Raw genomic sequence first — 71,312 nt, forward strand, 5'->3', positions numbered from 1 at the left:
CCTTACCAAAGCTGACTGTACCTCTGGAGTTGACGAAGGGCAGAGAGAAAGGGGCAAGAACCCCTGGGGCCTTGATGGCTCCTCAATGATTCCAACAGGTTGGTCTGATTACTTAGCTATTGTTACCCAAACCCACCTTCTCTGGAATTTTCCACTTGGCTTCTGATTGCTCCATCTCCTGCAGCTCCACGGTTAACTTTTATTCAAGCCAGGATGCTGGATCCATCTGTGTGCACGTAACAAGTAGCATTGTCCTCCGCCATGGCAATCAGCACTAGCATGGATGCTGCCCCAAGGGTTTGCAAGAACATTCCAGTCCAGCCCTCCAACTTCCGGACCAGAGCTCCAAGCATTTGCACAGCAGCCAGGAAAATGTTTCCTTCTGGGAGAAAGCAGATGACCAGTAGAGGATCATGGAGTGAAGGGTTGAGAAGCCTGAGGTGGGTGAAGGGAAGCCGGAAAAGGTTTTGCACCAAGCCTGCACCCCAGGCCAGACAATCAAGACCCTGGAGTTCAAGAAGAAATAAACAAGTCTGTTACCTGCTGACACCAGCCAGCGGTTGGAGGAGTCAGGCTCTGCTCTAGGCAGAGAACAGAACAAAGCCCCGGCCTTCATATGGAAAAGGCAGAGAAACAAGTAAGGTATATGGTTTGAGAATGAGAGAGCTGGCTGTTGGTGTTTAAATCTCAGCCCGGCGCCCAGACAAAGCACACCAAGCCAACATGGTTCCACGTGGAGAGATTTAATGAGAGAAGTAGAAGAGGGGAGAGGCAAAGGAGGCCGGCTATGGGCACGTGGAGGGAAGGGGAGGATGGGGAGAGAAGGGTCAAGGGGAAGAGCAGGGAAGAGAACAAAGAGAAAGCAAGAGGGAGAGGAGGGGGCAAGCAGCCCCCTTTATAGTCGAGCACAGCTGGCTGTTGCCAGGCAACTGTAGGGCGGAGCATACCTTGCTGTTGCCAGGTAGCTATAGGGGTGGAGCTTAGACAGAATACCCACACTCTGGGGTTGGTGGCCCAGTTGGTAAAGCGCATTCCTTGAAAGCACAAGGACCCGAGTTCAAGCCTCAGGACCATTAAAAAAGCCATGTATGGCAGTGTACACTTGTAAGTCCAGAGCTTTAGAGTTGCAGAAAGAGGATCCTTGGGGCTCCCTGGAACTCCAGATTTACCTACTTGGTGAGCTCCAGGCCAGAGTGACCCGTCTCAAAATAAACCATAGATGGTACTTAGTGTCAACATCGCTGTGATGAAACTCCATGACCAAAGGCAACCTGGGGAGGAACGGATTTCTTCGGCTTCCACTTCCACATCGCAGCTCATCTCGAAGGAAGTCAGGACAGGAACTCACACAAGGCAGGAACCTGGAGGCCAGAGCTGATGCAGAGGCCATGGAGGGATGCTGCTTACTGGCTTGCTCCTCGTGGCTTGCTCAGCCTGCTTTCTTGTAGAACTCAGGACCACCAGCCCAGGGATAGAACCACCCACAATAGCCTGGGTCCTCCGCAGTCTATTGCTTTTTTTTTTTCTTTTTTCTTCTTTTTTTCGGAGCTGGGGACCGAACCCAGGGCCTTGCGCTTGCTAGGCAAGCGCTCTACCACTGAGCTAAATCCCCAACCCCTAGTCTATTGCTAATTAAGAAAATTCCCTACAGGCTTGCCGACAGCCTGATCTTATGGAGGCATTTTCTCAATTGAGGTCCCCTCCTCTCTGATGACTTTAGCTTGTGTCAAGTTGACATAAATCTATCTATCACAATACATTAGGAACAAAACCCAAAGTCATCATCCGTACTTCACATGCATGCGCACGCATGTATACACGTACTTGCACACACGTACACACACAAAGAAGGGAGCGGCACGTAGGAGTTGAGTTATGGGTAATAAGAGTGAGCACAGAACTTGCCGGCGAGCATCCGTGGCTTTGGGGATCTGTGGTCAGGGCATTTGTGACCACAGGGAAGGTGGAGCAATAGCTTGCGCTAGAGGCCATTTTGAAAAGGGACCTGAGTTGCTCCCCTGTGCTGGCACCACAGTCTCAGTCTCCCAGACTCCAGAGCCGCAAGAAATAGAATTTTGTTTATAAACCACCCATCACCTGGGGCTGTTACAGGAGCCAGGACTGAGGCATTGCTGAAACACACAAACATGCCATGGTCCACACGGTGCTCTGACTGGGGCCCCTGGGAGAATACATTGGTCAGGTCTCATTACTTCCATGAAATGCCTGATGCCGTCACCTTACAAAGAGAATACATAGGGTTGGGTTGTTGAGATGATCAGAGCCTAAAGTCACTCAGTGCAAAAACTTGATGCTGAATTCAATCTTTGCAACCCACATGAGTGAAAGGAGAGAAGCAGTTCCACAGAGCTGTCCTCTGACCTCCCGTGTGTGCTATGGTATGTACACTTCACACGAATATCATGTATTTATATAAAATAAATGTAGAGGGAAAGGTTGTTCTTTTATGGTTCCGGAGGTCCCCAGTCAAGGTCAGGTGTCACTCTTATTTTAGTTTTTGGAAGACATGATACCTCAAGCCAGTAGTACATGCTTAGAAGCCAGAGGCTTGAGCAGCAGTCTCCCTTAGCTTGTGATCGGCGCCTGCAGGAGCACTCCGTGACTGGATTAACCAGCTTCTCTAATGGAGCAGAACTGAACGGGTTAGTAGATTGGCTTACAGGCTGTGGTCCCTGTCATGCAACAGTGGCTGTCTCATATTGGAGAGGCAGGGAAGCCAGTAGTTGTCCAGTCCATGCGGCTGGGTGTCTCAGTTGATCCCAACTGGTTCCAAAGACACAGAGCAACAGTCTCAACTTGTGGGTCTCAATCCCCAAAAGACCATCACAAAACACAGATACTAACAGTATCGTTCATAACAGTAGCAAAATTAACAGTTATGAAGTAGCAGCGGAAATAATTTAATGGTTGGGGCTCACCACAACATGAGGAGCTGTATTAAAGGGTCGCAGCATCAGGAAGGTGGAGAACCGCTGGCCTAGAGGACTCCTACAGAGTTACTGGTCTTCAGTATAAACTGGAATCCTGTTGCTGGTTCTGATATGGGCAAAGGAATGCTGCAGCTGCAGAGTAGATGAACGTGCCAGGGAGAGTGGGAGCAAGCAGGCAAAATGCAGATTCTTGCTTCTATGCCTTTTGTCTGGGGTTTACCCTTTCACACAGATTTAGGGTGCATCTCCCTGCTTCAGATAATCTGATGAAGGGATTCCTTCACAGGAGTGCCCAGCGCCTTGGGCTTTAGTGGATTCCACGTGCAGTGAAGTTGACAACCAAGATCAGCCAGCAGAGTGACACAAAATCATTGCAGAAAACACCCAGCAGCAGTGTCAGCCTGCTTATCTGTCTCACCGGGATCTTGTTGATCCTGTTCCTTGCTTTGCAAACCAACTGTGTGGAACTTAGGGTGGAGGTAGCCTCTCCATCCAGAAAGGCAGAAGATGAACCAGGCAATGCCAGCAGCCCCGGGTGCTTGGGGTCTGGCACTGTAGGGACGGCTCCTGGCAAAGCTGCTCTTTACCAAGCCCCTCAACAACGTTCCCACACATCTGCTCAAGCCCCACATCCCATGTGCTTAGAGTGAACTTCAGTCTGAGAGGGCAGGCCAGCACCTCGGCAGGCAACCAGGACAGCGTCAACGCAATGTGCCTGATGACAGATCTGTCACGGTCCATCCCACTGGTGTCAGGTGCTTCTGGGAGCCAGGTTGGAGAAGGGAACCTTGAGGCGGTGCCTGGATCCATAAACTCCTGCCCCTAGTCCCCTGTACTCATGCCTGGAGAGGTCCAGTATCCTGTGGAGTTGGGCAGCTGTCAGGGGCCCTCCATTTCTCATTCCTTCCTACTAGGAGGGAGAGTGTGTGTTAGACCTGTGTTCCTGTTCTACCTTCTCCTCTTAGGGGGTCCATAGGAGACCCTAGCAGGGGAGGAAAATAAGGTTGAGAAGAACACCCCTTACTTCCACAGTTAGAGAACACGCCCTGTGGAAGGTCAGAGCGGGAGCCATCCTGCAGGGGGCAGTGTGGTACTAGAAACAGTGAAAAGAGTCAGACATCTCACCCCACCCCACCCCATCACATGAATTTCAGCATCCGGCCTTTGTGAGGCCAAGACCCAGCCTGTTCGAATGCAGGCAGCAGAAGCCATGAGGTGACTTTTATACCTTGCTGTCGTTTGCGTGGCCTCACAGGGGGAAGCTGTTAAACTTTGCAGAGGTCCCCACAGGGCAACCTAACTGAGCTGGGGTCCTAACTAGAGACCATGGACTGAGCCCGGTTACCCAGGCATTTTCCCGATTATAACCAGAGAAAAAGGCCCAAGTCCCTGTGTGCTTCTATGTGTAGTTCGGTGATTCCTTAACGTTGTTACACCGTAGAGCAATAATCAGGAAAAGAAGTCAAGTCCTCTCAGGATGCCCCAGAGCCCTTCAGCCTACATTGTCATGAAATCCATTCTACCCAACTGCCCACAAGGACAGTGATAGTGAATTAGGCTCTGCTTTGGCTTGACTGAATGGAAAGATCTACTCAGAGGCTGCTGACCACGGGGATGGGGAAGGAAGGGGCCTGCATCAGACGTGGCTGTCAATCTGCTCTGAAGGGCACCCACATTCAATAGCTCACACCCGACCCCTAGCCCAGTCTGCCAGGACCCCTTCCCTGTCTTCTTGCCCACCTTGGGCCATCCTTTCCCATAAGGCAAAGGCCTCAAAGGGTCAAGACAATATGGTCACCCTCTGTTTAGGTTTAGGCCTGGGGGGGATAATCTGGCCACGCCCACCTGCGCAGCCTCCTTTCTGTCAGCTTCCGGAGCTCGGTGCTTCTCAACCTTCCTTATGCTAAGTGCATATGCAACCCTTTAGGTACAGTTCCTCATGTTGTGGTGACCCCCCCCAACCACAAAATTATCTTTATTGCTGTTTCATAACTATAATTTTACTACTGTTTTTCTGCTGTGAAAGACACCCACCCCCAGGGGTTGTGACCCACAGGTTAAGTACTGCTGCTGTAAAGGGACGGCAACCCCCACCCCCAGGAGCCTGTCTGTACACTGCACTCCCCCAACGGTGTCTATGCTCTGCAAACACCCTCAATGGTGTCTGTACACTGCACTCCCCCAACGGTGTCTGTACACTGCAAACCCCCCCAATGGTGTCTGTACACTGCAACGCCCCCCCTCAACAGACTCCCCAGGTGCTGGGATTAGATAGCAGGTTCCTCAATAGGCCCAGGCTACCAGACACCAGAAGTCATCAGGCTGCTATGGCAACACAGTCTCCACCTGTATAATGCTATACCTTAACTAAAAGTTCTCCTCCTCCATGGTACCTAGCCCACCCCCTTCCACTCAGTGCAGGATTACCTCTCTTCCCCCTGACCTCTGGGAACTGGGAACAGCATGTCTGCAGGCCTGCACTGTGAACTGAGCATCGATTACACGGTGTAACCCTTTTCCTTCGAAACCTATGAGAAGAAGGCAACTCACCACACTCTGCCCTGTGGGAGTGAACCCTCCTCGTGTGAGTATGAACCCTCCTCACATGGGTGTGAACCCTCCTCACAGTTCCTGCCATACTGTTGTCCCCATGTGAACGAATCTCTTACCCAAGGATGATACATCTCAGTGTCCCCCTTCATCCCCAAATCCAAGATCTTTCCTTGCTCGGCCATCACCTGTCTGAACTACTCTGTGGCATTTGGGACCCCAGAATTCTGTGAGTCCCCTCTGTGCATTTAACAGGGCTCTGCCACAAGGGTCTACACCCTTAGGCCCCAGGGAAGTACCTACAGAGGACACTTGGTGACGCTCAGAGGTACATGGTAAGTGACTATCTTGGGGGCTTTGGGGAAGATATGGAGAGGCAGCTCCATCCATCTGTGCATTGTCCCTCGGTTTCCTCCAAACATCCCACTGCCATCCTGAGATAAGAGGGACCACAGATATAAGAGGCCTCAGTGGCCACAGAGTTATACAGGGTTCACCGTGGAAGCAGCCAACTCTGGGTCAGCCAGGGCCAATGTCCAGCTGCATCTACCTCCAAGCACATGCCTGCCATGACTACTCTGTGCAGAGGCAGGGGCATGCCTCTCTCCTTGCCTTCCAGTGCTGGGCTCGATTTGTCTCCCACCCTAGCCCTGACCTTGGGCAGCAGACATAACCTCCCCGCCTTGTTCTTTATCAACATCATGAAGACAGGAATGGCTCTGTGACAGAATGCAAAAGGCTTTTTCAGAAGGTCAAGGTCCTAATCGTTTAGGCAATGCGTCATCATCCACTTAAAGGGATGCATAGACTTCAGTTAAGGACCTAGAATGGAAGGTGACCCTGGTCTCTCCAGATTGACAGGGACCTCATAAGGTCAAGTGAATGACAAGAGACATGCTCCAAAGCAGAGGCAGAGGCAGAGAGACAGAGAGGCAGAGGGGCAGAGGCAGAGGCAGAGAGACAGAGAGGCAGAGGGGCAGAGGCAGAGGCAGAGAGACAGAGAGGCAGAGGGGCAGAGAGAGGCAGAGAGGCAGAGAGAGGCAGAGAGAGAGAGAGGCAGAGAGAGAGAGGCAGAGAGAGAGGCAGAGAGAGAGGCAGAGAGAGAGAGGCAGAGAGAGAGGCAGAGAGAGAGGCAGAGAGAGAGAGGCAGAGAGAGAGAGGCAGAGAGAGAGAGAGGCAGAGAGAGAGAGAGGCAGAGAGAGAGGCAGGGAGGGAGAGGCAGGGAGAGAGAGGCAGAGGCAGAGAGGCAGAGGCAGAGAGGCAGAAAGAGGCAGAGAGAGAGAGAGGCAGAGAGAGAGAGAGAGAGAGAGAGAGGCAGAGAGAGAGAGGCAGAGAGAGGCAGAGAGAGAGAGAGGCAGAGAGAGAGGCAGAGAGAGAGAGGCAGAGAGAGAGGCAGAGAGAGAGAGGCAGAGAGAGAGAGAGAGGCAGAGAGAGGCAGGGAGGGAGAGGCAAAGAGAGAGAGAGAGGCAGAGACAGGCAGAGAGGCAGAGAGAGAGGCAGAGAGAGAGAGAGGCAGAGGCAGAGAGAGAGGCAGAGAGGGAGAGGCAAAGAGAGAGAGAGAGGCAGAGACAGGCAGAGAGGTAGAGAGAGGCAGAGAGAGGCAGAGAGAGGCAGACAAGCAGACAGTCAGAGAGGCAGAGGCAGGAGGAAGGAAGCAGAGGAGGGAGAGATTACTAAGGGTTACAGAAGACCTGGAGTCTCCCCCAGCGATGCCTGAAATCCCGAAAGCCCAGGCTGGCCTTGCCTTGAGCCTAGGACTTTCTTGACTCTTGCTCCCAGAATTGCAAGATAATAGATGTTGACCTAAGATGCTCAGTCTGTGCTGACTTGAGTTACAGCATCAGTGTGGACCCACACTGGCTGTGAGGGGCCAGTGGCTGCTACCTTGCAAGTGCCAGGCAGAACTCAATCACTCTCCCACAAAGTCCCTGAAGAGGATTCCCCCACCTCCACCTCCCTTACTCTCCCTCTGGCCCCAGGATGACTGCAGTACCGGAAGGCTGGGGAGAGAGTAAGGATGACCTATGACTGTTCACAAGGGACAGAGGCCAGTAGGAGCCATGTGGTAGAGATCAGAGTAATTACATCCTGGCCCCTTTCCGGACTTGCCCTACCTTGGAGGAACCAGTGGCACACAGAATACATTAACTACAACTCCGGATCCCAGCCCCAGGCTCCAGAGCAGAAGCTGGGGAAAGCACAAACGACCTCAGACAAACTGTCAGCAGCCCACAGACCAGGCTAAACCCTACCTACAACATGGAGACACACAGGGGCAGCCAGTCACCCTCCACACACTACCCTTGTCTGGCCCGTCCCCCGCTCCCGAGTCTCATTCCTCTGTGATCCTCTGCAGCTCACTTTTCCTCCAGGAGACTGGACTTCAGGTTATCCCAGCAGCCACTAAGAGAGTCATTGCACCTTTCTGAGCCTCCATTCTCAGCTATGGAATGGATTGCGTACACCGGCTGGCACAGGCAGCCTGCCGGGTCTTGAACAGCCTGGAACGCATCAAAGGCAAATGCCATCTTTCTTCCTTTGGCGGGACCAGCACACTTCCAGGAAGAGGCTTTGGGAAAGTGCTTCGTTTCCTCCCAGTCCTTTACCGAGTGTGTGACACTTGTAAAGAGACAGAGCTTGCGGGGTTGGGAATTTAGCTCAGTGGTAGAGCGCTTGCCTAGCAAACGCAAGGCCCTGGGTTTGGTCCCCAGCTCCGAAAAAAAGAAAAAGAAAAAAAAAAAAGAGGTAGAGCTTGCAACTGCAAACCACCACATATAATGCCCTAAGAAGTGTAGGAGGAAGCCAAGTGGTGGCAGCACACGCCTTTCATCCCTGCACTTGGAAGGCAGAGGCAAGCAGGTCTCTGAATTCGAGAGCCAGCCTTGTCTACAGGGTGAATTCCAGGACAGCCAGAGCTACACAGAGAAACCCTGCCTTGAAAAACACCAAAAACAAAACCGACTCTGAGTCTCAACTATGTTTGTGACCCCCAAGATCCAACGACCTCATCCAATCAACAAAAATGCCTTGAGTGCCTACTGTGCGCTAAGCAGGGAAACAACTTTCTTCTTACTCTGTTTCCAATGGAGCAAGACCACTGTACTGGGAATCTAGAGGCACAGCCAGCATGTTACAGACATCAGCTCTTTGTGCGTGTGATCAGAAAACAGATGAAGCTTTACTGAAAGCAACTGATTCTCTCTGGGGAGCTAGTGCCATTGTTAATTCAAGGGCATGATGGGAAAATGACTCCCCAGCAGGAAGGTTGGGGCTCAGGGAAGGTATCCTGTCTCCTGCATACTGTGTGAGTCTCTAACCAGCTTGTGGATAAGTAAACCTCAAACCAATAGGGCCCCTATGCCCGTGCCAATCTAGGTGGCTTCTAGCTTGAAAAGCACAAATAGGGATTCCTCTGGGCCACAAGCCATCCCCCCCCACCCCCCGTGCAAATGCTCAGTGTGGAGTGGAGAAACCAATAGTCACCATGAGAACCGAGGAGAAAGCCTCCACTGACTCTCTGCCCAGGACTTTAAAGAAAGAAAAAGCAGCTGGCCGGGGACGGGGGCATAACGCACCAAGGGGAGTCTCTGATCAGACTGTGGAGTGCTCCAATAAGAACCTGCCATGAAGCCCCAATAGGCAAATTGCCAACAGAAGCTGAGAACACAAACTGAGGGGTGAGCCCCATGACCTCTCAGCCCTTTCAACAGCTGAGAGTCCCAGAAAAACTGCTAGCCAGAATCTTATACCCTGCCGTCTTGACACAGGAAAGGGAGACGAGAGAGGGTCCCAAAGAAGGGGAAAGGGAGAAAGGCCCGAGGGCATGACCCAGAAGAATGTGGGATTCACTCAGAACAAGCAGCGGTTCCTGGAAAGGCCCAGTACTGAAATGGCTTTCTCGAGGTGGCTTCTAGAGAGGACCTGAGAGCCACCTGCTTTACTGGCTACCTGGTCACTGATTTATCAGTGAGGTAAGGCAGTGGGGACAAGCACAAGTGACACCTGTGGTCTCAAGCTCCACTCAGGAGAGCAACAAGCATCCGCGTGTTATCCTGGTTTCATTTCTGTCGCCGTGATAAACGCCCTGACAAATGCAACTTGGGGGTCATTTGGCTTACAATGCAAGGTTACAGCCTATCGTGTCAGGGAAGTCAAGGTAGAAACCAGGGACAGCTAGTCACATCACATCCAAGAGCAAGGAGGACTAATCGCACGCATGCCTACTGCTCAGCTCAGTTTCTCTCTTTCCATATAGTCCCGGGCCCAAGCCTAGGGGATGGTGCCACCCACATTCAGAGTAAGGTTTCCCATACAGTTGGGGACACAGACCCAGGGGATGGTATCTGCCACATTTGGGGTAGGGTTCTCAATCCCATAAGGAAAACCTCACACAGATAGACTCCCTCACTGAGACTTTCTATTCAGATGATTCTAGATTGTGACAATTTGATAATTAAAACCAAGCACCCACATGTGGTTTATTAGCAGGTGTTAAGGTCAACAAGCAGGGTGTAGGGATGAGGCAAGTTAAAGACTTTCTTCCACAAAGACTTAGGGGTGCCCTTTGTTAATAGTCAGATCATGGACACCAAGACAAAAACGATTTGGGGAATAGAGAGGTAGGTAGTTCAGTAGGTAGACTGCTTGCCTAACAAGCATGAGGCCCGGGGTTCAGTCCTCAGCATTGGATAAACCTGGTGTGGTGGTGTATGTCTGTGGCCCCAGCACTCGGAGCTGGAAGATCAGGACTTCGAGGTCATCTTTAGCTGTGGACCGAACTCAAGGCCAGCCTGAGATGCATGAGACCCTGGCTTAAAATTAACAAGATGATGAAGATGGTGGTGGTGATGATGATGATGATAATGATGATGATGATATTAGTAATAGTAATAGGTGGTGGTGGTGATGATGATGATGAGAGGTGGCGGCGGCGGCGGCGGCGGCGGCGATGATGATGATGATGATGATGACGACAGTGCCAGCGAGAAGACAGTCACATGCTGTTCTTGCAGAGGACCAGAATTCAGTCCCCAGCACCCACAACGGGCACTTCACAAACACAACTCCAGCATCAGGAGATCTGAAGCCCTCTTCTGGCCTCCATAGATACCCACATGGAGTCACATACACATAGTTAAAAATAAAAAATAGGTCTTTAAAAAAATTTTTTAAAAATGTACAAAGATAGATTATGTTCTTAGGAATGCTTTTAAAAGTCCACATTAGTACCTCCAAAAGATCATGATGGATAAAATATTAAAATTTTAAATAATATAGAGAAGCATTTGGCAGCAGGTCTGGGTCTCTGGCTAAGTGACCAGGTCATTGAACAGTGATGCCTGACTCACTGACCAGCTGGGAAGACCCCAGGAAAGGGGACACACACCTTCCAGGATTCATAAACGTTTGTTTCAAGAAAAAGAGTAGAAAACGTGTATTGGTAAGTTTGACATCTTAAAAAAAAATGGCGGGTTGGCATGGCTGGAGAGACCGGCTCAGTGGTTAAGATTACTGGCTGCTCTTCCACGGGACCCGGGTTCAGTTCTCAGCACCCTTATTGGGTTGACTCCAGGGGATCTGACGCTCTCTCCTGGTAGCTGTGAGTACTGCCCTATGTGGCATGCATATACAGACATACATACAGACATATACATATACATCATATAAATCAATCATATATATCATATACATCATACACACATACATATACACATGCTTTTTAAAAATATTTGTTAGAAGATTTAAGCCCACGTGAGAATTAATAAACCATAAAAAGAATCAAAATAATGAAATTTCATAGAAATACGTAAATGTGCCCAAATATTCGAAAACAGAAGTCCACAGCATGTTCAGTAGCGTCATTAATGAGACCGGGAGAAGAATCAGGAAATGAATTTGAACAGCAACTTTTGTTCTGTTTTGTTAATTTTTTTTTCCAAGACAAGGTCTCTGTGTAGCCCCGGCTGTCCTAGAACTCACTCTGCAGACCAAGCTGGCTTCAAACTCAGAAATCTGCCTGTTGCTGCCTCCCAAGTGCTGGGGTTGTTGTTGTTGTGTTTGTTTGTTTTGCTTTTTTGTTGCGTTTGTTGTGATGTTCCAAAGTACAGGCTCAGTATCCCTCACCTGAAAGACCTGAGACAAGAAATGTCCCAGGAGCATCTGCCCTTCCCTCAGAGACGCCTTCAGGCATCTAAGCAGGCAAGACCCAGGTGGCTCATTTACTGTATGCGCACAGCCAGGAATTCCAGACCGTTTCTGCAGCATGCCTGTGTTTTCAATGCAAACGGTCAAGGGTGGACTGTTTTCCTCATAGCGATAAGCGGTGCTCACAGAGCTTCAGCTGGGGCTGAGAGAAGGCTCGGCCCTTAAAAGCTACTCTGGGTCACAACAGATGTGACTTCCAACAACACAAAACTGTCAAAGCTTTTGTCCCATGCAATAAAGAGAAAAGTGGCCTCTTAATAAGTGTGTTTACGGGCTGGAGAGATAGCTCTTCCAGAGGTCTTGAGTTCAATTCCCAGCAACCACAACCTCTGTAATGAGATCTGATTGCCCTCTTCTGGTATGTCTGAAGACAGCTACAGTGTACTTATAATAAATAAATAAATCTTTAAAAAGAGAGAGAGAGAGCCCAAACCTCCAAATTTGTTCAAAACGGAGGCTTGGTAGCAGGAGCTCGACATCAGAACACCATCAGAACAGATAAGGGAGGAGCTGGTCTTTGACATTTCCTGGCTAGCAAGACTAGCCTTCTTTACGAGTTCCAGGCAGAGTGAGTCTCACTCTGGGACTTTCGGGGGCGCTTGGAGGGTGGGGGATGGGGGATGGTTCATCAGTTAAGATCACTCACTGGCTGCTCTTCAGAAGACCCAGGTTTGATTCCCAACATCCACATGGTAACTCTAGCTCCATGGGATTTGGCGCCCTCTTCTGGTCTCTTCAGGTACTGCCTGCACGTGATGCACATGCATGTGGACAAAACAGACATACGTGTTGAAAGAAAGAAAGAAAGAAAGAAAGAAAGAAAGAAAGAAAGAAAGAAAAAAGAAAAAAGCAAGCTGACCCGGGTGACTGCAGTCCAGGGCCAGCATGAGCTACATCAAGGCTTTGTCTCAAAAGTAGAAATTAAGACACACAGACATCCCAGGAATATATACTACATAAAAAGACTTTGGGAAGGTGAGAGTTTGCAACCCAAGGAGAGAAACCTTGGAAGCAGCCTTGTCTCCAGGCTTCCGTCCTCCAGGATTAGGTGCAAATGAATTGTCCACCCAGCACATGGTGTTTCTGGATAGCAGCCCCAGCAAACCAATACACATCTCTATGCTAAAAATAAAACTCCCAAATCCAAGTTCCCAGCCTCCACTGCCAATCTGGGTGTCCCTGCTAAAACAATTACTGCCTACCCACCGCTGCAATCAGACCCCTCGTAAGTCTCAACAGAGAAGCTGGTAGAGTACACTGCTGGTGTGAGGGTCTGTCTGCCTCTGAGAGGAGGAGACTCTTAGCAGCCCGTTTGCACCATGCTGAGAACATTTTTAAGGCTGCAGGGACCTGCAGAGTGCTCCCTGGGGAGGGCTAGTCGTGTTGCCTTGCCTTATTAGGAGAGTCTGCATGTCTTAAGAATGCTCGGTTGCAATATTCCAACCCCAAATCTGGCCACGCAAACATAGCAGACTGCAATAAACATTTATGACTTAACAGACTTGAGTCAACCACATTCTAACAACAACAATAAAAAATGCCACTCAAGCTCAAATAGAGTTGGTCAGGTGACTTTGCATGCTAACTGCCCCCCCTACACACACACACACACACACACACACACACACACACAGGGAGGAGGTGGTAAGGCTTAGGTTTTGACCCATGTCAGGGTGGAGATATGCTGTACAATTCACACAAGGGGCTGGAAAAAAACAGCATGCTATCCCATACCAGTGCCTTTCTAGCTTTATTAGAGTCTTTAGGGCAAGGAGGAAGTCTGATGGTAACTGGATCAAAGAAACTCAGGGGCTGGCTGAGGACTTCTCATTCCCAATGTCTTTACAATTAGGTCTTTGATGTCATCAATAGTAAAAGGCCTCTATGCACACACACACACACTCATGTACACCTGCATACATACGCATCACACAAACATTTTATACACACATATACACACATGCGCACACATACACATGTACACCTGCATACACATCACACATATTATACACACACATACATACATTTACACGTGCAGACACATGGCACACACACACACACACACACACGCACACTCACAGACACACACACACACCAAATAATTAAACCCACACATTCTACTCAGACGTATATGTAACCAAGTGAAAGCAACAGAAATAAAAAAGTTCCAGAGACCAAAAGAAGGTTAAAAAAAAACAAGTCAGAGCCCAATGAAACTCAAATTTACTACGGTAATCAGCCAGGCAGAAATGAAACTTTTCGAAAGAAATTCCTGAGTCCCTCAGTCTGACTATCGGACTACTGAAACTGTGAACCCCAAAGAAATGGGACTGACCCCAAGAATCTGGTAGTGGGAAGAGGGAAAGGCCCCAGGCAGGTGGAACTTGTTTTCTGAAAGGCGATGTACACAGCACACGGCCCTCCCAAGGGAAGAGCAGCTCAATGGTGGGTGGGGCCCGCACCTTGGCAGGCTCTGCCTACGCATGCTTTCCTCTGTTCCTGCGACTCTTTTGACTGGCTTATCGAGGAGTGATGGGCGGATCTGCGTTGTGAGTTTCAAGTTTGAAAGTGCGGTTGAGATTGTGAATAAAACATCAGGCTTCCGTGGCACAAACCTATCTCCACAAGACGCAGGTCCCAGTGAAGAAGAGACAGAAAGACTCTAAGAGTCAGGGGTCATAAAGGACTCCTGACAAGGGGTGTCTTCTGGCCACCACAGGACTCTCGGCAGCTGCGGCTGACTGCACAGTCGACCGCCACCTCTGGTGGGGGAGGAGCACAGGGTTCCCCACCCCTAGGTGAGGATCTATTAGTAGCCGATGGCTCTGGAGTTATGAGCGTCTCAAATAACTAATAAAATGTAACAAAATCCATCTACTAGAGAAATCAGAACAACATAAAAAAATAATACTATTAAGAGTCCATAAATACGGGGTTGGGGATTTAGCTCAGTGGTAGAGCGCAAGGCCCTGGGTTCGGTCCCCAGCTCCGAAAAAAAGAAAAAAAAAAAAGAGTCCATAAATACGCGAGTGATTCGAATCTTCACTCTGGGTGAAGAAAAACCTTTATGAGGCATGGAATCTCACAGAATTATAAAATAAACGTACCTCGGGTGCCCAGAGGGGTCAAAGGAGGCATCACACTTTGCTCAGGGAAGACGTAATGAAAGGAGGCGGAAACTGTACCAAGTTGATATATAAAAGGAGAAAAGAAGACAGGAAGGGAGGAATCTCCCCAAACGCTTTGGAGGAAGCAAGGCTAGCCCCGGCCTGGTTTGGGGACCTCTGACAGTGTCCGTGGTCTTCAGCTGCCCAGATCCGGTCGACTTAGGCAGCAGCGTCTTCAACTTCTGCCCTTGTGACTGGACTGCACCATGCCTGGGAAGGCTCTCCCTGCCTCTACGTGCGTCGGTGAGTAAAACAAACACACAGATTAAGTCCTTACAGTGATAGGCCATAAAGGCATTTAATTGGCAATGATTATTTTCCGTACATATAACTTTACCATCTGCTGATGCCCAGAGCAGATCTGCACACTAATGGGATGGATTGTTCATTGATTTTCACATAAGGAATTAATTCTTGGCTGGAAATTTGGTCCCGCAGAGTGCAGTTCAGCAATGAGTCAGGCTTTGTGTTCACACAAACCAGTGCTGAGAGCCCCTCTTCCCATAAATACACAGCACAAAATGACAAAAGGATAATTTCAGGACACGTTGGAAGTTCTGTCCTAATCCCAGGCATTTGAAGTTTCGTTGTTGTTGTTGTTATTGTTGTTGTTGTTGTTTTTAATAAAATTCAAGTTAGCAACTCAAAGAGTTATTCTTAAAACCAAATATTCGGGGTTGGGGATTTAGCTCAGTGGTAGAGCGCTTGCCGAGCAAGTGCAAGGCCCTGGGTTCGGTCCCCAGCTCCGAAAAAAAGAAAAAGAAAAAAACAAACAAACAAATATTCTAGCACAAAACAGTCATGAGAACAGACTAATGTGTCACTTTTGTGCAGAGTCATAGCGGTAGGGACATCTCAGAAGTCCTTTCTGTAATTAAACCATTAGTTTTCCGTAAGAGCATAAAACTTTGCCGCAGGGTGTAAACAATGCGGTTCCCAGCACACAGTAATCTCGGACAGGATCCCAAGTGTTGCAGACAGAGTTTGCCAGCGTGGTGCAGCATGATGAAGTGCTGTGTAAAGCGTGCACGTTGTGTGCTCAGAACCGAGGCTGCAGTGAGGTCACACGGTGACACGTGGAGATCACTGCCAGCAATGCCCTGGATTCCTTGCATGGTTGGTTTTGAATTCATTTGGGGTCCTTGGGTATTCAGAAACTTCTCGGTGTTACCAATATCTCTAAAGCTCCCACATTCACTTACAGGGCACCTCATGACAGGTCATACCCTACAGTTTAAAGAGCAGGGTGACAAAGGACCAAAGTAGAATCATCCCACACAGTGGCCCGATTTTCCACAGAGCTTCCCCCTGCAGTTTCTTCCACAAGGTGTCTTTTCAAACAGTGGTGTTGTAGAAATGTTTAAATTTCAATCAAGGGCTTCTACCCTGCCTTTGATTGATTATTCAATTCCCAGATTAAAAAAAAAAAAAAAACGTGCTCGACCTTTAATTTCTAATAAGCCTTCATCAGCACCAAAGCTTTCAGGTATCTACCTTCTATGCTATTGAAATCTACTTTCCTATTGATAACTCCAGGTTATTTCCTACTATGTTCCGTCTGGGCTGCTCCAAACTCCAATTGGCCAGCCCTCACTGCCATGATTTTACCCCATAGCGTCTTCTCCTCTCTCCACTCTCCTCCCCCCACCCCCAACCCCGTGGTCTCTCCTCCAACCCCAAGCCCAGGAACACCAAACTCCACCTATGTCTCTTCTGCCCAGCGATTGGCTGTTGGCATCTTTGTTTAACCAATAGCTTTAAATTAGGAAACAAGGTCACATTGTACGTGCAGATTCTTCCGTTCCTGGGAGCAGCGGGCCTTGAGGGGCCAGTATTGGTCCTTAGAATACGTAGCAAAAGATCAAACCTCAACATGGCGGTGAAGGAACTCACCAGCTAAGACAAGAAAAAGAACTCTTAGCCATCCGCGGCATAAATACAGTCGTATTAAATGAATCATGGAACTAAAAGCTAAGATCATAAAACTTCAGAAGAGATCAGGAGATAAGATCCCAGGAGCCTACATGGGCAAAATGTAAGACAAAATAAAAGCACCAAACATAAAAGGAAAAAATGGGTTGGGTTTCATTCAAATCCAGAATTTCAGCTCTCCAAAGGGTACCATTAAGATCCGGAGAGATGACTCGGCAGAAAAAGAAACCTGCTGTCAAGCTGCATGACCTGGGTTTAATTTCTGGGATCTGCACAGTAGAAGGAGAGAACTCCTGAGAGCTGTCCTCTGACATCCACGTGTATGTGACAGCATGAGCACACACGCACATGCACACACACACAACACACACACACTCACATGCACATATGCACACATGCACACACTGTCCTCTGACATCCACATGAACACACACACATACACACATACAACTCAGGACAAAACAAACCTTCAAAGGGTCAGCATGAGGCATATACTTAGGATATACTTAGGACTCCTTGGGATGTAAGTGGTGTGCCAAGAGTACACAATGGGTCTTTACTGTTGCTGTCTCCTTCCAGGGTTGCATCTGCCTTTCAAAGCAGACTTCAGACTGCAAGCTGTGACTGCCCCATTCCACCCAGGAGGTCTCAAAACCCTGCTAGATAACCAGTCCACTGCATGAATTCTCTCTGTGGAAATGTGCTAACCCAGCGATTGATGAGAGGTAGTTAGTCTAAGATTCTGAGAGGGAGGGGAAATGGGTGTACCATTTTGATGGTCAGGACAGTGAGGGCCATGGCAAATCCCTCATTTAGAGAGCCTAAATTGAGGTAGAGACTGTGATCATTTTTGCCTTCTACTCTTCATCCCCCTTTATCCCATTTTATGTCAAGGCCCAGAGAAGTTGAGTAACTCCCCTAAGGCCACTGTGGTGGTTTGAATAGGACTGACCACCATAGACGCATGTGTTTGAATGCTTGCCCCATAAGGAATGGTACTATTGTGCCTTGTCATAGTGGGTGTGGCCTTGTTGGGGGAAGTGCGTCATTGTGGGGGGCTGGGCTTTGAGGGCTGAGGCTTTATATGCTGAAGCCACGCCCAGTGTACATAGACTCACAGTTGCTCCCACCGCCTGTGGATCCAGATGTAGAACTCTCAGCTCCTTTCTCCAGCACCGTTAAGATAACGGAGTGAACCTCAGAAACTGTTTCTGTTTTCCTTTACAGGAGTTGCCATGGTCATGGCGTCTCTTTACAGCAATAGAATGCTTAAGATAGCCACCCAGCCAGCAAATGGCACAGGCTGCTGGACTCCAATTTCAAACTGCTTTCACAACAAAACCTCCATGTTACTCTTTGGGCATTTCCAACATCTTAGAATGTGTAATTTACTCTTTCCCCTACAATTTGATACCCTGAGAGGATGAGCTCATGGTGAAACAGGAAGTCCTCAAGCAATGGATACTTCTGAGGCAATTCCAAATGTGACATAATTTCTAAACAGAATAGAAGTCCACATCCTTTGGGCAGCGTAGGAGGGTTGAGAATGTCTCCAAGATATATTACTCTGAATGGCTCAGGAAACAAAGCATAAAAATGGGCTATGCAGGCCATTCCCTAAGAGCTGATGGGAGTCCAGGCTCTCTTTTCTGGATTCATCCAGGACATATGTGATGGCCAAAGCAGTTTCACAAGAGAGGAAGGGGAGATACCCTCTCTACAAAGGCTGAACATTCAGGCAACTGGTTCCTGTATTGTGATCCCAGATACAATTGGATACATGGACACCTCCTCCCCCACCATGTTTAGAAACTTTATCAGTCCATTCCCAAAGCAAGTCAGCTTGGAGCTGTGACAGGTGTCACGTAAGGTTGATGGCCACCAAGGGAGCTTTATTGTTTCTGAGATCTCAAGGAGAAGTTGAAGCCCTGGAACTAGGCTCACTCAAAGCAGTTGGGTGGTGATTGCCCAGCCTAGCAATGGGTCTGGGCATGAGTAATGAGGAGCCTGGAAAAGCTCACATATACATTGACAAAGGGAAGAAGTGACCACACAGGCCAGAGAGGGCTGCAGCTCCCTGAACTAAACTGATACAATGTTGCACCTTCAAACTTGAATGAGTCTGTAAACGGAGTGGATCCCACACCTGTCCAATCACAGCACTCCCCTGCAGGGTCAGGGCATGCTCCACCTGTCTGTGGGAGGAGCCTGATGCTATTGTAGACCTTGGTGAGATGTTTGAATCTGAGTACCAGGTAACCGTGGTGTTCAGGAATGGACACCGTGGGCGCAGGTGCCCAGGGCCTCTCAGTTTCTCTCAGTTGCACAGCTAGGGAGAATATTTGGAAAAGAGGACACACTCTTCTTGGTAGATGTGGTGATTAGTTTCAAGGGTGATCGGTTTCTTAGTGTGCCTCTTCTGCAGTTACAGATGAGCACGGTCTCTGACCCCATGTACTGGAGATAACTCTGAGAGGCCAAACCTACCCCATCTTGGGAGCAGACTCTATCTTAAAAGAAAAAAAAAAAGCCTGAGAGCTTGACCTGCAGCTAAACCCAAGCTGCACCCAAATATGGGTGCAGTATGCCTTGGCCCATACTCCATAGTCACTCCCTAGCTACTTCCTAGAAACACTCAATCAAAGATTAGTCTGATTGTTTCAGATGTACTTTCAGACCCTTTGCCATTGTTCATGGTTTTGCTTCGGGGGGCCCTGCTGTGCCAGGAGAAAGGTGGGACAGCAGACTAAAACTGGAGGTTCAGGCAGGCTCAGGGTCTTGGTTACACCATCACATAAGGAAGAGGCTTAGTCCAGGGCATCCTGCTGAGGTGACATGTGTCATGCTCAGGTGCTATGTGCTATATTCCAGGAGCTTTCCAGGTTACACAGAAAGCTTGGTGTTTGAATGCAGACCCTGGGTTTCCACGCAGGCACTGTGCCTTTGGTCGTGTATGAGCCTCAGTTTCCTCTTGCAGAGGAGGGTGGGGCAGGCATCAAATAGAGGCTCAGGACATCCCTCAGGTCCAGTGCACAGCATGGCTGCTGCTTCCCCCTTCTAGATTATGAAATTTAAGATACCCCAAGCCCATACATGGTTGGGGACTTCCCTTCTTCAAGTCAGCATGGTACTGTAAGGATACGCATTCAGGTCCACGGTCTCGTCTCTACAACAGTCATGCCCAAAACTGGAGTATTCTCAGGGATGCTTTACACAAAGCAGGAAGGTTCGCACTGCCCCAAGCACGGTCGCCCATAAAATTTGACACGGGCACGGGGCCCCTGGCAGATTTTATTTATAACCTGCCTGTGATCTGCTTCAGGAATACTAGTGAGTCTGTGTGGATCGGCTCCCAGTTGTGTGGGTGGATGGAGTCGGGTCCCATAATTGTTAGGCTCTATGCAGTATTTTCTCTCTATAATCTGGGAAGTTCTGGATGCTGGAATGATCTCGCAGGGAATTTTCTGAGAAGGGATCTGTTTTTCAGTAATGAAAGGCTTTGGAATTATTAGTATCTTTGAGGTTGTTTGTGACCTTGACCTCCTGATCAATTAGCAATTGGAAGAGCTCCTTTGACTGTCTCTCGAATAGGAATTTTCTCTTTTTTTAAGATTTATTCATTTATTATATGATTTATTCATTTCTTATATATAAGTACACTGTAGCTGTCTTCAGACACACCAGGAGAGGGCATCAGATCCCATTACAGATGGTTATGAGCCACCATGTGGTTGCTGGGAATTGAACTCAGGATCTCTGGAAGAGCAGTCGGATGCTCTTAACCGCTGAGCCATCTCTCCAGCCCAAATAGGAATTTTCTAATCAGTACCTGGAACCTTCTAGAACCAGAACCACATTGTCTAAGTCCTAAGGCGCTCATTCGGTGGACCTCGGCTCCTCAAAGGAGGCGCTGTGTCTGCACCAGATCTGTCTTCTTTGAACCCACCTTTCTGGCCCCCATCCGGACCTATGCAGCCCAGAGAACCTGGCAGCCCTTCTGTGGCCAGATCCATCCTTGAGCTGCTGTATTGATGGTGGGGTGAAAATGGGAGGCTCTGATTCAGAATAAAATTCAAAACAATCCAGGGGAAAGAGGCTGTGAAAGGTTTTCTTCTCTCCACTGGTGTTCGTATTTGTTATTTAATAAATACAGGGTGGGGGGATCAAAATATTATGTCATCAGCATGAATTTGATTGAACATATCCGAGTTTTGTTTCTGGCCAGTGCCGGAAAGTGAACCGTGATCTCATGCATCCCAAGCAGGTGCTCACTAAGCTGCGCCCACATTTATGGAACGGCTGAAGCTAAGCAAGTTTGTCACTCAAGATGACAACACCCTGAAGGTTCAGTCCCCTTCAGCTGAGTCTCCTGGTAGTGCAGACAGCCACACACAATCACAGTCCCATGCCTAGGCACTGGTGCCCACTCGCTGTGACCTCTGTCTACTCTGGGCATCACCTTCCTTTGGTGCAGGAGGTGGAGGTGACCCCTTCCACCTGCCCCCTTGCCAGCTTACCAAGTTAGTAGCCATCTCAGACTTCACGTCAGTCCAGATCCATCCCCAGAGCTTGCGTGAGAAAAGTCAGTGCCATTCTCCAAAGCCAGCACAGCAAATCACACACAATCCAAGTTCAGCACCATGCAACCCCCCACCCTCAGGCTGCTTACGCTCCTGCTGGGAGTTCTGACCACCACAACGCTACAGTTCAGGCCTCAAGATTCCCCGGAAATGGATCAAGATGGGGGGCAGGGGGACGGGGGTGGGGAGTGAGAATTCAAAAGGGGTGCTAGGCACATATCTCAGGAGGTGATGCTTCAGTAAGGAATGGAGCTAGAACTGGGGGTTTGGGGCTAAGTTCAGCCCTATGTAGAGTCACTGAGACTTTTCATAATCCCGCTCTGGAACTAGGACAGATCTTTAGACATGATCCGATTTGAGGCAAGGGTGTATGGATTTCACATCCCTAATTAGCTAGTTACCAACTGTGGCTTCCCTTGGAAGCTGGACCAAACAAAGTGGGTGACAGAGGACAGACCTAGGGAAGGATGTCTGGGACCACTGACATCACACAGTTACAATCAATAAATGGAGTCCTGAAGTGAATGGTGGCTGAAGACTTTTATTTATGTTAATGAACAAGATAAAACAGATTTTTCTTTCAGTTGCAGGGAACCTTAGGGAGACACCATCCTATCCACACAAACTTGTCTTGAAAGATCCCATGCAGAGAGACCCTTACTCAAGTCTTGGGAAATCGCGGACCCCAGACACAGAGAGACCGTTTTGGATGTAATAAGCAAAGGCGAGGTTTATTACGGAGACCTATTACAGAGATCTCCGGGCCAACACGTTTCTCGTGCAGGAGACAGAGGTGTCACCCCGAGAGGCTGGGAGAAAGAGTATTTAAAGGCAGAGGCTGTGAGCCCCAGGGGATGGGGGGATGTCAAAGGGGAATGCACTGCAAGTTACAGGATTGTTTTATGGCTCTAGGAGATAAGGGGACGCCAAAAGGTTTTATGGCCCCCTGGTTCCTGGAACAGAGCTACTAAATCAGGAGAAGGGTAGGGTCTTCAGGTCCTCATTATTTTTAAAAGTTTGTCAGAATTGATGAAGCATCTGTATTTGAAACACCTCTGGTTAGGCTTGGGCCGCTGGTTTCCTGGGGTGCTCTCTGTAGGACGAAATGGCTAGAAAGCACAAGTAGGGGCTTAAATAAACACCACAGGGGCAGAACAAAGAACAGTTACTCACACCGGGTGATAAGCAAAGTAGTTCTCTTGCATTCCTTTTTTTTATCTTTATGGCCTGTTATTCCTGGTGGCAGGGCTTAGCCCTGAGTCTGTGGCTTTTGGGACTTACTCTTTTAGTTTTATATTTTTAAACCTTAAATTCGTATAATTTTCCTTTCAGTCTAACCACATAGCAAGTACCCAAATCAAGACAGTTCTGGGGGAACAATGGTTCAGTGTCACTTCACAGATGGAGAAACTGAGGCACAGAAAAGATAACTCAGTTTGCTACACGGCTGAGCCAGTCCTCACAAACTTTCAAGACATCGTAGAGGAAGAATCCTCAGGAAGGAGGTGGGTCAGTTACAGACAGTGGAGACAGAAAACGCCCAAGGTTAGGCGTGATCACTGGGACGAGCTCTGACAAGGTGAGGTGTCCAAGAGAGCTGAGAAGTGGAGAGGAAGTAGCTGTCTCGAATTGTTTTCTGCTACTCTAACAAAACACTTGAGTCTGAGTAATTTATAAAGAAAAGAGGTTGCTGTGGTTTGAATTGGACCCCTCCTCTGTGAAAACCCTTCTTGAAATCTCATCTCCATTGTGACGTTTTCGAGGGCAAACCAAATCTCTAGCCAGCTCTGGTGGATGAGAATGGGGCCTGGGGTTATCTAAGTCCAACGAGGCGGTTTGTAGTGGTCGAACCTGGTGGCTCTGTAGAAGAGAGAACCCATGTGGCGCTGTGTGGGGCCTTGGGACTCTGCCAGCAAGAAGGCCATAACCACATGTGGGCAGTTGACATCAGACCAGGATTCAGAGCCAAAATAAACCTCTTTTACAGTTTAGTCGGCCTGTGGTCTTGTGTTATCAACAACAGAATGTGAGCAGAGGCAGAGGTTTACTTTGGCTCCTGGAGCCACGGTCTGGAAAGTGCAAGACACATCGCCTACGTGTGCTGAGGGCTTCCGGGGGTGCGCTGGAGCGCTCGGGGGGTGGGGGGGGTGGGGGGGAAGGAACCAAGCCGGTGTGTGCGGAGAGCACAAAGTGCCTGCAGCAAACGGCCCTCTGTTCTAACACCCTCTCTAGAGATAACCAATTCAGTCCCCAGAGCGCAAAAGCCTCACCCACTCCCGAGATAAGTAGTCCTGGTCCCCAGAGCTAGGCATTAATCTCTCTTAGGAACCTAATGTTTTCTTAAAGGCCCCATCTCACCTCAGTACTGATCCTCTGGGAGTTAAGACTCCAGACATGAGCGTTGGAGGCCATGTGTTCCAGTCACAGCGGTGGAAGAAGGTATCTGCAAGCTTCAGTAGGTGGCGCGCCCCAGCCCTACACTGGCTTTGACGTGACAAATGGAGCGAAGGGATGGCTTTCTCAAATGATTTATATTTATTGCAGGATAATTCAATATAAAACAATAATCCGCATGGAATTGTTCAGTCACAAAGCTCCCTACTGACGCACGGCACACGCATGCTCCTTCCGGGTGGGAGGAAACAGTTGCAGGGCCTCACCCTAAGAAGAGCACGGGAATCTGTGAGCGACCCCAGAGTAATGGACCTGGACTGCCTCTGGCGCAGGACTGGATCAGACCAGGGAGCCTCCAGCCAGAGGCTCTTGGCCAGTACTGGAAAAGAGACATAGAACCAACCTCCGTGCTGGGTCCAAAAATCTCAGAGCTAAGGATGATCGTGGCCTGGAGGCTTGGAAATCCAAGATCACCTGACCGCATCTGGGGAGGGTCTCACGCTGCTTTGACCCACGGTGGAAAACAGAAAGGCCAGTGGATCCAGGATTGGTTCCACGGGGCTCCTGATCTTCAGTCTCACTATTTGCTAAATGCAGCGTAGAAAATCCTAACTTGTATGCCCTGTGTCCAGCGTTGCCTGGGCCAGCCTCGCTCATCCGGCTGTGGGTTCACTGACATGCAAATTAGGTAGCTCAAAAGGACAAGAAATGGAATGATGCCTGCCTGCCGCCGAGTCTGCCTGCCGTGAAGGACTCGCACACTCTGGGACCATACGCCCAAGTAAACCCTTCCTTCCGTAAGTTGCTTTCGGTCTTGGTATTTTAACACGGTAACAGAAAGGTGACTCAGAACCGATATGCAGCACAAATAGCCCAGTTACGCGCCCTGTGCAAGGGGCTCAGAGAAGACGAACAAATGTGAAGATGAAGTCAGGGTCCGCTTTGGCCGTGATGTTTGAGGTATGTGTTTGAGTTCGGCACTCACGTGGTAGCTCACAACTACCGGTAACTCTAGCTTCAGGGGATTCCGTGCCACCTTCTGGCCTTGTTGAGTGCACGCACGCACACACAGACACACGCACAGCCACGTACATGTACACACATGTTGTGTCTACACATAGTCACATACATGTGCACCCACACACGACACACACGGGTACATACACGTGAACATAAGTAATTCTAAAAAGATATCCGAGAATAGAACAGCGGAGCAGGTAAGGGTGGGAAGAGGGCGGTGTCAGCCTGTTGGCAGGCACGGCGATGGAGAAATAGTGGGCTTTCAAAACTCCAAAGCCCACCCTCTGGTGACACACTTCCTCCAACCAGGACCACAACTCCTAATCCTTCTAATCCGGTCAAAGAGTCCTACTCCCTGGTGACTAAGCAGTCAAGTGTTTGAGGCTATGGGGCCATTCTTATTCAACCGACACAGTCATTAAGAACAATGCCCTGACACTCCATGTGTGCTACCTCAGACAAGAACCTTGAAAACCCAGCCAAGGAAAGAAGCCAAGTCAGGCATGTATGTGGTCCTGTGAAAGACCCAGAACGGTCACATTCTGGGAGCCAGGAAACAGATTGGTGGCTGCCCGGTACTCGAGGAACGAAAGAAAAGGTAGCAACTTAATAGATAAGGGATTTTTTTTCTTTTTGGTGTGTGGTGAGTGTGTGTGGTGAGTGTGTGTGGTGAGTGTGTGTGGTGAGTGTGTGTGTGGGGGGTGACACATTGTGGAGCCAGGCCGTATGGTGGTTGGACCTAGCTGTGAACTCACTCCGTACCACTGAGCCGCAAGCATTAAGGTGCTCCCTTCTTTGCTCCCGTGGATTACACCAAAAGAGATTGTCTTGAAACCAAACCAAAACAAAACACCATATATAGCGACTTCAGGCCACTCCTGTGAGCAGAGGACTCATTCCACAACACTCCACACCCCTCATCCGTCAGTTCATTAATGTCTGGGCCGTCAGCACCAGACAATGTCGGGAGCAAAATGGCAAACCCCAAAGGTACAATAGTCTCTCTGCCTTCCTTCCCTTTCCCCGACTCCATCCCAGGATGTCTCTGCCACTCTTGAGAGACGCCTTCCCTCAGTGAGTAAAACAGCCAGTTCCTGCACACCTATTTTGAGAATCGCCCCGAGCAAAGAAAAACAGGCAACAGGCAGGGAGGTTGGGCAACAGGATCCCGGTCCTGTGGTGTGGACTGGAAGGAAGGGGACACTTGAGATTTGGCAGAGGTCTCTGTCCAGGCTTCCTGTGCCTTCGGATGTGGCAGAAAAGCTAGGCCCTAGCTTTGTCTAGCCACAAGGTTGGGGATGCAGAAACTGGCCACACCCTTGTCCCACATCGGAAAGTGGGGACTTGAGTAAGTAGATTCTCCACCTCTCCTGAAAGGGCGTGCAGAACGTGGTATTCTCAACTCTCTCTGGGATGCAGATGTCAACCTGGGGGTGGGCAGTGGAGAGGGAAAGAAACGGTGAACTGGAATGGGGGTGGCTGATCTGGACAGTGAGGTTAACTCAGTGGGTTGAACAAGCCGCACCCCAGGTTCAAGTTCAGAGATGTCTGTGGGCCAGCATGGGTGAGCTTCTGAGTAAGTAGGTGCTATATGTTTGAGACCTGGTCTCCCCAGATAATACCGATTGGAGGAAGCAGGAGACCAGCATAGTCACCAGAATATGATGTCAGCTTTCAGTCACAGTGACTTTCAAGACAATGTTGTATAGTGAAAAGGCCACCCGCCGGTGGGTCAGAGTTTCCACCTATTCTGATTTCACTTCTGATGCTGTGATAAAATAGTTCAACAACAACAAAAAAAAGCAGCTTAGGGAAAACAGTTTATTTTAGTTCACAGTTCCAGTCCAATATTGTGGAAGAATCATGGTAAGAACCTCAAACAGCTGGCCACATGACATCCGCAGCAAAAAGCAGGGAGAAATCAGTGCAGGCATGCTCACTCCTTTGCTGGGCTCAGCTAGATTTCTCCACTCTCACTCGGGACTTCATGCCTAGGGAATAGTGCCGCTCACAGTGGGACCTGTCTCCCCACATCAATTAATTTAAATGAGACAGTTTCCCAGACGTGCTCATGGGCAAGCCTCATCTAGACAGTCCCAGATTGAGACTTTCTTCCCAGGTGCTTTTAGGTTCTATCAAGTTGACAGTTGAGGTTAACTATCACTCTACCTGCTGGTTGGGTGGTCGAGCTTTCTCTACGTATAAAAAAAGAAGCGCAAGGCCCTGGGTTCGGTCCCCAGCTCTGAAAAAAAAAAAAAAAAAAGAACCAAAGAAAAAAAAAGATGAATGCCCAGTTAGCAGGGGAAGGGACTGTGTGAGGGGGGAGGGAGAGGGGGCAGCCATCAGGATGTAAAATGGATAAATAAATTAATGGAAAGAAAGATATGAATGCATATGTCACACATACAATTAGGGTTGCAGACATGAAGACTGACACATACCAGTTGTCAATAAAATAGCAAAAGATGGTTGCTCCTCAGACTTTCACCTTCTCTCAGAGATGATTCTAACTTTCAGGCCAAGCAAACCTTCAAATACCGTGCCTCTGGAAAGGGGTACTCCCCTCCCATATCTCTAGCCTTGCTGGAAACGGACAGTGAACCACTTTAGTATCCTCTCTGGATAGCATTCCTTTATTTACCAAGAGCCCCCCCCCCAAAAAAATTAAAATTTACCAAAAAAAAATCTATCACTTCAGTTCATTCCATTTCTGGGATCAAATCCAAAAGAAACTAAGGGGAGGAAGTGGAAAAAGCACGTCTGCGGTTGTTTGTCGTGAAGTTATATATAATACATAAACAGGAATGTTCGCTTAAATGCCTGGGAGCCTATGGCAAGTTAGTACCACAGAATCCTACATGTTTACGGTGATCACCATGACAACCGTGAAGGACGGAAGAGGTTTGATGCCAAGCTTCAAGGAATTGTATGTTGATTAGGAGACAATCAAGTGTGTCATAGAAGAGAGGAAAGTCTGTGAGGAAGTCAGACACCAGGCTTGATGGGGTAGAATGGTACAATGGTGTTATAGGACCAATTTTTGACATTATGAGGCTATTTGATAGTAGTTACTTTTTCAGTATTATTTTATAATGACATTTCTTTAAACAGCGTATCTTGATCACACCTACCTCCAACTCCCTCTTTCCACTCTCCTGGTCACCTGTAACATGTCACCTGCCCACTTTGTGTCCTCCCCATTAAAAACATTTCGATTGGTAACCTACTAAATCCAATTAGTGGGGGCTGTTGGAATACTGGCTGGTCTTGCTGGGTCACGATGGCCGCTATGAGTTCCTGAGTGTGATAGCCATGTGTAGAAGACAGTATTTCTTTTATTTTTTTAAGATTTATTTATTTATTATATGTAAGTACATTGCTGCTGTCCTCAGACACACCAGAAGAGGGTATCTGATCCCATTACAGATGGTTGCGAGCCACAATGTAGTTGCTGGGATTTGAACTCAGGACCTCTGGAAGAGCAGTCAGTGCTCTTAACCACTGAGCCATCTCTCCAGCCCAAGAAAACAGTATTTCTTAACACCATTCCTCGTCTCTGGGCTCTTCCATATTTTCCACCCCTTTTTCCATGACGCCCTGTGAGCCCTGGCTTGTGGATGTCCATGTAGATACCCACTCGTGTAATAGCGTCATGAGTGTTAAGGAGGTTACCATCCACTTCGAGACTGGATCTGAGGCAATCTCTGCCAGAGAAAACACATGCCTTGCTCTGCAAACCTGATCAAAGCCCACACTTGCAGAGCTCATGGGCCCTGGATGTGAGGAACATATTGATACTGTCTTGTTAAAGAAACATGTTGTCAAATTGCCTTCTAAATCTTTATAGTTATATACATGAATTAGTGTCATCTTTAATCTTGGTCAGGGAAGCTTTCTCCAGTGGCTAGTTATGCAGAATCTCTTCTGTTTTGATGGTGGTGGTGGTGGTGGTGGTGGTGGTGGTGGTGGTGGTGGTGGTGGTGGTGGTGGTGGTAGTGAGATACTAGGAATTTTACCAGAAGCCTAAGAGTGGATTCTCCTTGGTGAGCCTTCAAGTACTTGCAACCTGTCACCAGTTTTCTTTAAACTCACCAATCAGAGTTCTTGCCTGGGTAACCTTAGACCTCAGGAAAGGCATTACCCTTGCTCCCAGGATCTAAGAACCACTCTGTGCTAGAGGACAAGTCATTGTCCCCCTCTGGGCTCTGTCACACACTGCCTTATATCCCATGGGTTGGGCTCAGCCACCTTCCTGTACAGCACCTAAACGCCTACCCTGAACCATTGACTCTTCTCTCAGTCAGGGATCTTCCAGAAAGCAGCTATCTTGGAGGAGCAGCTGGACACAGAACAGACAAGACCCACTAGCGTGTCAGCCAGCATAAACAAGTCTACTATCAGATGGACACTGTGTCATGAGCCAGGTACTTAGTCATTGGGCCATCTGCCAGGACAAACCATTCCCTGTGACAACCACACTGGAAACACCCACAGGCAATCTCAGATCCTGGTGCTGGAGTTCCCTGCTGTGATCGCCCCCCACCCCAACCCCACCCCCGGCCATCATGTTCCAGGAAAGACCTCTCACTAGAGACTCAGCTAGAGGACCAGAGGAGCATGAGACTACCGTATTATGCTGGTCACACAGAGCAATAGTAGAACACAGTAGAAGGGAACCATGCAAGGGCATATTCAAGCCACTCCATCCATCACACACCCGTCTTTGCCCCGCCCTGTTCTAAGAACAGCTTAGTTCATCAACTTGATGTTTAATATTACACTGCTCTAGTATACTGAGTAGGTACCCAAGAAATAATCCCCCCTCCTGTGTGTGTGGGTGGGTGCATGCACACGTGCGCATCTGGTATCTTCATATATGAATAGAGCAATACACACAGAGAATCCAGAGGAAGACGCCATGAATCCTGCTGCACCTTGTTCATCTGAGGCTATGTCTCTCGCTGAAACTAAACGAAGACTGTGGCCAACAAGCCCCAGTGATCCTAATGTCTGCAGCCCTACAGCACTAGGGTTCCTGACCCTTGAGCGGCTGTGCCCAGCTTCTAAGCACATGGTGGGATTTGAACCTAAGTCCTCATGCTTATACGGCAAGCACTCGCCCATTGGGCCATCTCTCCAGCCCCAAGAAACCCTTACTGATTAACTCATCGATGTTTCTCTGCTTGCACTGAAGGCTGGTGAAGGTAAGAATTATGCAAATCATGTGTTTCAAATGCCTGGCACAACAGGGACACCCTACGATGAGGCAGATACCACCCCATCCCCACTTCACACCTATAAGGAAATTGGAGTTGAATGTACCCAAGCCCGAGTCATACCGGAGGACAGCGACCCATACATAGCGCGCATACTTGGAAGGTGTTTGAAGAACTGACTGGCATCTGGCTCAGAGCTCCTACTCCTACCAACCTTGCAATTATAAAAATGGTAGCCCCTGGGCTGGGAGGTGGCTCAGTGGGTGGGACACTTGCTGTACAAGCACGCAGACCTGAGCTTAGATCCTCTGCACTGTGGAAGAGCTCTCGAGTGAGGTTGGAACTCAAGCATTAGGACGAAAGGCAAAGACAAGCAGATCCTCTGAGTTCACTGACTATCCGGTCAAGCCAATCAACAAGTGCCGTGTTCAGTGATGAGAATCCTCAGCCAATCAACAAGTGCCTTGTTCAGTGGACTCCTCAGCCAATCAACAAGTGCGGTGTTGCCGTTTCAGTGGTGAGACTCCTCAGACAGTAAGGTCTGGAGAGGAGACATGAGAGAGACCTGAGAGAGACCTGGAATCAGACGAACTCAGATACTTAGCTCAACACTGTCTGGTTTCTCCCTCCCCCTCCCCTCCCCCTCCCTCTAAAACCATAATCATGTTTTCCCTGACTCCGGATTTCCCCACTGTTTCTCTGACCTCCACGCCTAAGTTAAAAGATACGGCTTTCTCTCCATTTACCTCCTCCTGGCAGCCACTGAGGTTTTAAGTGTGTTTGGTTGGTTGGTCGGTTGGTTTTCGTCCCAGGGCAAAGGATAGCACCAGGGGCATGTGGTTAGAAATAGAAACAGGGACAGCTTGATAAGAAAGGAAAGGAACTCCCACAAATGGTCGAGAGCTGAGGAAGAAGCCAAAAAGCTTTGGGTATAAAATGTGTCTGTAGCCCTTTAAAAAAGACTTCGCCATGGTATTCCGTTGGCTTTCCTCTGTTCATTAGAAGACGCTCAGGTCAAAAGAGGATTCCAGTTTTTCTCTGCCAACCTTTATATATTACCCTGATGTTGATGTCTCCAGTCCCCACTCCACACACACACACACACACACACACACACACACACACACACACACAAACATATGTATACAACACACATGTCCATACACAAACACACATGTCCACTCCACGTATGCACACATACAACACAACTCTTAGTGCCTTCTTGTAACAACTAGCCGGGGAATAATATATGACTAAATGGCAGAAGAAAATCCAGCATAGCCATCAGATGTGTCTCCAAAAGTATTGTGCTTTTTTTTCTTGTTGTTGCAATAACCACTGTAACATACGTTTTAATTCTTTTTCTTTCTTTTTTTTTTTTTTTTTTCGGAGCTGGGGACCGAACTCAGGGCCTTGCGCTTGCTAGGCAAGCGCTTTACCACTGAGCTAAATCCCCAACCCCACGTTTTAATTCTTAACAGTAATTGTAGTGATATATCAATTCAGAAGACATTTTCTCACTTAAAGCATTTATTCAAAGGCTTTTATAATCCCTAGGCTCTATCCGCATCCACATTTTCATACGTACCAGGAATATCTAGTCTATTAATGTAAAACTGAGGAACAAGAATTGGAGAATAAACACAAACTCAAAGGCAAAAAAGGAATATAACTAGAGCGCTTACCTAGGAAGCGCAAGGCCCTGGGTTCGGTCCCCAGCTCCGAAAAAAAAAGAACCAAAAAAAAAAAAAAAAAGGAATATAACTCATGACTTTGGTTGTTTTTGGTTGTCTTTGTTTTTGTCGTTTTTGTCGTTTTTGTTGTTTGGTTGGGTGGTTGGTTGGGATTTTTGTTTTTTTGGGTGTTTTTTGAGACAGAGTCTCACTGTGTAGCTCTGACTGTCCTGGAACTCACTCTGTAGACTGGGCCAACCTCAAACTGGCAGAGATCCTCCTGCCTCCGCCTCCTGAGCGCTGGGACCAAGGGCTGGGATCATGACGTTTGGGATCTCTCAGCATCCATGTAAGCATCGTTCACAAACACCGGATTGCAGGGCCCTCGAGTTCCATGGACAACTTTCAGAATGGAGACATAAACACCTTCTGAAACACTGACAATCTCTAACGTTTTATAACTTAGGTACAGGGGTGGGAGAGGTGGCTCAGGGTGAAGAACACGCATTATTCTTGCAGAGGACCTGAGCTCAGATCCCCAGCATTTACACCAGGTAACTCACAACTGCCCATGACTCCAGCAGCAGGGAATGCCCGTAACCTCAGGCACAGCATGTGTGTAGACATACACACATGCACACGCAAATAAATAATACTAAAATATTTAAAAGAAGTTTCAAAGTTAAATAAAATAGTCAAAAGAAAAAGGAAACTGCAGTTTTGTAACTGTGTCAAGATGAGCTTCATCGTGAATATGAACCATTGACCGTTATTTCAGTGAGCTCACAGAGTTCAGCAGTTAAACGGAACTTCAAGGCCTCTCCCCTAGGTAGAAGGTCTCAACTTCACAATTGCCTGAAGAGCTCTGGAAGGGGCTGGGCCAGGCTGTGCTGAACAAGTACAGCTTTTGTTTTTGTCTTTTCCTGGTCAGGAAGGCCTGGCTACTAAAGTTTTAGATGTTTGATACAAAGTATGACATGCACCTATAATGCTAGCCCTCAGGGAGCTGAGGCAGGAGGATCACAAGTTCCAGACCGGCCTGGTTACACAGTGAAACTACCCTGTCTCAAAGACAAAACAGCAACAAAAAGGTTTTGCTCCGATGCTTTTAAATTTTAAACCACATAAACTTAGATGAAATGTGGAGGGAGACGGTAAGTCATCCCTGCCTCGGTGTTTGACCACTTCCTGTGATTCCAAAGGTCTCTGGGGCTGTTGATCTGTAGAATGGAAATGCTGCGCACTGATACCTAGGCCCGCAACCCTCCTGTCCCAGCACCCCACAATGCTACAGAGGCAGTAGCTTCCGGGTGGCTACCAGGGAAGTTAGCCGGAAGTTATCGCTTTGTGCAAAGTCCGCTCTTAAGAGGTCAACGAGGGGGATTGGGGATTTGGCTCACTGGTAGAGCGCTTGCCTAGCAAGCACAAGGCCCTGGGTTCGGTCCCCAGCTCCGAAAAAAGAAAAAAAAAAAAAGTCAGCGAGGAAACTACCAACAACAAAGCTTCGAGTTTGCAGACACCTATGAATCCGTCTCTGGATGCTATAACGTATAATGAACTATACAAAACAAAACCCTAGGCAAAAGATTGTTCCAGTAACCAAAGCCCGACGCCTAATCCAGGGCCGTTCCAGTCACTGGGTGAAGCTCCGACATGTCCTTCCCATTTCCTCTGACTCACGAATGTAAACGAAAACATAAGCATGGCAGAGCTGCGCTCCTTGTCTGCTGCAGCCCTCGGCCGACTCTGGCCTGCCAAGGGCTTTCTGTAAGAGTCAGTTGTGCAATTCACAATAGAGAGTTCCTTAGTTTTTCTGCATGTCTAATGGTGTCCTGTGCATCCCTGTGGCCAAAGAAGTCACAACAAACTTTTTTACACTTGTAATTCTGCCGCGTGTGAATGCCGATTGAGAATTTGTCAGAGTGCCACAGTACAGAGTCACTCTTGGTATTGGTGCTTTTAAAAATCTACCAGCTGAGCCCTGGTAGCCAGTGGGGGGTGTAAGGGGGGAGGGGGAATAGCTCCATCAGTGAAGTATTTGCCTCACAAACACGAGGATCTCAAGCCCCATGAAAAATGTCAGATGTGGTGGCAAGGCAGCGGGATCTCAACACTGGGAGGTAGAGATGAGAGGATTCCTGGGGCTCGCTGGCCCAGCAGCATAACCTAATTTCTGAGCCAATGAGAGACCCTCTCTCAATGACCTTCCAGAAAACTTATCCTCACGGCCTCCTTGAAACATTAATGAACAAATGCCAGCACACGCATGTATCTCCCCAACACAGTAATACTCCATGATCTAACTTGCAGAGAACTATTTACCCTCGAAGGAGACAGACAGGAAGACTGTTTTGCTGGTGCCTGGTTTTATGTAGGATACACACACACACACACACACACACACACACACACACACACACTCACAGCGGGTGCAGTACAGTGGTGAACACTTTTTTCCTCCAAGGTTGGAGAGAAGGGCAGGTTTGGGGAGAGTCATAGAGAACTATGAGTTCTCTAGTCCTAATGCATTAGGTCACAAGATCTTTCCCTAAGACCGGAGCAATTTAAAGACCAGGTCTGTGTCATTAATTACCGGAAGTACATAATCGAGTTTCCTGTGTGTTTGGCAAATAAATTGCTGTATTGTATTAAGATAAAGTTATGATGCATCCCCAGTGATCAACCATGGTACAAATAACCTTATGTGGTACTCAGCAGCCACTCAAAGTGGCATTCAGTGACCTGAGAAATGTTCATACTATGACATAATGGCAGAAAGAAAGTTACAGAGTAACACATCAATTACCAACAAAACTTGGCGTCAAGAAGATCACACTAAATATTTTTTCCAGAACTTGACAAGGCATAAATCAACTCTTGGCTGGTGTCCGCCTCATCTGGAGGAAACAAACACTTTGTAGCTCTTTGCGACACCACAAAAAGCTTTAAGGGAAGACTGTTTGGATCATGGCTGTTTCCTAGTTCTGGCGTAAAGTTGAAATGGATGCTGGGAGATGTGGCTACACTAGCCCTGAGAAGATGAAGGAAAGCTCAGGAGGACTCCCATCCTGAGGTACCACCAGACAGGATATCTTGCCAGTGTGTAGACATTTAGACATGATATGGTACGTCCAAACTTGAAGGAGTGCAAGCTTGTTTCAGACTGCATTGCAACTCCTTTGTAACAAATCTTTCCAGTATTTCATGTTTGGGGATTTCTAGTTGGCCTACGGTTGATCCCACCTGGATAAAAGGCGAAGATGCAAGGTGAGAATCAGGCAAGGGCTGGAAAGACTGAGAGGCGAGTTTAAATAGTCTTTCGGACACTCACACACTGAGCAGAATTCCTCCTGGCTGTGGCTGGGAACTGCTGGCTGGGAGGGAGGTAGAGAGACAGCTGCTAGCATGCTTAGCAACACTTTGGACTCAAACACACATTACCAAATAAATCGTTCACCATTGTTCCAAGCCTGTGACTCTCCCGGACATTGCCAGACAAACACTTCTGTGTATAGCAGCCAAGAATGGGAAAACAAGCTAGCCAGTTCCCTCTGGACCAATATGTTATTGGGTGGTTCGTGAAACCGGCCTTGGCCCACCGCTCAGTGCACAGGAGCGGGGAGTGGCTAAGAGCAGAGGGAGAACCAGCTTCCAAGACAGGGGTAAGAAAGCACTGGCCCGACCCTGCATCCCGTGATGTCCCACACCAGGAATTGAATGATGTAAGGGGCAGTAGGTGAGAGGTCATAGGGTGAGATGTGCTCCATGTACAATACATGCATGCATTATAATGTTCTTGTATGACACAGTTCTGTGTACAGTGAATAGATACAGTGAAAAGGTTTTTAAGGAGAGTAATCAAAGCATAAATGAGAGCAAAAGTTACAAAAATGCTAAGTGCATCTGATTAGGATGACACGCAACTATCAGGGGTTTTTAAGATTTGTTTTTACTTACATGTGTCTGTCTTTGTGTGTGTACATGACACACATGTGTGTATGTGGGTGTATGTGTATGTATGTGTCCTCAGAGACCAGAAGAGCAGGTCTCTGGGATCTGGACTTACTGGTAATTGTGAGCTACCTAGTTTAGGTGCCAGGAACGGAACACAGATTTTCTTCCAGAACACCATGTTCTCCGAACCACTGAGCCTTCCCTGCAGCCTCTTCTGTAGCATTAGCATTGAAATACCCATGTGTTGGGCACTGGGGGAGAGAGGAGACAGCTTAGTGGCTAAGAATGCTTGCTGCGTGTCCTAGTATGCTTTCTGTTGCTGTGATAAACACCATGGTCAAAAGCACCTTGTGGAGGATAGGGTTGACCTCTTCCTAACATTTGCAGGTTGCAAACCAGCATCGAGGCAGAAACCAAAAAAAGAACACACTTCTAGACTTACTTCCTCTGGCTTGCTCTGCTGCTTTTCCTATAGAGCCCAAGTCTGTCTGCCCACAGTGGCCCGGGCCCTCCTCCCTCCATTAGCAACAAAGAAAACGCCCCACAGAACATGTCCACAAGCCACTTTGAAGAGCCAACTCTTCACCTGAGAGTCTCCCTTCCGGGGTATGTCTGAGTTTGTTGACAAAAACAACCAGCACAGCAGACCCATACATGTGCCTAGCACACACCTGTGCATAGGCCACACATGTACACTCACAAAGGAGATTTTGACAGGACTTTTAATAGCAAAGAAACAGCTTCACAATGATCTAAGGTACGGAAGTTGATTATCAGGGACCTCTACATCTCTATGTGAACAGAATGGGCACAAAAATGGTTTATATGAAAAAAATGCACAGACACAAAGGAAGGCTAAGCTGGCCTTGGATTTCCTTACCATGTAATGCTCAAGCAATCATTGTTGATAAACCTGGAAACAGATTCTGATAGAGCACTCAGCCTTGGGGTGGCTCCAGATGTCAGGAGGCCCTCACAGGGAACATGCTATCATGACAGATTTAGAGTATAATTGATTTCATTTGGCTTTAGTAGACATTTAGAGAGTGCTTCTATGGGCGAGGGTATTATGATCTGAATGTGGGGTGAACCCAAAGGAGACTGAGTGTTGAGGGCTTAGTGGTCAGCCTGTGGCACTGTCGAGCAGTGATTGGTTCAGGAGAGTGCTGCCTCATGAACGAGTCACTCCATGAATGAATTTGTAGTTGAAGGGATACTTGAAGGTAAGGCTGCCCTGATGTTCTGCCTCAGCTCGGGCCAGAAGCAATGGAGCTGCCCAACCTTCACTACCTGTCACATTTATATTTATTGTCAATTCGAATTGTCAGAATTACCCAGGAGGAAAATCTCTGGACCTGTCTATGAGCGATTGCCTAGACTGGGTTATCCAAGGTAGGAAGAAGAGCCACACTAAACTCAGTGAGACCTGGCTGTGGGCTGATGTTTTGGATTGAAATAAATAGCAGAATGGGAACTAGGAACCACACTCTCGGGTTCCTGCCTACAGGTACAGCATGGCCGACTTGGTCCATGACTTCCTGCCATGATGGACTGTGTGCCCTCCAACCGTGAGCCAAGTCAAACCTTTTCCTCCCTTAAAGTGCTTTTGTCATGTGTTTGTCAGAGTGACAGACACCTGGCCGTTACATGTTTGGGATGTAAAGATCTGATGCAAGGTCTTTCTTTTGTAATGCAAAAGGGGATGCAGATTAAAAATAGAAAGATGGCCACCCTAATTCAAAACCAAATTAACCAAAGACTCATGAAGTCCTGAACATGGCAGCAGTACTGGCTTCTTATGCCGGCTCCTTCTGCTGTCAGGAACACAGCCGAACATTCCTCTCTGGAAATGGAGGAGACTGACCGGGATGCAGCAGCCTGCTGGATGCCATCTCATCCCTAGTACCGATCTGTTTTGCTTTGAGAAAATGATCAGAAACCACAGGCTGACACCTTGGGAATGTGTACTGGCCAGGCAAAAGCTGTCGGGTGACAAGTGACAGTGAGAAGAAGCTGGCCAAGACATGCTCAGTCCAAATGTCAGCGCCACTTACACTCTCAACAGCACTGTGTACTTACATACACAACAAGGGGACAGCTGGGGAGCTGGGGTAGCTGAAGGCAGTCACCATGCTGTTTGACAACATCCCCCGGCCCGGTCTGGTGTCCTCCAGCAAGTTGTCACTAAGGAGCTAACCTGTGGTGGGCCATAGATTTCAACACAGAAGCTGAAGTCATACTGGAAGAGAAGATAAACATCCTGACTTGGGGTAGCTGAGCCTGGCAAAGCAACCATTAAAATAAAAGCGAGATTGGTGATCGGAAACCATAAGAGCCAACTCTCTGCTGCACAGACACCTTTCCTTTCAAAATGAGTAAGCACCGAAGAGATGGGAGGAGAGGATTAGTATAACCTGTGTCTGGTGAGGATCTGGAATCCAGGGTGTATTTTTCAAACACTTAGGTAACTTAATAACAAAAAGACTATACAATAAAAACAGAAGTTTCCCCAAAGAAGGGATATAATGGATTTCTTTGTATAGTTCATTGGTTTTTCTCTCCTTTTTGCTGTCTGTGTGTGACTCGGTTTTAGACATATACCAGGCCGGCCTCCAATTCCCTGTCCTCTCTCGGCCTCCCAAGTATTGGGATGATAGGCAGTGGGTGCTCCGCCCAGCTAATAGTGTTCAGCATCCCTTCTCATTGAGTAAACAGAAATGAAAGACACAGGGAGAACTGTTAGGAACATTTGAAGAGTTAAAAGCTGTAAAATCAGACAAAACCAAGTGTGGGCAAGCACACAGCATATACACGTGGGCCCGTAGGCCCCAACATAGCACATTCTGTGTGTGCTAGTTGACAAAGATCCTTAGAAAAATCGGCATAGATTTACCTGTAATCAGGACCAGCTGCTACATATTTCTCCAAGAAAACAAACACGCATGACCACAATAGTTCTGTATAAGAACGCTTACATTGTAGAAGTCTTCTACCTCCTTACATCAGGTTTGTTACTGGGCATTTTGTTTTCTGAAGCTATTTAAAAAAAAAAAATCTTGGCATTTGCAATAAAACAGATGCAGCCAAAATTGTTATTTTTAAGAGAGAGAGAAGCCAGACTCAGAGAGACAGATGAGCATCACACTTTTTCTCCCTTAAGTAGGCCCAAGATGAAAATTTCTTTATATGTGTATCTTAGCATGGGTCATACAATAGAAAGAGGACCTCGAGAAAGGAAAGAGATCTTAATGGGGAGAGAAAGAAAGGTGGGAATAGAATGTGTGTTTTGTAGACACACTATTGGGAAAGAAAGGTTCTGGGGGGAAAACAGGCAGAGTGGAATCTTGGGAGAAATGGGAAAGAGATTTAACAAAAACAGATAGTACCAGAAACAAAGTTTCATGTGCTAATTGAAAAAACCAAACGCTATTGATAAGGTATCGTTTATAAGATAGAAACTTGGCTCAGCAAGTAAAAGTACCTGCTGTCACCCTGATGGCCCAAGTTCGATCCCCGGAGCCCACTATCCTAGTCCCTCAGCACGGCTTCTTGTACTTGAGAAGGTAAGGCTGGTATGACTGCCCCTCATCCTGGACCAGACACTCTCCGGACAGGCATCACTGTTGAGGCCCCCTTGAGTGAGCAGCAGGGATGCAGGAAGTCGGGAATGAGAAGACTGGTTTCAAAGCCCGCAGAACGTTGAACCCGGAGTACAGGTTGTTTTTCTGGCTACACCATGAACTGCACGCAAGGCGGACATCCTCCATCTCTAAGGTTCATTTCCATCATCTCTGATAAGTAATTTGTTCATTAGTGTGACCAGGGGGGTGGGGCTGTGATTGTCTGGCCATTGGTTTGAATTATGCCCCACCCCCAAAGGCAGATGTAGCTTCCAGGCCCAAGAGCCATCTTTTGGGTCCAGCATCTCAGGGGCCCCCCAGAAGTAGCCTTGAAGAGTTCAAATGCAGGCTCCCTTTTGTTATCTCCCCCTCTGCTAAGTATAAAAGAGTGTCCAACCAAGGGGTCCCCCTGCAGATGAGAAAGCAGGTCTGGCTGCCAGCCCAATGTGCATTTACAGACATCCTCCAAGACCCATCTCCTGTCTGGGGACAATGGTAGTAAAAGCCTAATTACATTACCATCTGGAAGGCTGCTACAAACCTGAACCCTTGGCGTGGCTAATCACTTTAGGGATTCTGCTTACTGAATAGTTGCTGGCGACAGCCCAGGACGGGGAGGGGCGTGGGGTCTGAGAGCCTCCATGTTTTAGGCTTGCTAATGAGAAAACCCACTCATCCCTATCCACTAAGTGTGAGGGGCCCAGACTCTGGAGATCAGGATAACCAGCCACCCACAGCTCACAGTGATCCTACCCCAAGGCAACACTAGTCACTCATGGTGCCTCTAATCACAAAGGATCCATAAGGAGGACTCCATAAGGAAGGGACCAGGAAGGAGGCAGGGAATACTCTAGCTCTGATCACTTGAATACCAACACCCTACACACCATCTTAACACCGCTCTGATCATCCAGTCTCTCAGACTGACAGCGAGCCTTAAACATCGCATTGTATTTTTTATTACTTTTTTGTTTCTGCCTGTGCGTGTGTGTGTGTGTGTGTGTGTGTGTGTGCACGTGCGTGTGTGCGTGTGTGCGCCTGTGTGTGTGTGTGCACAGGCTACAGGGTATGTGTAGAGATCAGAGGACAGCTTGCAGGAGGAGTTGGTTCTCTCCTGCCTGCCACAATGTGAACTCATCAATAGAACTCAGGACATTTGGGGGCAACTACCTTTCCCTGCTAAGCCATCTCACAGCTCGACATGCATTCTCATACAAGGTATTCTTGAGAACAATATTCAAAGGTCCAGGCCAAAGGATGAAAGGCATCAGGATGTTAATCTAGGAGCCCGAAAGAAGCTTTCTAGGGGAGAGAGGCAAAGGCTGCCTGTCAGTACGGGAAGACAGATCTCATGTCCTTTGGAGATGAGCGTGGTGTTTGACTCCAGAACTGAGCAGGTCTCTGCCAACAGGAGGTACAACCAAGAAGATGGATGAGTGAAGCCCGGAGTGCTTCAAGAAACTGTCATGATGGGGTTGGGGATTTGGCTCAGTGGTAGAGCGCTTGCCTAGCAACCACAAGGCCCTGGGTTCGGTCCCCAGCTCCGGAAAAAAAAAAAAAAGAAGCTGTCATGATGCACAGGGCTGTGGCTCCAAGACAAACACATGTGAGGAGTGGCCCAGAAAAGAGTGGAAACAGGGCAGGGCTAAAGCTCAGGACCCGGGATTTCCACAGAGGTCAAGGAAACACCCTCTGTCTCATTCACATATGTTTGCATATGTTAGCATATATTTGCATACTCCTGTCAAGACTGTTCTGGGGTTCCACCAAGAATGGTCCTTCATTTTCTTGTCTTCACAAAATTATGGGTAGAGGAAATGACTGGCAGTTTCCAAGGAGGAAAAGCCTCTGCTGAGGTGCAGTGGGGAATGGTGACTGACCACTTCAGAATCCTGTGTGGAAGGCAGGAGAGAGTGGGGACTTGGGTCAAGGCTGGGGCTCTTGACTTGTCTGAAGATCTTCAGTACCCGTTGATGCTTTGAACTTTAGGTTCTGGGTCCTGAGCTTCCAAAGTCTTCAAAGGAAGCCGTGACCTCAAAGTTGCATGAGACATTTTCAGACTTCTCAAGCTGTTTATAAAGAAAGAGGGAGCTAGAGAAGCTGACTCAGAAGATAAGAGCACTTGCTGTGTGAGTATGAGGACCTGAGTTCAAATCCCTAGTACCTGTATAAAAGGCTGGATGTGGCTGAGCACACCCAGCACTGTGGGGGAGACCGGACAACTGCTGGAGCCTGCCGGCCCCCTGCCTAGCTCCAGAGCCAGTGAGAGACCCAGTCTCAAGAGACTCGGACAGCTGATGTCCTCCTCTGGTCTCCATGTGTACACATACCATGTGTGTACACAAAACCCCACAAGCACACATACTCACCAAATGAGACTCTCAGAAGATTTGGGTACTTTATTTTTTAACTAATTACTTTTTATTTAATTCTTTAATTTTATAAACTCCCTATTAAAAAATTGCAAATAAAGTAAGCCTCATAAGTTAAATTAACCAGACCCAACACTGTACATCTCAGTGACTTTTATAGTTAGAAGGGCCTTTCTGAAGCTTCACATTGGGTTTTACATGTGCATAATAGAATGTATTTTCATGTGCTTCTCCACACCAAAAAGATGACAACAGAGTTAGAGCTAAAACAAGCAAGCAAACAGAAGAACGAGTTTTATATCCTTGTCGATAGCTCATGGCCAGCACCTCAGTTCTCTCTCGTCTTCTTCTAATTAGATTTTCTTGTCTGCTTACCTTCGTGTTGTATTGAGCCCACATGTACATGTATTTGGATGCATGGATGCACTATTGGGTGGATTCCACACGTGAGGGAGAGCAGGAGTTTTTTGTTTGTGAGACTGTATGACCTTGGTTAATGTTATACATTCTAAGTCCATTTTTGTAGACTTAGCAATTTGGTTTTCCTTTAGAGCGGAATACTATGCCATTGAGTACACACACCAGATTGCCAGTGACTGCTCGCCTGCCATGGCACAACTGGGCAAATTCTAATTCTTTGCTATAGTGAATAAGGCAGCAGTACCCATGCTTATTTAGTTACTTAGTTACCCATTCTGTTGCTTTGACGCACACCATGACCAAGGCAAGTCTTATTAAGGAAAACATTCAATTAGCTGCTGGCTAACGCTTTCAGAGGGTTAGTTCATGATCGTCCGGACGGGAAACAAACAGGCCTGGCGGTGGGACACACTTCCCATAAGGAGGCCATGGGCTGCAGAAGGGAACACCTCAGGTAGAAACATGGGACAAGGTACCCCAGGACACGGATTCTACCTTCCGGCCCCTCTGCGACAGGCTGCTTGGTAGCCAAGTGGGCCCCAAATGCTGTATACACATGGGGCAGGCAGGGGTGGTGCCCCTGGGCCGATAGGGTCCTCTTGTGTAGGGCCAGGGAGCCTTTGGACTTGAGGGAACAGGTTTGGAGCAAGAGTCAGGTCGATGAGTGTCTAAACCCTGAAAATCTTGTCCTGGGATTGGCAGGAATAGGATCGCTCCTCCCCTGCCCTGGGCCTGTGTATCTCGGATATAGCCCTGAATCCTCATCTAGTTCAGGTAGCCCAGTAGCCAGGTTGAACTTCCTCTCCCCTTATTAGGTCATACCCAGAAGCACCTGGAATTCGTCATGCAAATGAGGCATCCCCAGCACCCTGGCCCTGACCAATGACATGATTCACTCTGATAGGCCCTATCCAACCCCAAAGGTTTAAATAGCCTTTGTCCCGCCCCTCACCATTCAAATGACCTGTCTCACTAAAGCGGCTTCCCTCGAGTCTGTTCTCTGCTGTCTGAGGTCTCTTTGAAACCTTCCGCCTTGCTTCCCCTTTCAGGATCCACCGGTAGTGATCACTGGCCGTCCGGAGAAGCGGCCAATCAGAGAAGCGGAGCAGGAACAGGCCTCTTGCAAAGCCCTGGGACCTGACCTATAAGCTCACCCCTCCGGGCCCACGGCTAAAGCCCTGCTCACAAAGGCGGGTCACATCGGGGAGGTATAAGTCCAGTGAGGCTGGCTAGAAACAACCCCATGCTGGACCACTGGTGAGAGAAGCAGATAGCAGGAGACTGCAATGGTTTCGGAATCCGCCATGGTATTGGTGGTGTCCATTTTAGGTGCGCGTTGTTCTGTTTTGCGTTCCTTACCGGAGCTGTCACGATGTTACGTGCCCAGTTCTACAGACTTCCCACCCCTACCACTTGAGGCTGGACGTAAGCATTCTCCTAAATCACTCTTTGTAAACTCCTCTATTTAAACCATTGCCTAACCCTCCACTAAGCAGATTGGTCACAGTTTACTTAGTTCCTATTATTAGGAGTTCGAGTTCTTTCCATATTATGCTGTTACAGTGGTGATTCCCTCCACTGTTCCTAACGGGCTGCTATCTGGACACGCAGGCCTCACCTTTTTGGGAGGCCCTGCTGCGGCCTAGCATCATAGGGCACAAATGTGTTCTATTTGACCCCAGTGCCTATCCACCTTTCTGATGTTTACGGTTTTTTTTTTCTTTTACAAAAAGAATTTTATTCAAAAATGGATCAAAGGCTTTAATTTAAAACCTAAAAAACTCCAAGCACACGCATGCTGGAGCGCCTGCCAAGAACAAGAAAAGCCTGTTAGGAAGACGTTGGAACAAACGACCCCTTGAGAATCACAGGAAGTCAGCGGCACAAGGAAACACTGCGTCGTCACTTCCCCTCCACACTGGCAGGGCGCGAGGACATGAGGCTGGCATAGCCTCTGTCCAGGAAAGGAGGGGTGCAGAGTTCTAACAGTCCAAAGAAGAAGGGGTGGGACTATTTAGGTATGGAGGGGCTTCAAAGCAGGGAGCCCCGCCCCACTTTGCACCCCGCCCCTCTGCTAATGGCAAGTGTTCACATTTTTCTTTTGTCCTGCTGGGTCTTGGGGGACAGGGAGTGGGCGCGTGAGTGTGGACAGGCATGGCAGCCTGCTTTGGGGAGGGGCAAAGAAGAGTGGAAAGGAGCAAGCCAGGCATGGCCACATGTGAAGACCTATGCTGGTATTCTGTCTAAGCTCCACCCCCAAGTTACCTGGCAACAGATATGCCTAACTCACTATAAAAGGGGCTGCTTGGCCCCTCCTCACTCTCTTATCTTCTCTTCCTTCTCGCTCTTCCCCTCTTCCTCTTTGTCCCTTCTCTCCCCGTTCCCCTCCCCGCTTCCCTCCATGTGCTTATGGCCGGCCTCTACTCCTCTCCTCTTCTACTCTTCTTCTCTCATTAAACCTTTCCACGTGGAACCATGTTGTGTTTTGTCTGGACCGGTCCAGACGCGAGCCGAGATTTTGACCCCAACAATCTGGACTCCAGGCCAAGAGATGCCCAGAGCGGGCACAGGGTCCTTTGGGTAAGCAGTAAGGATCGCATGGGGTATCGATGCGCCAGTCTCTCCCAGACACTTACATCGTGAAATTTCAACTGGAGGCACAGGAATGAGCCAGCTCCATGCTGGGTGGACGAGGGCAAGATAAGCTATAACTGGATTCCCGTGAGATACAGTGGGTTCCGGTTCTCATCCGTGAGAGCTCGCCCCATCCTTCCTCCATCTTGGGAAGAGCTTTAAATTTTCCCAGGATGACAAAGTGGGGAGGGGGACCTCTAGCTGATCTCGCCCAGTCCACCGGAGCCACACCATGAAGGTTCATTCCCACAGAAGGTTCATACTCCCTTCAGACCACACTATGAAGCCCCCCTCCCATGCCACCAGACCACAGAGAGACCGACCGCCTGTGAACCTTACTTGCTCTGTCCCTAGGTTGCCAGACCTACTGTGGCTTGCTCAGCTAGCTCTCCTTTGCTTCCCCACCGAGACTGGAAGCTTCAGGTCAGAGAGCTGAGTGTGTTCAGCTCAGATTCCAGAACCGCAAAGCAGCCACAGTGAAGCCCAATGCCCGATAGAAGAGAACAGAATGGATGTTTCTAGACTCTGCTTCTGAGCAAGGTGTTGAGGGCACAGCTGAGACCAGTAGCCTGTTCCTGGGGTACCTGTTGTCTACTGAAGGTGGGGAGACCCCCCCCACACACACACCCATCCAAAGGTGTGGAACAAATGGGTGGAGTCCAGATGGCTTCAGGGGCCTCTAGGAGCACACTCCTGTACTGTAGCATACCCACGTGCTTTGCTTCCTGTTTCTAGCAAGCCATCCATGTGCAGTGGGAAGGCGTAAATAAAAGCTTAGTCACCCAGTGGAGTGACCGAGAAGTCACCTCCCTCCTTAATAGCCACCATAAACACAATCCTGGTCAGCTCTGTTTGTTTACTCTTTGGAGTTTATGTTGCCCCACGGAACCTAATGTCAAAGACGAGCCACAAACATCTGACTCCCCATATTTAGTCATCTCTGTACTGAGCGTACGTCACCCACCATTAACACACTTGAAGAGTGCTAAGAGGATGAGGGGGAAGCAACGCCCCCGTTCAGCCCACCCTCAGAAGCACTCCAGCCCCTGCACCCCCCACCACGTATGCGCCCTTCCTCTTGGCTACAAACAACACACACCACCACTCACTGGAACAAATACAGCTCACGAAAGTGCAGGCCCTCTGGACTGGGCCATACCAGCATCGCCTCCAAAGCTCAACGCCTACTGGTCCCTCCACACCTGCATGGCTTCCCTTTCCAAGTTTCCCACAACCAAACCTTCCAGTCAGTCACAGGGAACCCAGAGTGGATGTCCGAGGCCTTATGGCAAGGACTTGTTGGCCTCTGCTCGTCTCAGTGTGCCAGGTGTTAGTTCCCATTTCACAGATTGGGAAACAGAGGACGAGAAGAGCAAGGGATTTTCTTAGAGCCTCATTCTTCTACTAGCCTTCCGGGCTATGGTAGCAGGCTCATTTCCTGCCTTCTGCTCTCCCCCCCCACCCCCACCCCCGGCACGCCCAGTCCGCTAATGCTCCAGCCTCCTTCTGAGTCCTAAGGTTCTGAGATAATTTCTAACATCTTAGAGCAGCCCTCAACGGCTCTAACTGAGGTGTAAGGCAGCACAACGCCTGGAAGTAGAAAAACATGGCTCTCAGCTCGCTGGGAGCAAGAAATGTTTCATTCTAGAGCCAAATATGAGTGAACATGACTAGGGAACACGTTTACCACAAACTCCACGCTCCAGGGTGGGAGAGACTTCAGAGCGTTTTTTTTTTATTATTATTATAATAACAGAACAAAGACGGTCATAAATCAAGGCATTTAAAAATCACATTGGGAAAGACATCAAAGAGGAGGGTTACAGCTGCGCGCAGGGGCAGGTCTGTCTCAGCTGCAGGCATGGGGGCGGGTCTGTCTCAGCTGCAGGCATGGGGGCGGGTCTGTCTCAGCTGCAGGCATGGGGGCGGGCCTGTCTCAGCTGCTGGCCTTGGCTTCTGTCGAATAGCAACCTTGGCCCTCTGATTGGTGGAGAATGGACTTTTGTTAGGTTAATATACTCCAGGGTGTTTTGTTTTGTTTTGTTTTTCTGTCTTTTAGGACGTTAGGAACCCTGCCGAGGTGAGGGGGGAGGCTCTTTGAGGGGCTAAAGATAGCTCAGGATAGCTCAGTTAGGCTCAGGACCTGCAGCACTGCAACCCTGTGAAATGTACTGGGATATTCAGAGTAAAACTGCATCTAAACACATGCAGGTTTTTATTTCTCCCATAGTTCCTCCACCCTTCCCCCCCAAAAAGCATAACAACTTTCCATACCTATGTATACATTGTATCGACCATTGACGTGTGATCTCCAGAGACTTAAAGTATGTGGGAGGAGGTGCATAGGTTATATGCAAACTTGGTGCCATTTTATATAAAGGACTTGAGGGTATTTCCGGAAAGATCTAACTGAGGAGGGCAGGCCCACGCTGACTGTGGATAGTTCTAGTTCACGGCTTTGTCCATGGACTGAATAAAAAGGAGAAAGTGAACAGAGCACCAGCGTTCATCTCTCTCTGCTTCCTGGTTGCAGACGCTATGACCTTGAATTTAGATCATTGGGATGTCATGGTCCTGGGAGCAATCCCAGTGATATGGAGGTTAGTAGTGATGCCGGCGACAGTGTTAGTTACTCATGGCCACAAGGGAATCCCTGACAAAAAGCAAACTGAGAAGGAAGGGCTCGTTTTGGCTCTCGGTTTGAAGATACACAGTGGTTAGCATCAAAATAAATCAAGATAATCCTCCACAGACTGTTCTCAGGCCAGTCTGATCTAGACAATCTCTCATTGAGACAGATGATTCTGGACTATCAAGTGGACCACACTCGAATTTCAGTGAACACAGAAGGTGGCATGCTCAGTACTCATGACAGACCACGAATCCTGAGTCGCTCAGGTGACTGTTCAGAGCCTCTCCAGGAAGTGAATGGTTGGTCTGGGAAAAGTCAGGAAGGGAGAAGGGGTTCGGGGTTTGCCTGAGACTGAGGAGAACTGGCACCAGTCTTAATGAACTCAATCCTGGGGCTCTAAGCTCACACTGGGCTCAACAGAGCCATGTGCTCCTTGATGGAAAAAGCCACTTGCTCAGGAACCTGTCCCCAAGTCTATAGAAGATGACTTTGACTCATACAGACAAAACCTAGGGATTAGCAGGAGCTGCTCTGCCTGCCATGGATTTGGGTCGATTTTACCCAAACTGCAAATTCTGTGTTCTATTCCTCCAGAGGATGCCCCCCTTCCTTGTCCCAACCTCCTGCCCCAGGGCAGTTTCCATGGCTTCTCCCAGTTTTCCTCTGCAGACCTCTGCCGCTCCATTGGAAGACTGGTTGGCATCAGCCTCTGCATTTCAGACACATGGGCTAAGATCTGACCAGGGCCACATGTCAAGAGTTTCCCAACCGGAACACACCAGAGGTGCATCGTCTTCTGCCCCAGGCCAGGGCTCACCAATTCCTGCTGTGCCTCACTACCCTACCCATACCACAGGCACACGTCAGAAGGACCACAGGCCTCCCTGGCCTGAGTCAGGATGCTGCTGCCCACATAAAGCCTGGCCGGGGCTTTGCTTCTGTCTCCAGTGGGCTCGCCCATGAATTTCTTCCTAGACGTGATGCACTTTCTGAAAGGAACTGGAGAAACCCAGGTTTCTTTGTCTCTGTATATGTTTGTCTCCGTTACTTGTCTTACCGTGATAAAACACCAGGACCAAGGAACTTACAGAGGACAGAGTTTATTTGGGCTTATGATGACAGGGTGTTCTTTGGGTTTCGTGATGGCAGAGAGAAGACATAGAGTTTGAATCACCAGAAGCCACATGCTAGGAGTAACCAGCACTGAAGGGTGAAGGCAAGAGGTTACTGTGGGCTCACTGGCCAGCCAGTCTACCCCAAACTGCTCGTCTGAGTTCAGTGAGATATCTTATACATACATACATACATACATACATACATACATACATACATACATACAGCTGGGGGAAGGCAACCTAAGATTGACATCTAGCCTCCACACACAGGTAAGAGTTATCTGGACATGCATGCACACATGTGCACACCACACACACAGTACTTGAGTTTTGCTGAAAAGCGAGGAGGGGTAGGGAGAGGTGAGTATGCATACAGCCCGACGAGTCATCCAGGAGCGTCTGAATTTCTGTTCCTAATATAACCAAACATATGCCATGTTACAGTTTTCTTTTCCACAACCAGTAACACAAAAACATGAGCTTGTTAATTTTACTTATCATGGCTCCCCATCCATCTGATCCCAGCACTTGAAATTGTCCTCCAAGACTGGTCAGACTCAACAGAGGGCAAGGCAGGGGAGCAGGTTGCTGTGCACCCCTTCTGTGTGACAGGTATGTTCATAGGTGTACATGTGGGAAACTAAGGCCGGCCCGCTTGACGCAAGCATGTATGACAGTGTACAGCAGGTAGCAAGCACATGTGTGAACATACTTGTGTATGTCTCACACCCACTCATAGAAAGTCAGGGAGGGGCTGTGTTGTCCAGGAAGGCATTCCATCCTGAATAAGCTCTGAGAAGTGACCACAGTTGACCACCATGACAGGCTTACAGTGCTCACATGCTATGGTCCTTATGTCATCAATCTGAGCCACTGTTTGTCTGAAAGACTGTGGTGTTCCCAGAAGTCATAGCCAGGGAAGCCTCTGGGCCTGAGGCATAGCTGTGCAGGGGGAATCTTAGGAGTGCTGGCTGTTAGACACACAGAAACTTCCCAGCTGCCAGGCCATCTGGCAGCCCCACCCCCAAAATGGAGTTCTAAAAATGAGTCCTGGATTGAACCCGGATCAGGCTTTGAATCAGATCTTGGTCCCCAAGCTCCTGGTGTGCCCTGGACTTCTATGCCCTCTGCCTACGTCTTTCAGAGCCCTCATGCCTACATTCTCACAGTGGGTCCTGCTGGAGTGCCCTCGTGACAGCAGGGACCCCCCAAACCCCCAGGACACATCACAGAGACCCCTCGTGGTCCTAGCTTCCTGGACATGCGCTTGCTCCATTGATGCCTTTTTTTTTTCTGGGTTTATAGATTCAGTCAGCACTCAGCACCCCTTTCCCTCTGTGCCACCAAGGACCATGCTGGCACCTGGCTGACAGGCTGTTGGTCAGAGCTCACAGAGTAAGTAGATGCAAGGACAGATTCAGTTATTCACAGAACACACTGAACATGGAAAAGAAAGGGGGCCGTAGTTGAAGGAATCAGTATTAGCAATTAGGATGCCGTCTTCACTTGCCCTGGGGTTGAAGCCTGTCTGTATGTGTGTGTGCCTGCACATATACATGTGCATTGTGTGCATGCAGGAGCCCAGGGGGTCAGAAGTATAGGATCCCCTCACCAGAGTTACAGATGGTTTCGAGCCACCATGTCGGTGCTGAGGACTGAACTCAAGTCCTCTGCAAGAGCAGTAAATGCTCCTAACTACTCTCTCCAGCCCCTGTCTGAGTCCTCTTGGCATGCTGTTATGGAAATAGTTCAACTCAAGAAAATTAAACACCTCATTTCATAAAACGATGATTTCCTATATCATAGGAAATATTGAAAGTGTGAGGTCTGGGAAAGGCTCACGCATTGCAAACATGAAAACATGGGTTTGATCCTTCATTTTAAAAAAAAATGCAGCATGGTAGTTCACATTTTTAACCCAGGCTCTGGAGAGAAGAGACTGGCAGATTCCTGGGGCTTGCTGACCAGCCTGCCTAGAATACTTGGTGAGTTCCAGGCCAGGGAGAGACTCTGCCAAAAAAAAAAGTCAGTGACTAAAAAATGATACTCTGGGCTGGAGCTGGAGAGATGACCCAGCAGTTAAAGGCTAAGTTTACAATCAAACAGAAAAGAAAGATGCTCTACTGGAGTCTGGTACCCACATGCATGCATGCATTTGCACACATGTACACATTCACACACAGACATACGCTAAAAAATACTAAAACTAGAAAGAAAAATATTAGCCATATGTAGTCCAAATGACCACCAGATGATAGTATTTCCTCGTTATTTTTTGAGTGTGTGTATGCATGTACATGAACATGTGCAAAAGTGTGTGTACGGGTGTGTGTGTGTGAGTGTGTGTGTGAGTGTATGTGTGTGAGAGTGTGTGTGAGTGTGTGTGTGAGAGTATGTGTATGTGTGAGTGTGTGAGAGTGTGTGTGTGTGAATGTGTGTGTGAGTGTGTGTGTGAGAATGTGTGTGTGAGAGTGTGTATGAGAGAAAGTGTGTGAGAGTGTGTGTGAATGTGTGTGAGAAAGAGTGTGTGCATGTGTGGGTGGGTGTATGTGTGTGAGTGTGTGTTTGAGAGAGAGTGTGTGTGTGAGTGTGTGTGTGAGTGTGTGTGAGAGAGAGACAAGTGTTGTGTGTGTGAGTGTGAGTGTATGTGTGCGTGAGTGTGTGTGAGAAAGAGTGTATTATTGGGAATGTGTATGAGAGTATTGTGAATGTGTGTGAGTGTGTATGTGAGTGTGTGTGAGTGTGCGTGTGAGTGTGTGTGTGCACGCACATATGGATTCACCTATATGGGTGTGTGCTTAGAAACATGTAACCAATGCAACTGGGAATGAACAGAGTACTGTTCTTCCTCCTGTTCTCCGTTTACAGTTTAATGTGAACACTTTGCTCTATGTTGCAATCTAAGCTCACATTTCACCCCACCCTCTTTGTAGCCCTGTGATCTTGGACCATTCATTTCTTCTTACTGAGGCCCCACACACTCACTGGCAAAAAAAAAAAAAAAAAAAAAACCACCACAGTCTCTCAGGCAACTGGGATTCACCAATACCCATTTCTTCCTCTTCACAGATAGGCCATGAAATCTATTTCCCACCCTCCTTTTCAACTCGACAAGACCACATGACCATATTCCAGCCAATCAGATGTCGGAGAAAGAGACCCCGGCTTCCCGGTGTCTACTTCTGAAGTCTTTGGCAAAGAGTCCTCTTTCTCTCTTCCTAGGCCCGCGTGAAGACCAAGGGAACCAAGGCAAGATGGAGAGCTGAAGGGGGGACAGACCTGGGGCTCCAGCCGGGAGCTTGAGGAAGGACACCGCTGTGATTTGAACAAGAGATAAACCTTTGCTGCCTAAAAGCAGACTTTCCTATTCCTGCATCCAGGCTGAGTCAGACCGCTCCGGGCAAGCTGTACCTTTTAAATAAAATATGTGAAATCAATTGCCCATAAAGAGCACTTCAATGTGAGCCTTTAAAAATTAAAGCACAATCAAGGAATGAACAAGCCATTTGTTGAATTAGATAATAAACACTGTGGGATTTGGGGGAAGAGAGAAGTCACTGGGGACAGTGTTAGTAAAGGAGGTGCTCCGTGGAATCTGCCAGGATGGGTGTGGTTCTGAGTCCTGGAGAGAAACCAGGAGGTAATGATTCATCCAACCAACGCACCAGCCACTCAAGAGACAGGAAGCACAGTAGGGATCATCTGTCTTTATGGAAATGGGACAGAGCCCACGCACTGATGGAGTAATGTGCTTAGTTACCAGCAGCGGTAGCTTTCTTGTGCCACTGGGAATCTGGACTCCTCACTCAATCTTGCATGCATCTATCCCTTCATCCACAAAATGGAGGGTCCCTGGGTACCCTAGCATCTTAGCACCTTGGGTACTCTAGCATCCCAGGTACCCTAGCATCCCTGGTACCCTGCCATCCTGGGTACTCTAGCACCCTGTATATCTTAGCACCCTGGGTACCCTAGCATCCCTGGTACCCTAGCATCCTGGGTACCCTAGCATCCTTGGTACCCTAGCATCCCTGGTACCCTAGCATCCTGGGTACCCTAGCATCCTTGGTACCCTAGCATCCTTGGTACCCTAGCATCCTCACTCTGCTCCTACTTCTTTAGCAAGTGCTTCAGTTAGAGGCAGTCAGACAAGGTTTCCTCTATCCCTCCAGACACCCCACCCCTCCTAGGGCCACTTCTTTGTCCATTCTCCACATGGCCCTGTACCAATGTATTCTTCCCACCATTCGCCATGAGGTCCCAGGAAACCCAGTTCGGATCATGTGACACATTCCACCGCTTTGGCATCCAGCTATGTGGTGTGATATCACCCCAGACGTGTCTGTGAGGGTATCCTGAAGAAGAAAGAGTGGCTTGGGAATCTGCAGGCTCTGAATAGGGCATTGTCCTCTGTGATGTGGGTGTGACTTGTCTAATCAGTCGATGGCCCCAATAGAACAAAACTCCAGGGTCCCTGGGCGAGACAGAATGCTGTCGCAGAAGCTTTTGAATTTCACAGGTCCAGCCTGGTGACCTCCTCTACAGATTTCACTTGTTGGCCTTCCCAGTCATATGAGCCAATTCGTTTCAGTAAGCATCCACATATACATGTATGTAGTATGTACGTATGTATGTATGTATGCATATCTTACTGGTTCTGTTTCTATACAGAGACCTGACACACACACTCTGTCTCTCTCTGTCCCTGTCTCTGTCTCTGTCACACACACACACACACACACACACACACACACACTGTCTCTATTTCTGCCTCTCTCTGTCTCTGTCTCTGTCTCTCTCTCTCTCTCACACACACACACACACTGTCTCTATTTTTGCCTCTCTCTGTCTCTGTCTCTCTCTGTCTGTCTCTCTCTCTCTCTCACATACACACTGTCTCTATTTTTGCCTCTGTCTCTGTCTCTCTCTCATACACACACACACAGTCTCTCTCTGTCTTTCTGTTTGTCTGTCTGTCTCTCTCACGCACACACGAACCCACTGTCTCTGTCTCTGCCTGTCTCTGTCTCTCTCTGTGTCTCTCTGTCTCTCTCTCTGTCTCTCTCTCTGTCTCTCTCTGTCTCTGTCTCTGTCTCTGTCTCTGTCTCTCTGTCTCTCTGTCTCTCTCTCTCTCTCTCTCACACACACACACACACACACACACATATGCATACAGCACACAGACAACCCTGCATACACACATCACCCTTTGGACGGTCAGAACTGCCAGACCCTTAGGACCAAGTCCAAATCCCTTTCCATGGTTTTTTGACACTTTCCCCTTACTTGAATGCCCAGATTTGTTCATAACACACCCTTGGATCCCACACATCTTGTTTTAAACTTCTGGCTCTCATAGACAAGCTACTAAGCTACGATTTTCATCCACCCATGAGCTGCAATGTCTAAGTCTCAGAGCCTCACACAGCACTCCATCACCTCGAAATCTATCCCATCTGCTTCCCCAATAAACCTTGCTCTAATGGCAGCAACTGAATGTCACTTCCTCTCATGATCTCTCGCCACACTTATCCCAGGAGTGACTAAACCGTCATTTGTGATTGTGCACATTTAAAGCCTGCCCCTCTCAAAACTGTATGTCTCCTGTAAAAGAGCCAGGAACTGGGCCTGGGGCACACAACAGGCTGGGTGTGATCTTAAAGACTGAGCAAATGGGGTCTTTTGTCATTCCCGTGGGTACCTCTAATTGAGTCCAGAGGGAGGCCTCTGCCCTCTTAGACCACACAGTTTGATTGCGTGGCTAACACCGAGACCAATTTCTCCACATTGCTCAACTTGAGTGATGACTTAAAGCACACTGTCGGAGGCAGCAACCCCACCCGTGACCTTTTACCCTCATATCCTCCTCCCAGATTTTGCTTTTTCCCACCCACCTCATTCCCAAAGCTGACAGGTCTCATCCCAGACTCCCTGTTTGCTTTCTATTGGCAGAGGTGAGTGAGCTCACCCATAATTCCTTGTGTAACCTCTGTGTGGCCCTGGTTCCTTCCCCTGGGAAGTGGGCGGCTGGGCAAAGGATGTCAGGAATCCTGACTGTGTGATGTCCACATCCACTTTCTTCTTCTGCATCTTGGCCTTGAAACAACAATGAGGACAGAGGAAGAGAGAGGCAGAGAAACAGAGAGAGGCAGGAGGGATGGAGGGACGGAGAAAGGGAGGGGTTGGAGAATATCAAAGCCTTTGTGTCTATCAGTTTCCTTGGGTCTGAGTTCTATCACCGGGATGAAACTCATCTGGTCTAAGGATACCAGTGTTTTTCCAGCTCCTAGCCACGTGGGAATCATCATGCCTGAGTCAGAGACAGAGTCCCCTCACCCTGGCCTCTCTTCAGTGGAGAAATCAGGTTCAGGAGCAAGGCCCTGCTAAGGTCTAGTGATCCCCAAGGGTTGCCCTCTAGGCACCTCTCCTCCTCCCTCCCCCCCTCCTCTTCCTCAGTTCCCCCTCTCCTCTCTCTCCCTTTCCCTCCTCTCCCTGCCCCTCTCTCTCTCTCTCTCTCTCTCTCTCTCTCTCTCTCTCTCTCTCTCTCTCTCTCTCTCTCTCTCTCGATCAAGTTTGCTGAGGCTCAAAAAGAGCATCTTGAGCCTTCCCAGAGTCAGATCCGTAGGTTTGTCCAATCAGGTAAGTCAGTAATGCTCCAGACAGCTGAGGGCACCACTCCTCCTTTTTGGAAAGTGGACTGGAGAATTTGGACTTGAGTTTCAGAAAGAGGCCACCAGGAAACAAAAGCATGGGATGGTGACAAGAACCTGAAAGGGACTCTGCCCGGGTCCTCAGCCTCACCTGCTGGCAGCAGCCACACTGACATGGCAGGGTTCTGCTCTGCTCAGGCTTGGAGTGTGCTGTGTTGACCCTTGATTCCTGCTTGAGTGTCCCAGCAGCTGAAGCTCATAGTCCCGAGGGCCCTCACAGTGTGCAGCAAAGAATCCCCGTGGCGATCAAGGCTCCACGGAGACACTATAACTTCCTTCCTGCTTAGATGCCGCTCATAGGCAGCTCTTGGCACCTCCGGCCATTGCTAATTCATACCAAGTTTTACACATCCTTCTCCTTCCTGGCATCTCTCCACCCCCCCTCCCTTTTCCACGGGTTCACCTAAGTAGGTGTTCTGCACACAAACCCTACCTCTCTCTGCTTTGGAAAGAGCACAGCCTAGTACAAGTTCTCTCCTGTTGGTGATTCGGTCAGTGTCCCTTCTGTGAAAGAGCTTCCAGCTGTGGAGCCCAGAGCAGTTAGTGGCGGTGTGTAGCTGTTGATCACCTCAGAGGAGTGGCCTGAATGCATCTCACAGGAGGCAGACAGACCCGTGAAAGATCGCATTTGGGAGTTTCTGTGTCTCAGAGTCATGCGTTCTGGGATCTGACCCACTTCATGATGGTTGATCCGGATTGTTGCCTTGATTAGAGATGTTCAGGACGTTGGCAAGGCAAGCCTCGAGGCATATCTGAGCACTGACAGTGTTTCCAGAGACAATGAGATCCTTAGGGCTCTGAGTTACTCAATGAGCCAACCCATTAATGGATACAAAACCTGTTGTACTGTCACAAGGAGGCGGAACTGTGGGAGACAGGGACTATTGGAGGAAGTGTCACTGGGAGTGTGTCCTAGAAGGCTGTACTATGCCTTGGCCCACTTTGCTTCCTGTCTAGGAGGATGAGAGCTGCTTGGCTCAGCTCTGTCCTCTCCGCCATGATGAAACCATGAACTAAAATAAGTCCACTCCTCCCCTGAGCTGTATCGCTTGGGTATTGTAGGAGCAAAGTACCCCGTGGGGCTGGAGAAGTGGTCAAGAGCACTTGCTGTTCTCATGGAGGACCTGGGTTTGAGTTGCAGAACCCACATTGAGTGGCTCACAATCACCTGTAACTGCCGCCCCAGAGGAACTAATGCCCTCTTCTGGCCTCTCTATGTACACCTGCATACACCTATTGTGCACGAGTACCCACTTCCCCCCACCCACCCACACTCACACTCACACACACTCACACTCACATACACACACATGCACACTTGAACACTCACACACACTCACACATACTCACTCACACATTCACACTCACACACACTCATACACTCGCACACTCACACTCACACACAATGCACACTTGAACACTCACACACACTCACACATACACACACTCACACACACTCATACACTCACTCTCACACACACTCACACATACTCACTCTCACCTTCACACTCACACACTCACACACATTCACACACATACTCAGAAAGAGAAGAGGAGAAGAAGGGAGGGAGGGAGGAAGTAGGAGGGAGTGGGAGGAAGCGAGATGACAGACAGAGACACAGACAGTCAGAGCAGTTGGGAGACACCTAACCCATACCTCTGCTACCTTAACTCTGAAAAATACGCTGCTCCTGCCTCTTGGCCTTCACTGTCAACCTCATTCCAAGAACTCAGGGCCACCCAGAAGGTCTGGATACCACTCGAGAAGCTGTCCCCAACCCCAAGCTGCAGACTCAGCAACCCTAGTCTCAGAGAAGCACAGGCACTCTCAGTCCCCACATACAGTCCTTTGCACACACCACTGGACCACATGCCCACTGAGCCTGTCACCAGCGCTGCCTTGCCACAGCATCTGCTCAGGGCTAAGAAATGGGGGCCTGGTCCTGCTGAGCAAAGGAGAGGAAATAGGAGCCCCAGTGGGTGCATTGTAGGACCCAAGGACGATGGCCTCTCTGCTCTGCACTCTTGTGACCTGAGGTGACCTTCTGCTCCCCTCGGAGCCCGTTTCCCACATGTAAAGTGGGACTCGTAGGGTCTATTTCACAGAGATGTTCTGAGTGCTCAGTGACAGTTGTCGGAAGCCTTATGCTAAATTCTACAAGATAGGAGCTGCTGACTAAATAGCAACTTAGAATCCTGTGCCGAGGGGTTGGGGATTTAGTTCAGCAGGAGGGCACTTGCCTAGCAAGTGCAAGGCCCTGGGTTTGGTCCTCAGCTCCGGGGGTGGGGGTGGGGAACAAAAAACAAACAAACAAACAAAAGACCAGAATCCTGTGCCATCCTTGGCTGCGGAAATGGGCCCGCTTGGTGGTTTTCCCAGCATGCAGGTGTCCAAGCCCTTAGGGATCTACACAAGCCTCCCACCCTCTAACCACAGAAAGTGAAAGGCCTTGGTCTGATGTTGCCCTAGAGAATAAGTTAATTAAATGAGCACTGTAATGGGCAACTGCCGTGAGACCACAGGATGACCTTGAGAGTGGGGACCGGGAAAGAGCAGGGTCAGCCGCTGGGAAGATCTGCCCTCTGCATGGCCTAGCTGGCTCCATCCCTGGTCTCTGGAGCACTGACTCAGGGTGCTGTGAACACAGGAAGTCCATTCCAGAAGTTTCCACTGGCACAGACATGGGACATGCCATGGAGACCCGGGATAGCAGGCGCTTAGAGCATTGTGGGAACACTGCACAGTTAACTCCTCGGCCTGGGCACAGCCTGAACCAGACCTTCTTGGAGTCTGCATTTCCAGAAGAGGAAATAAAAGGTTTCTGGAGACTCACATCCCAGGCAGATTTGGACCAGGTGAGCCCTCAAAGCCCAGGAGACTGCCCACTGTGCAGGAGTGTTGGGTACCAACACCCTAGGCTATGGGGGAGGGGCAGAGGATAAAGTGAGGAGGACTCCAGAGAGCTGTCAGGGCAGACACAGCTGCTGTTATGGGGGTCATGTAGGTGACACCCTGGATTAGCAGCCTCAAGCCTAGATGGAGAGGCATTTCTCCTTATCTCCAAAGTACTCACTCCGTATCTGTGAGAGATTCAAAAAAGCCAAGTCTCTTGACCTCTCTAAGACTCCATTAGCCATGTTAAAGTTTTATTTCTAAATGGGGGAGGGATCTCTTGCCCTCTGTGAGAGAATATAAATAGATATACTAGATGGGCAGAGGGCCTAGATCCTACACTCATTCCTCAAATCTGCTTGCAGGCAGAGGATCCAGGCCCTAGGGGATCCCCCAGCCGTAGCCACCACCTGCTATATACCAGTCATTGCCACAGGATCTGTTGTGTGCCAGTCATAGCCTTTAGGACCAGCAGAACAAGACCAGCAAGAATCGGATAGCTGGGAACAGAGAGCCATGTGTAAGCAAGTTCAAGAGGATTCTCATGGAAGAAGAGTAGCTGGCTTGAGAGAAGACAGCAGGGTGCGGAGGGAAGAGTACAGGTACAGAGAGGGAGGACAGATGCAGAGGGAAGAGGACAGGTGCAGAGGGGAGAGGACAGGCGCAGAGGGGGGAGGACAGGTGCAGAGGGGGAAGGACAGGTGCAGAGTGGGGAGGACAGGTGCAAAGTGGGGAGGACAGGTGCAGAGGGGAGAGGACAGGTGCAGAGTGGGATGACAGGTGCAGAGGGGGAGGACAGGTGCAGAGGGGGAAGACAGATGCAGAGGGGGAAGACAGGTGCAGAGGGGGAGGACAGGTGCAGAGGGGAGAAGACAGCTGGAGAGTGGGGAGGACAGCTGCAGAGGGAGGAGGACAGCTGCAGAGCGGGGAGGACAGGTACAAAGGGGGAAGGACAGATGCAGAGGGAAGGACAGGTGCAGAGGGGGGAAGACAGCTGCAGAGGGGGAAGGACAGGTGCAGAGGGGGAAGTCCTTCTTCTTCAGGGATGTGGCTGTTGGTAGGGTGCCCATGCTCTGGGGGATACCCACATACTTGCGCATGCAGGAAGCACTCTTTGGACTCAGTGAAAAAAATGAAAGCAGAGAATAAAGGAGGACTTATAGATATCGGGGAAGTATGGGGGAGTGAGAGGGGATTTGAGTTGGATACAATCAAGATACATTGTATCTATACTTGTATGGAATCTCCAAGAATAAATAAAAATATTCTTTTTTTATGTGCATTGGTATTTTGCCTGCATGTATGTCTGTGCAAAGGTGTCAGATAACCTAAAACTGGAGTTGCAGACAATTGTGAACTGCCCTGGGGGTGCTAGCAATTGAACCCAGGTCCTCTGGGAGAACAGCCAATCTGTCCAGCCACATAAAACATATAAATAGAATACCCTAATGTTGTCTCATGTGGTTTGATAAGTGGACACACTCCCAGGAGACTACTCCAGCAAGTGGTCACCTCCACACTAATTCCCTAAACGTGGGAATATATCCTTTGAGGAAAGCCTTTTGTGGAAAAGATCAAGTTAAAAATAAAAACCCGCCGTGACCGTGTCCTTAAAATTGGGGACACTGGGGCACAGACAGGCACACGTTAAGCACCATATGCAGAATAGAGTCCTGCTGCCACAATCCAAGAAGGTGCCAGACACCAGAAGACCTGAACAAGAGCCATCTAGAATCTTCTGGGGTCTAGGGCCCTGCCACACAGAGGTGATGCACATCTGGCTCCCAGGACGGTGTAACTTACGTTCCTGTGTTCTTGGCACTTAGTTCAGTCAGCCCAGCACTGTCGTATACATCTGTGATCTGAACATTAAAGTGGAGTTCCTAGGCTCTTGGGGGTGCTACTCTATTGCGTAGCCATCAGTAGATACCACAAGCATCGCCCCTGAAGACAGCCAATGTATAAAGCAGCAGGGTGAGGCTTTAAGACGGGTGAATTGGAGCCAGGAGCCTGTATTCTGAAAATAAGAAGCCAGTGGGATCCGAGTGCTGTGTGCCAATGCCGACTGGGACTCCTGGATGGGATCCTGGACTGCTGGCTGGGGACCATGAGGTCACATCCTGAGAAGCAGGTGTCTGGTGTAGACAGAGACAGTGGCGGAACAGTCCTGGGGCAAGGAACAACCAGGCGCCTCCCGGGGGACTGCTGTTTCCTCTGTGAGGTAGTAAGCGAAGCTGCCAATTTGGGTGGTGGGGGAGAGGGGAGCCAAAAAGTCTGAGGGAAATTAGGGCACGGAGATGGGGACCCCTGGGAGGCTCTTCTAGGCAGTGAAAGCCCAGCTGGGGCTGTCTGTTCCCAGGGGACAGTGACGCTAAGGCGCTGAGCTGTGTAACTCTCCTCGGCAGTGCCCAAGAAATGTCAAAATGATAGATCATGATGCCTGGTCTAGTAAGGAATAGAAAAATGCAACGAGGGACACAGACAGGTAGAGAGGGGCGTTTGGGCCTCAGAAAGGGGGGAGAGAGAGGTCACAGGAGCAGTGAGTCATTGGCCATCAGAGCAGGAAGTGCAAATCGGCTGAAAACAACTGATTTGCCCCTTCTTGGTTTCCCACTGTTCCCCAAACTCCTTTTGAACGTTACTAAAGGGGCAGGGACATGGCTCAGCAGGCAAAGGAGCTTGCCTCAAAAGCTTGATGACCCGAGTTCAATACCCAGTGCTTGTAACAGAGAGCTGACTCCTATAAATAATTTCAGAAAGTGAGATTCCTTTGTATAAGTTAATGTCTTAGTCAGGGTTTCTACTGCTGCGATGAGCACCACGACGAAAAGAAACTTGGAAAAGAAAGGACTTGCTTCATCCTAGGTGACAGTCGATCCCTGAAGGAAGTCAGGATGGGAACTCACACAGGGCAGGAACCTGGAGGCAGGAGCTGATGCAGAGGTCATGGAGGGCGCTGCTTACTGGCTTGCTTCCCCTGGCTCACTCAGCCTGCTCTCTTATAGAACCCAGGACCACCAGCCCCGGGATGGCGCCACCCACAATGGCTGGGCCCTCCCCCATCAATCACTGATTAAGAAAATGCTTCCGAGAATAAAATACTAGGCCCACTATACGAAAAGAAGTGTTTGTGAAAATGAACCATAAACAGCTCTCACCACCAAACATGTCCAGGTCTGGCACTTGCTTCCAAGCCACGACCCTGTGGCAGAAGAGAATCAGCTTCCCCAAGCTGTCCTTTGACCTTCATATGACTGTCATGCCACGAAGGGCCTGCAGGTCTCTGTAAAGGACTCTCACTCACGTGGAAACAAGTAACCCAATTAAAAAATGGGACAATGATTTAAATAGATGCCACTCAGACACACTCTCACATACACATACATACATGCGCACACACACACATTCTCACATACACATACATACATGCACACACAGATACACACTCACACATATACATACACTCACACATATACTCATACACATACACTCACACACACTCATGTGCACATATATATGCACAACATATTCACATACACATACACTACACACACATACACACACTCACATGACATACTCGCACACTCATGTACACATATATGCACACATACATTCACATATATTCACAGACATACACTCACATACACATACACTCACACACGCTCATGTACACATATATGCACACATATACATTCACATATATTCACACACATACACACATACACAAACACTCACACACTCATGTACACATATATGTATACACATACATACAACACACATACAAACACACATACATTAGTACTCTGACATACAAATATACACACTCCCATACACACACACACACACACACACACACACACTAATAATTATAAGAAGCAAAGAGCTCCTATACCACTGTGAGAGGAAGTCACAGCCCTGAGCATGGGGTGTCTGCAAGGATGGTGGGGGCATTTTGTGTGGCCTTCTTCATTTCCTTGCCTAAGCTTCCTGCGTTCAGATTTTGCACCCAAGTCTTGAAGGGTGGTAATATTCTCCTAGCCTCTTTCACATTTAGCGTGTACATGGGTGACTAGAATTTCCCAGTTGAGAGGGAACTGTAAGTCATTAAGAGAGATAGAGGGGTTGGGGATTTAGCTCAGTGGTAGAGCGCTTGCCTAGCAACCGCAGGGCCCTGGGTTCAGTCCCCAGCTCTGAAAAAAAGAAAGAAAGAGAGAGAGAGAGAGAGAGAGAGAGAGAGAGAGAGAGAGAGAGAGGGAGAGAGAGAACCCAGGACACCCCCCTCAAACGGTGACACCAAGTGGACCCTGATGTCACGCTTTAGGGGCAATGTGGTACCCGTGTCACACCTGGGCTCCTCAGCACTTGGAGGAAACAGGCATGACTGCATGGGAGCAGATCTCAGGTGGTTCTCAGTAATGTTTACAGCAGCATAGGCTGCAAGCCGAGCTTCGAGGACACCCCTCTGGGTCACCCAACTCCACCCTCCCGTGAACACGGGATCACTGTGAAAACCCCGGAGACACACCGGTGCCTCCCAGCATTCTGCAGGCTCCGAATGAAAGGGACTGGCTGGTGATTCAATCAGAACAGCCATCCAACACTTCCCTCTGACAGGTTCCATAGCATGACGTCATTCGCTATGACGTCACCCACTCTCGCTTCTATTCTGGTGCTCAGAATGTCCCTCAATAAACCCCAGAATGAAAAGGTGACCCTGAGGGAAGGAGGAGGTCACCTTCTCTTTCTCTGAGTCATTCCGGTCTGGGAAGAGTGCCTAGCCTGGAGCCCGGAAGTGGATGTTACCACCCACCCGTCTGGCCCGCTTGGGGGGCCCTGGCTATTTCTGGCCTCAGATAGCCTTGGATCTGTTCCCACCTCAGCCCCCCTTGGCTTTTGACAAGACCTTTAGGAAGATAGTGTCTATTTATGGAGCAGGACCCACAGGCTGTGCGTTCACAGTGTTACCCTAACTTGGGGAGCCCGGGTGCCCCTCCCCCACCCTCTCAGAATTTCTACCTTCATGACCCACTGATAAACACTGGCACTGACCCAGCCAGGAGGACAGGATGGGTGGCCTTGAGCAGTATTCCAGAACCCCAGGTTCTCCTCTTGGCAACCAGGGTTTCCTTTTTTGGGGTGCCTTCCCACACCCTACCCTCTTTCAGGGACTCTCCCAGACCCCCTGTGCCCATACAAGGGCCCAGGGAGGCTCCATATCTTCTCCACCTCCTCTACCTCTTCTCTTCCACATAGCTGCTGAAGTGATTGTTTTGTTTTGTTTTGTCTTGTTTTTTTGTTTTGTCTTGTTTTGTTTTTTCTGAGACAGGGTCTCAGGTAGCCCAGGCTGGTCTTGAACTTCCTACATAGTCAAGGAAAACCTTGAACTTCAGCAGTAATATGGAGGGGAGAGGAGGTGACAAAGGAGCCAGGAGAAACAAGCTAGGTTTGGGAGGACACCTCAGGCAAGGGCAGCTGAGCCCCTGGCACTTGGTGGTTGTGGAGAGATGAATGCAGGGCAGGTCGCAGGTCGGTGACCACTGTGAGCCTCAGCTTCCTCAGTGGGACAGGCATGACAGTTCCCACCCAAGGGCTGCTCCCTTGGAGGTAACACCTACAACCTGGCAGGACCTGGACCTGGCTGAGCCAAACTGCTCCCCCACTTAGAACTGTACAGTGAGGGTGCATTGTCCGGGGACGGGGTGGGGCGGGGCTCCTGTGGCTGCCTCAGGCTGAGCTACCCATCCAGGGAGCTGCTGTAGACACACTTGAAAAGCCTTTGAAGGTGAAGTGTGGGAAATTACTCAGCCATGAAGGGCATCTGGCTACCTGAGCTCTTTCTGGCCTATGGGCCCCTTCCTGACAGAGGAATGCGGCCAGAATGTTGTGCATTTAGAGTGCTTCTCTCCCAGGGCGGACCAGGCCTCCAGCTGGGGCTAAATCAGGGTCTGCCTGAACTGGCAGGAAGAGGGGAGACAGGTAGCCCTGGAAGTCCCACCACATCTGAGGACAGAGAAACACTCTGAGAGGCAGGCAGAGCACGAGACCAGCAGGGCCGGAGTCCTGCTCCACCTCAACCACCAGTGAACTGGGCCACCTTGGACAAATTATTCACCCTCTCTGACTAGGAATAGGGTCATTGCGTCTCTTTGTGGGACCACAAAGTTCTTACGTAAGGATGTTGATGGAGAGGGAACACTGCCTCAGCTCGGTCAAAGCCTCTTTCCAGAGTCAGCAGGCTGTTTACCTACCTGTGAATGCCAACTAAAAGAGGGAATGTTGCTGGTGGGACCAAAACGGTGCTGCCCTACGGGAAACAGGCTGGCAGCTCCTCCCAACGTTAAGCACAGAGCTGACCTATAACCCAGGACCTGCCGGCGTATAACCCCAAAGGACTGAAGCGAGATTGAGCAAAGCCTGCCAGGCAGATGCTCACAGAGCATAGTTCACCAAGGTCAGCAGGGGCGAGCAGCCTCAGAGTGGTTCGACCCCACCATAGAATGCTCTTCAGGCTTGAAAGGGTTGGAACCTCATGGATACTAAGATGTGTGTGAGCTCCGCATCCATTCCATCAAGTAGGTGAAACTAGGCGTGAAGGCTCCCATGATCAATGGTTTCATACACACAGAACACGCAGAATAGGTGACCCTGTAGAGACAGAAGTTGGGTGATGGGCAGAAAAGTGGGGTGACTAGAGGGTAGTGAGCACAGTCTCCTTTGTGGCTGGTGGAGTGTTTGGAAGCTAGTCAGACGTGAAGGTGCCCAACGCTGCAAATGCCACTGAATTCGACAGAAAGACAGTTTGGTGTCTCATGAACTTCTCTTTTCTCAGTGGAGGCAACCGAGAGTGCTCTGAGCTCCTGCCAAGATTGAGATTCGATGCACTGAGGCTGGCTTCCTGCCTCCTGGCTGTCCCAGCAGCCCGTGATGGGTGTGTTCCTATTCTCAGCGCTCCCACGGGGACTTGGGGTCCCCAGTCCCTGTCGGGTTTTCAATGGCCATGCTGGACTGAGGTCAAGGCCTGTGTTGGTATTGTTTACCCCCAGCCACATACCTGCCACTCTGCTGGTGGCCTCCTATCAACTCCCTTATCTAATCTCACAGCCTGCGCAGAAGATTATCACACTATGAAAGGACAGGCTCCCAGAGTTCTGTATACTAAATCACCAATGACAAGTCACCTGAGGGTAGGAGGACCCAGACCCATGACAAGTTCTGTTATCAGAGAGGGCACAGACAGGCAGAGGCACAGCCCAGGGATGGTGGGACATTGTGTTGGGACAGAACGGGTTAGGTAAGAAGTAAATGAGGTTGGGGTGGGGGGGATAGTAAGTGCAGGGAGCAAGAGAAGTAGGTTTTAGAGCCCTGGACACCTGGACAAGGCAGAAGTCAGCTGGCAGACAGGCAGGACCAGTGGGCGTGGATAGATCATGGAGGGCTCCTGACTGCACACTGGCACTGGTAGTAGGAGAATAAAGTCTGAACTTGGGACAGGAGGGAAAATAGAAGCGTCTAAGTTCCTTCAGATACCCACACCTCAAGCATTCGAGCCAACTGGCCCTGCCTCCTCTGTTCTAGGTCCCCCGAGTCATTTGAGAAGTCCCCAGAAGGTTCCTTCTAAGTTGTGCTCCACTACTAAGTTGAGAGGCTCCTCTTCCTGAGCCCCGATCTCAGATAAAGAGGATGGGAGACTGAGAGGGACTGGGGGAGACTCTTGAGAAGGTGGTCAGACAGCTGGGCGAGGATCCCAGGTATGAGGAGAGAGATGGTATGAGGGCCCAGGCAGATCAGCTCCCTGGTATTCCCAAACACAGCAGGCTTAGGGGAAGGGTCAGAGGGATGCTGGGAACCGGCTCTGTATACCCCTGCATAGCAATTCCCAGCTTGGAAAGGCCACCCCTGCATAGCAATTCCCAGCTTGGAAAGGCCCCAGCCAGTGCACTGGCCTCAGGAAGTGAGTAACTGCCTCTCCCTGCCTACCAGCAGCAGCACAAGCCAGTCGAAGTACAGCAGCTGACTGGTATTGACTGGTATTGACTGCTGTTGATGGCTCTACCATCATCAGAAGGACATGGCTGCATCCTCCTCCCAGGGAAGGAGGAGAGGTAGACAGAGGGCAGATAGGTCTTCAACACCTGTCCCACCTTACCCCTGCACTGGAAATTGCTAGAACCTCACTTGTTTTCAGCTTATTCATTTACAATCCATTCATAAGCCTGGGCAAGGGGCCCAGCGTATCTCCTCAGTGCTAAGGCAAGAGGTTCAGTATTTCTGTTTGGTACAGAGAATCCCTAATCATGAGGCTCATGCAGCAGGGGCAAGAACAGCCTTGTGTACACATCTCGGTCTTTAAGTACAAAAGGAATAAATGTCAGAAACGAGCTGTACCTTCTAAGCCTGGGCAATTTCACCCCTTCTCCCTGGTGCCACCCATCAGCACATGGGGTGTAAGTATAACTTACCTTCCTGGAGGATTCTTCCAGATCTCAAATAGAAGTGGGGGTGCCTGTCTCAAGGGGTTCAAGGTGAGTCTGAGGTCGGGGTGCCCTAACCTGGCCTATGGTTCCCATCCTCACAGGCCCTGCTTTAGACTCTGAGAGAAGATGTGCCTCCTGTAACATCAATGGCCAGAGACCCTGTCACAGGCCTCCTGCTCTGGTGCCTGTCCAGCACTGGTCACCCACTCATGCTCAGGGATAAAGGAGGGAAGATCCGCTCCAGAGTGTCTTTTCTTCCTGGGCTGAACACAGCACAGAGCTGGTGGGATGTTCCAGGCCGAGAAGGGGAAGACAGGTGAACTTGACCTCCATGTCACTTAGGTATCAGGGTTCCTTGCTCAGAAAAGCATGGCTGACGGAGGGGGGCATGTCACGGTAAGGAAAGCAGCAAAGGGTTGAAGGCTGTAGCTCAGTGGGTGGTAGAACCTTTGCCAAGCTGCCTAAGGACTTGGGGGCCAATCTCCAAGAAAGGAAGGAAGAGAAGGACTAAGCAACGGCAGAGAGAGAGCTGGTGAGCTGCTAGGACAGAGCTCGCCAAACAAGATCCGGATTCCAGCCTCTTCACAGAATTCCACTAAATCAGCACTAAAGTCAGCAGAAGCAGGAGGAATTCACCACGTAAGACAGCACGTATAACATGATGAACATATATGTGTGTTGCATAAGAAAACGGTTATATAACACACACATGCATGCACACATGCACATGTATACACAGACTCACAAACACATTATCCAACCCCCCCACCAACACACACACACACACACACACACACACACACACATAGTTTTGTGTGTCTGAATGCTTGGTCATAGGGAGTGGCACTGTTAGGAGGTGTGGCCTTATCTGAGGAGGCGTGGCTTTGTCAGGGAAAGTGTGCCGCTGTGGAGGTGGGGCTTTGAGGTCTTAAATGTTTAAGCTATGCCAAGCATGGAACAAATCCTGTCCCCTTCTGGTGCCTTCAGATCAAGATGTAGAACTCTTGGCCTTTCCAGCACCATGTCCGTCTGCACGCTGCTGTGCTTCCCCACATGATGATAATGGACTGAACCTCTGAAACTATAAGCCAGCCCTAATTAAATGTTTTTGCTTTATAAAAGTTTCCATGGCCATGGTGTCTCTTCACGGCAATGGAAACCCTAACTAAGCCACAGGGTGTTTCACTTTTTATCTTGTGGTAGAGCTCAAACAATAGAGAACTACACACATTATGTTTACTCTCAGGTTTTGAGCGTGTAGGTGAGCATGCAGGTAGGCCAGAGGGTCAATCATCATTATTTTCTGAAAGGCACAGTACACCTTTTGGGTTTTTTTGTTTTGTTTGTTTGTTTGTTTTTTCTTTTTTTCGGAGCTGGGGACCGAACCCAGGGCCTTGCGCTTGCTAGGCAAGCGCTCTACCACTGAGCTAAATCCCCAACCCCCACCTTTTGTTTTTTTTTGAGGCAAGCTTTCTCACTAGCCTGGAACTCACCAAGTAGACTGGCTGGTCTTAGAGCCTCAGGGACCCACCTTTCTCCTTCTCCCCAGCACAGGGAGTAAAACACAGGCCTCGACAACAGCATCCATCTTTTTCTGGTGCATCCTGGGTAATCAAACTCTGGTCCTTATGCTTGTGGAGTAAGTGCTTTGCCCACTGAGCCATCTCCCAGACCCTGTCTGTTATCAGGTTTTCTCAGCTGTACCTGAACCTGGAGACACAGGGAGAGACTGGGGAGTCTGACTGGGCCTCGGAGCACAGCTGGGCTATTCACATGTGAAGACTCATAGAGGATAAGGAGCCTCTCTCAGTCTCCATTACCTCATCCAGCTTCCTTCACTGTTGTGCAAAGTCAGGGGAATCACATAACCACCTGCTTAAAGACAGCATGGTCCAGAGAATGCCCATACCCATGAACAAGGGCCAAATCTGTGTCCCATAATGTCCCAGCAGGGCTGGGTAGGAGATCCCTGTTGGGTATCTGGACCCCAGGCCCAGATAAACCACCTGTAGAGGCGCTGAGTGTCCTACAGGGTGACAGTCAGACAAGTCGATAGCTTGAAACCTAAGAACTAGAGTCAGGATGGACCTTTGCATTCCAACACGGAGTTGCTTGGGTCCGATGCAACTTGCCACAAATTAGAATCACCAGGGTAGGGAGTCTCAGGAGAGAGTTGTCACAATTGCCTTAGTTAATGTGAGAAGAAATGCCCCCCAAATAGGTAGCCACTACTGGAGCAGCCCAGATTAAAAGAGGAGTGTGCGAAGACATGGGTGGAGAAAGACCCTCTTCTTGGTTGGCCTCCCTCTTGCCTCTGGGCCAATTTACCCTGTTGCTGCTGATTCCTTCAATGACATCAGACCCAGAATTTCCAGGCTTCCATAGTAGACTGAGTCCAGAGGCTCTTCAAGAACGTCTGGGTTTCAGTACCAGATTGGAACTGCTAACATACCCAGTCTTAAGGACCAAACAACTGCTGGGTTCTCAGACTCTCAGGTGTGTGAGAGAGAGAGCTGGTGTTACTATTTCAATATAAGCTAATTTGATAAATTCTTTCGACACATGTATATATGTAGACAGACAGCTAGGTATAGATAGATGATAGATAGATAGATAGATAGATAGATAGATAGATAGATAGATAGATAGACAGACAGATAGATAGGAAGGAAGAAAAAGAAAGAAAGAAAGATAGGAAGGAAGAAAGAAAGAAAGAAAAAGAAAGAAAGAAAGAAAGATAGATAGATAGATAGATAGATAGATAGATAGATAGATAGATAGATAGTACTACATAGATATCCACTGGTAGCTTTCGTTCAAAACCATGGATCTCTGGACAAAAGCACCAGCCAGTTCTTGAAGCTTTGGGGATGTCTTTCTCACCCACCAACACGTAGAGAATGTTCTGGAATGTTGCAGCAGAGTGGTGGATGCTCATGAATGTGTTGGTATTCTGTTCCAGGCTGTCCTGTATTACTTGGTCTCTCCTTCACTCAGGTTGGGTAGGGGGGACTCTTCCCTTCTTCATGGGGTTCCCTGCTTGAGGGTTCTTAGCCCACTAAGAAAAAAAATCCATAACTGGTGCAGAACATGCAGGAGTTGGTGAGCACATGTGGGATACGGTACTAGACAAGCATATCAGGTGTCCCCAAACAGCCTTCCAGAAAACAGGGACTGCCATCACAGCCAGTGCAAAGGCCCAAAGTTGAACGTGGTCCTGACATACTTGTGGGGTGAGAGGACATCCTGGGGCTAAGGCACAGAGGACTGAGGGGGCTTGGAGCTGTACTAGAGAGAAGAGTGGGGCACAGGGGAACCTCTGCCTGTGGTGTGAAGGTCCTGGCTGGGTGGGGAGGCTATGGGAGCTTCATAGGGACATCTGACCTCCTCCATTGCGCTCTCTGAATACAGCAGAGGGCTGAAGGCTGGAGTCCTGCCCCCCCAGGTTGAGCTTCCCTCTGCAGCCTTCGCACAAGCACACATAGTGCTAAGGACATAAGAGGCAGCCACCTCAGAGAACTTTCAGAAAGTTGAGTCAGATTTGCTCAGAGCAAAAGCAGGGTGTGAAAATCAGGCAGAGCCAGAGAGGACCGGTAACCAGTTTGTAAAGAGTGCTTTGAAACGGCTGCACAGCCTGTTCTGCCCTGAGGGACTGGCCTGACCTGCACCCATCCCTTCATGTCTGCTGCCTATGAATGTCTGAGATGAACCAGGTGGCTGGATGAACCAGTGGGCGTAAGGGAGAAAAGAGAGGGTGACAAGTGAGGGAGAAGAAAGGAGAGAGAAGGGGGATGGAGGAAGGAGAGAAAGAGGAAGAGAGGAAAGAGCCAGGGAGAGGTACAAAGGCATAGGTGGCTAGATGGAAGAACGGCTTGTTATTGGTGTCAATAAACGCGTGTGGGTGTCTATAAGATTTCAGATTCGTCTGACAGCTGGACACAACGTAACTCCAGGTTGCTAGATAGAGACACTGTCTTGGTGATTTACTGTATCCAGCAAGAGAAGCCTCCTCCTGGTGCCACACTAGGATTCGTGTCAGCAAGCCAGACCAGTAGGGACAGCTTCTGTAGGGGTGACATGTGGGTGGGGCTGGCTAACCTAGGGATTATCAACTCTGAGTGCTCTCATGGTATAGGACTCTTCAGAACTTCTGAGTACCTGGCCTCAGGGTGAAGAGTCGGTTGCTTCCCATCAGGAAACGGAGTAGGAGTAAGGGAATCGTGTGTTCCGAATGTGAGTGGAGCCTGCCACTCCAGGCCAACCAGCACTCAGCCGAGACACACAATGGGGACAGGACAGTGGGGCTTTGGGCTTTTGTCCTTCGTTTTGAGTCTGGGGAGCCAGGCAGACCTCTGACTCTAGAGCCTGCAGCCTCGGTGTCTGTGGATCACCGCCCAGCTTCTCTGTCTGCTCCTCGAGGTTCGTGAGGGACCCTTCCCTTGTGACCTCCCCTTAGTGCTCTGGTGTAGGTTGTGGTTTCCCCTGCAGGAGTGGGTAGGCACAGGACATCCACATTCAGCCTTAGTCAGATCACAGGCTCACTCACCCAAGTGGACCTGAGGTCCTAGGCCTCGGAAGTTCCCTGTGGTCAGACAGGCCAGAGGTGCAGATGGGGCCATGGGACACTCAGGTCACAAGAGCCTTGACTCACTTCAGTTAGATCTCGGTGCATCCATGGCTTTCCTTGGATTCAAAGCCTTGGCTGCCGCCTCCTCCCATTCCTGTGTCACGCTCAGGGGGACAGCAATTGGAGTTCTGTCTGTGTGCATTCCTGGACCCTTAGACTTCACTCTTGCCTGGT

The 71,312-nt window shown here is 49.1% G+C and overlaps 2 long non-coding RNA genes across 9 annotated transcripts; one reads left to right on the forward strand and one right to left on the reverse strand.

The window, feature by feature from the left end:
- Positions 1-22,087: 22,087 nt before the first annotated feature.
- Positions 22,088-23,910, reverse strand: LOC134479471 (uncharacterized). The gene is made up of 2 exons (XR_010052831.1): positions 23,743-23,910; positions 22,088-22,493 (listed from the first exon to the last, which is right to left on the reverse strand). It is a non-coding gene; the product is annotated as an uncharacterized LOC134479471 (long non-coding RNA).
- On the forward strand, positions 22,488-51,928 carry LOC134479470 (uncharacterized). 8 transcript variants are annotated; one of them, XR_010052823.1, is made up of 5 exons: positions 22,488-24,575; positions 29,099-29,222; positions 43,103-44,633; positions 49,740-49,829; positions 51,504-51,928. It is a non-coding gene; the product is annotated as an uncharacterized LOC134479470 (long non-coding RNA). The 8 variants fall into 8 exon arrangements; XR_010052826.1 differs by having other exon boundaries at positions 51,657-51,928; XR_010052829.1 differs by lacking the exon at positions 49,740-49,829 and having other exon boundaries at positions 51,657-51,928.
- The last annotated feature ends 19,384 nt before the right edge of the window (positions 51,929-71,312 follow it).

The sequence above is a fragment of the Rattus norvegicus genome, chromosome 6, assembly GCF_036323735.1.
Source record: "Rattus norvegicus strain BN/NHsdMcwi chromosome 6, GRCr8, whole genome shotgun sequence".
In the NCBI taxonomy this organism is placed as follows: Eukaryota; Metazoa; Chordata; class Mammalia; order Rodentia; family Muridae; genus Rattus; species Rattus norvegicus.